We start from the raw sequence: 72,089 nt of genomic DNA, 5'->3' as shown, positions 1-72,089 counted from the left end.
TTTTTGAGCACTAATCACAACCCCCAACCAGCTTATTGCTAGTCTCTAGCAATTCAAGCGAAATGATAAATGTTAACATGATATATTTCCGGTCAAAAATTATAAAAGAACTTAAGTATTAACACAAAATGTCAGTAACAAGTCAACAAGAGTTGTCAAAATTACTTTGAATAAATCTAGAGTTGTGAGTGTGTTCACCAAACTTGTACCTTCTTACCGCAAACTATAGCACATAAAGCCTTTGAAATTATGCCAAGTAAAAGTCTCAACTCCATTAACCTCTCATGTAATTGAAAATATTTAAAGTTTAAGGGTTTCACTCATGGAGTTGGAAAAGAAGTAAGCAATCATCAAATGGGTATATATTTAGGACAAACTCTTAAATAATTATTGAAACGAAGATAGGAAATAAACTATTTGGACAACCACCATAAAGAGTACCACAAAACCAGATTTTCAAGATTTTAAGTTAAATAGACAATCTTTACATTTATTCTAAGAGCCATAAAATAAAACATGAAATTAATAAACACACTTTTTTTTTTTGGACACAAGAGACAACATAATTGAAAATGATAGAAATATTGCTCTTATGTCTTTCTCCTTTTTTTTCTATCTTTTTTTCTTTTCTCTTTTCTTCTTTTTTTTTTCATTTTCTTTTTCATGAACAACATAATAAAAGGCTCTCTAATAAGATTTGTCTATAGAAAATAATATCCCTAAAACATCATCCATTCATACCACAATACCTTGTCCAAATAATTATAACCATTTCTAAGAATCAATAAAAATTTAAAAGTTGTTTTCTCAAGTTTCACTTCTCACACAAAACAATGAATTACTTAAACATGGCAAGTTTCTAAGCAATTATGTGCTAACAACCATCTTACCGCAATGTTTGGCATGTGCATTAGGTAACTCTAGAGAAACTCTTAGTAATACAGATAACAAAAATTGACTCAAAAGTAACATTTTGCAAAAATAAATAAGTAATTTTTAAAAAATTTGACCGTGAAAATATTAATATGACAAAAGAAATCAACATGAACGTGCATGAATATGCTCCCCACCCCCAACCAAAATCTAACAGTGTCCTCAATGTCTCAAAAGACAATAAATGTAAAAGTGTAGGGAAAGAAAACACCTGGATAGTGAGCGTCGAGTGATAGAGCGAATATTGATTCTCTAAAACATGAAAAACTGAAAACACAAAATGATAACAAATAAAATAAAATGACAAAAGAAAAATAAACAGAAAACAAACCTATGTACAAACAATTTGGAACACTACTCAGACTTGGTAAATCGGTTCCACGAGAGTGACTTCTTCAGGCTGGGTCACCCTCTCTATGTAGTGTTTCAATCGTTGGCCATTTACTTTGAATCCTCTCCCATCAGTTGGGTCTATGACCTCAACAGCACCGTTGGGAAAGATGGTTTTCACAACATATGGGCCAGTCCACCTTGATCTCAGCTTGCCAGGGTGGATATGCAGACGAGAGTCATAAAGATGCACGCGTTGGTTTGGCTCAAATTCTTTTCTTAGGATCTGCTTGTCATGGGTCGCTTTCATTTTAGCCTTGTAAATCCTAGAGTTGTCATAAGCATCGTTCCTTAACTCTTCAATTTCTGACAACTGAAGCTTATGATTGAGTCCTGCCGCCTTGAGATCAAAATTTAGGCTTTTAACTGCCCAATAAGCTTTGTGTTCCAGCTCAACAGGAAGGTGGCAGGCTTTACCATAGACTAGCCTATAAGGAGACATACCAAGTTGAGTTTTTTAAGCAGTGCGGTATGCCCAGAGAGCATCGAGAAGTCGTGAGGACCAATCTTTGCGGTCAGGATTAATCGTTTTTTCTAAGATTTGCTTAATTTCTCGATTAGCTAACTCAGCTTGGCCATTTGTCTGTGGGTGATAAGGCAATGCAACCTTATGAATTACACCATATTTTTGCATTAAGGTCTCGAAAGAATAGTTGCAAAAATGGGTGCCTTGATCACTTATGATAGCGAGAGGTGTGCCAAACCTAGATAACACATTTTCCTTTAGGAATTTCACAACAGTTGTGTTATTATTATTTCGACAAGGCACAGCTTCCACCCATTTTGAGACATAGTCTATGGCGAGGAGAATGTAAAGGTAGCCAGAAGAAGGTGGAAATGGTCCCATAAAGTCTATCCCCCAACAATCGAATATTTCTATTATAAGAATTGGGTTTAATGGCATCATATGTCATCGGGATAGGGCACCTAATTTCTGACACCTTTCACATGATCGACAGAAATTGTTAGTGTCTTTGAACAAAGTGGACCAATAAAGACCACACTGTAAGATTTTTGCAGCAGTCATTTTCATAGAAAAATAACCACCACAAGCTTCATTATGACAAAAGTTCAGGACACTAAAAATTTCATCATCTAGAATGCAACGTCTCATAATTTGGTCGGGGCAATACTTGAAAAGATATGGGTCGTCCCAATAAAAGTTACGAACCTCGACCAAAAATTTACGTTTATCTTGTGCACTCCATGCAGTTGGAAGTTCGCCAGTCACTAAGTAATTGACGATATGAGCGTACCATGGCAACTTAGTGACCGCAAAGAGATGTTCAACAGGGAAGTCATCTCGAATGGCTGGGCCATCAGTGGAATCAGAAAATTCAAGACGAGATAAGTGGTCTGCTACCACGTTTTCAACTCCTTTCTTGTCTTTTATGGTCAGATCAAATTCTTGTAACAGAATGATCCACCTAATTAAACGCGCCTTAGCATCCTTTTTGGAAAGGAGGTATTTTAAGGCGGAATGGTCCGTAAAAACTGTGATAGGTGAACCAATCAGGTAGGAACGAAACTTGTCAAGTGCGAATACTATAGCAAGTAACTCTTTTTCAATGGTAGAATAGTTCATTTGAGCACTGTAAGAGTTCTACTTGCGTAATAGACAACAAAGGGCTTCCCTTCCATTCTTTGACCTAAGACGTCCCCTATAGCATAATTGTTAGCATCACACATGATTTCGAATGGTAAGTTCCAATATGGTGGCTGAATGATAGGGACGGAAGTGAGTTTTGCAACGAGCGTTCAGAAAGATTCCTCACACTCAGGTGTCCAACTGAACACAACATCTTTTGCTAGGAGGTTTGAAAAAGGGCGAGCAATTGTCGAAAAATTTTGTATGAACCTCCTATAGAATCCTGCATGCCCAAGAAAAGATCGAATGTCTTTAATAGTCTTGGGGGTGGGCAGCTTTGATATGAGTTCAATCTTTGATTGATCAACCTCAATTCCTCGTTCTGACAGGACATGCCCCAAGACTATGCCTGATGGTACCATGAAATGACACTTTTCCCAGTTGAGTACCAAGCCCTTTTCTTTGCAACGTTTAAGCACAGACTCTAAGTTGAGAAGGCTTGATTCAAAGGAATCTCCAAAGACTGTCAAATCATCCATGAATACTTCCATACATTTCTCGATCATATTACTAAATATGCTCATCATGCATCGCTGGAAAGTGGCTGGAGCATTGCACAGGCCAAATGGCATGCGCCGAAAGGCAAAAGTACCAAAAGGATAAGTGAATGTGGTCTTATCTTGATCATCTAAGGCAATCTCGATTTGGTAATACCCTGAATAACCATCGAGAAAACTATAGAAAGGATCACCTGCCACACGTTCCAATATTTGATCGATGAATGGAAGTGGAAAATGGTCTTTGCGGGTGGCTGCATTTAACTTTCTATAATCAATGCACATGCGCCACCCAGTTGTGACCTTGGTAGGAACAAGTTCCCCTTTTTCATTTTGTACCACTGTTACCCCAGATTTCTTGGGAACAACCTGAGTTGGGCTGACCCATTTACTGTCAGCAACAGGATAGATTATGCCAGAATCCAAAAGTTTCAAGACTTCAGTCTTTACTACTTCCTTCATCGTTGGATTCAATCTTCTTTGAGGGTCACGACACAGTATAGCCCTGTCTTCCAATTGAATGTGATGGGAGCAAATTAAAGGACTAATACCTTTGATTACAGCTATCGTCCATCCTAATGCATCTATTTGTTCTTGCAACACATTGATGAGTTGGCGTTCTTGTGTGGCATTGATCTTGGAAGATATTATGATAGGTGTACGCCCTGGTTTTCCCACGGGCTGATTAGAAGGTCGAGCCTCAGACTAATCATGGTTTAGTCCGAGGACTCCCCCAGGCCGGAGATCCTGTTCCCAGATCGTACCTTCTCAAAGGCTCGCCAAGGTCCCCCAAGACTGGAGGAGGGCGTCAGAGGGCCTGAAGGCTGAAGGTCAGTTCAGGGAAGCAGCTCGTGGTACGAGCTGGCCATGGATCTCTGACCCTTTATAAAGTCAATACACGCAAGATAAACGTGTATATATCTGACATCATGTGTTCGATATCCCCCTGGCTTCTCGGACACGCAGCAGGAACGTGCGCATTCAGACACCCACGGCTGGGTTGGGCCGCGCGGCCCATTATCTCCTTACATACTGATTAGACTACACTTATGTGTCAGGTTTAGGAATTAATCATAAATGTCACAGAGTTGATATGACTAATAGTAAGGTCACGGGATGACCTCCCTACCAACTTCCAGGTGCCTTCCCCTATAAATATGGGGACCCTGGGAGTTGATAGGGGTTGGAAAAAATAGTCTCGGAAGAGCCAAAGACCCAGAATATATGAATAATATTGACTAGTGGAGTAGAAGGATTTTAACCTTTGAACCACTTAAAAAACGTGTCTTGAGTCACCTAGTTCTCTCTCTAAGATTTCATATCTGTGACGGTTCTACTTTCAGTACTAATCCCTTTCTCTTCTTCTCTTAATTACCTGTTGGCGAAGAACCGCGTCAACAGTTTGGTGCTTTCATTGAGAGCAAGTTCGATTAGTACTACCGCAAACATCCAACTATGGTGACCACTCGATCCAGACATGGCAATGAAACAGAACAGCATGACGGGCAGGAGGCCCACCATGTTACCATCCCTGATGGGCAAATTCCTGAAGTCCAGCAGAGGCCAGAAAAGCAGCTGGCGGGCCAAGACGACACTGGTAGTTCAGCACCCCGGCCACCTAATCCGAATCTGTGTTATTATACTGCGGTGGAGATGGAGAATGCTCAGCTGAGGAGCCAGTTAGCAGCAGCTGGTCAGGAAATCCAAAATATTCTGGACCGGCTACCCCCTCTCACAACCAACGTTAACGTTGGAGAGAGGCAAGGTGAGGCTCCTAAGTCTCGTCGGAGTAACCGATCCAAACCTAGCCATTCAGAAAGACTTCCTGCAGCCAACTCTACCCCTTCATCACACCACCAAGAGGCAAACTTCAGGGAAATGCCTAGAACCGGACAACAGCAATACAGTCGTTCGGTTAGGACATCAACCCCTAGCTCTCAACCTTCCTCGAGGGCGCCCAGGAGAGATCGAGGAAGTTCCCGAAGGAGATTCGGGGAGGGCCAGAGGCGTCAGCCCGTCCCCGAAGACCGTCCTGCGCCTCAATCAGCTCGCCCAGCGCGGGACCAGCAGGCTCGCAGGGCCGAAAGGCCCCCACCGAATTTAATCCGTCCGGACGGAACTAGGATCGCCTCCCCAGTCAGGCATCCTCCTTCTCCAATCAGATACCCGTCTCCTCAGCCCGTCCGAGACATCCCGGCCTACGGGGGTAGTAGGAGAGACCCGCCGTCGGCTAGGCCTTCCCGGCGCAGTAGGGCGCCAGGGGAAGGATCAGGTCATAACCGCCAAAGACGCACTCCAAGCCTATCCAGCAGGAGCCACTGGACTGGTAGTCGCCGGAGTGATCTCTCGGGAGGAGACCTGCATCAGCGACTAAGCTCGGCACAAAGTCACCAGACTACACAGGGAGGCGACCTCCGAGATCGCCTCAACTCTCACAGAGATGATCGAACCAGAGATGGTAGCCAAGCCCGTTCAGTGGGAGTCCGATCCGAAGTACGTAACAGAGGGAATTTCCCACATAACCTATCTCAAGATAGGGGGCAACAACCCACCTAATATGTACAACGGGTCCAGAGCTGTTGAACAGCCCCGGAACAACCCAGGGTCTCAGGACAAAACCCTCGAGCGCCTAACTCAAATGGAGGAGCTGATGAGAAAGCTCTTATCAGAAAAAGAAACAGACGAATATGATTCGGGTGACGAAATGGAGCTCTTCGCCCCCAACATAGCAGCGACGGCATACCCGTCTGGCTTCCGAATGCCTCACTTGTCAAAGTTCAACGGGGACGGAGACCCGTCGGACCATTTAGGGATGTTCAATACCCTAATGATGGCCCATAACATCGGCCCGGAGATGCGCTGCTTGATCTTTCCTTCCACACTGACTGGACCTGCCAGGCAGTGGTTCAAGCAGAGTAAAAAGCAGTCAATCAGCTCCTAGAATACCTTTTCGGCTGACTTCAAAAGGGCATTCCTCGCCTCCCAGGCCGCCCGAGTCCAGGCCAACTCCCTAGCTAACGTGAGACAGCAGCCCGGTGAGACGCTGAAAGCCTACTTGAGCAGATTCGCGAATGTCGCTGCTCGAGCCAGAGACGCTGACGATAGCTCCAAGCTCATGGCCATGAGGACCGGAATCCTGGTCGGTGGAGACCTGTGGAAAGATATTCAAAGAAGGGGAGTCAGTTCGGTTAGCGAATTCCTTAACAGAGCCCAAGAGTGGATAAATTTGGAAGAGGCTGAAGCTTCCGCCGCGGGAACCAGCCAGATTCCCGAGAAGCCCGCTGGAACGGGGACAGAGATCGCAGTGGCGATTCCCGACGTCACATAGAACAACCAGCCCGGTGGTGGCAAAAGAAAGGGGAATGGTGAAAACAGCCATCACGGTCAAAAGAAGAATAAGCCTGTGGATAAATTCAAGGCCGTGTTCACAACATATACCGAGCTCACCCAGTCCAGGGAAAGTATTTTCCTAGCCAACGCTGCTCGGGTCCCTTGGAAAAGACCGGAGCCATTAAAACACCACAAGGGAAAGAGAGATGCTTCAAAATTCTGCCGTTTCCATAACGACGTCGGCCACAATACCGACGACTGCAAGCATCTCAAAGATGAAATCAAAACTCTCATCCGAGCAGGCCCATTGGCGCAATACTCGCGAAACAGGGTCCCAGCAAGTCGACCCGTTCCAGAGGTCCCAGCCAGCCAGCCCGGACCTCAGATAGATCAGGACGTCCTTCCCCCCACGGTCGAGGGAGAGATATCCACCATCTCTGGAGGACCGCATATGGCTGGCACGAGTAGAGGCGCCCAGAAGAGATATGTGAATGAATTAAAGGCTCACAACGGAGCGGAGTTCGTCCCGGAGCAGCGTCAGTCAAAACAGCAACGATTAGGGAAACAACCGATAACTTTCACGGAGGAAGACGCAGGCCATGTCCAATTCCCTCATAACGATCCCTTGGTCGTAGCAGTCCAGCTCGCCAACCGAAAAGTAAGGAGAGTGTTGGTGGACAATGGGAGCTCGGTGAACCTCCTATTCCGATCCACCTTAGAAAATATGGGTCTAACCGTCGCCGAGCTAAAGGCAACCTCGATGATGCTATATGGCTTTTCGGGAGAAGGATCAGCAGCAATAGGAACGATCGAGCTGGTGATCCCCCTAGGAGAAGAATCTCGGACAGTATCCAAACTACTCGAGTTCGTGGTCATTGACTGCTCCGCTGCCTACAATGCCATTTTGGGCCGGCCTACGCTCATAGCTTTCGAGGCTATCACTTCCATCCGACACCTCGCCATGAAGTTCCCTACTTCGACAGGAATCTGTACTATCAAGGGTGACCAGCTCGCTGCCAGGGAATGCTACAGCATTTGCATGAAGGGAAAATCTAAACCCGGGCATCTGACAATGGCCATTCAGGGCGAAGAGGAATCTCAGGGACCCAGGGCGGTTCCTGAGATTGAAAAACCTCAGATTTCCGAAGAAGAGAAGCTCGCCTTAAGTGAGGACATTGACCCCCGTGTAGGCGAGGACAGATCCGAGCTCTAGGCTATTGAAGAGCTCGAGGAGGTGAACATTGATAGACAAAACCCATCGCGGACGGTTAAGCTTGGGAAGAACCTCTGCGACCAAAGAAAAGCGGAGCTGACTACGTTTCTGTAGAAAAACCTGGACGTGTTCGCATGGTCGCATGAGGACATGGTAGGGATCAGCCCGAGTGTCATCATGCACACACTCCACCTGGATAAAAGTGCTCCTGCCAAATCCCAAAAGCAAAGGCGTTTAGGAACGACCCGAGCTGAAGCCCTTGAAGAAGAAGTGGCCCGGCTCAAAAAGTGTGGCTTTATCCGCGAAGCCAAGTTTCCAATTTGGGTCGCTAATCCCGTGCTGGTTCCGAAGCCCAACGGGAAGTGGCGGACCTGTATTGACTTCTCCGACCGGAATAAAGCCTGCCCCAAGGATTGCTTTCCATTACCAAGGATCGATCAACTGGTGGATGCCACGGCGGGGCATGAGCTCATGTCCTTCATGGACGCGTACTCAGGCTACAATCAGATCGCGATGAATCCGGCAGACCAGGAACATACCAGCTTCATGACCCCGACTAATGTCTATTGCTATAAGGTCATGCCATTTGGCCTGAAGAATGCCGGAGCTACCTACCAAAGGCTTGTAAACAGAATGTTCAAGGACCAGATCGGAAAAAACATGGAAGTGTACGTCGATGACATGCTGGTCAAGTCAAAGACTGCCGACAACCACGTTTCCGACCTGGAAGAGTGTTTTAACATACTGCGAGAGTATGGCATGAGGCTCAATCCTCAGAAGTGCACTTTCGGTGTCGCATCTGGGAAATTCCTAGGTTTCATAGTCAATACCCGAGGAATCGAGGCAAACCCCGACAAGATCAGGTCACTGCTCGAGCTTCCTTCCCCTAGGTCGCGAAAAGATGTCCAAGGCCTCACAGGAAGGGTAGCAGCGCTCAACCGGTTCATTTCCAAATCAACCGACAAGTGTTTACCCTTCTATAACCTGCTTCGAGGAAACAAGAAGTTTGAGTGGACAGTAGAATGCGAAAGCGCATTCCTCGACCTGAAGGCGCATCTGTCTGAACCGCCCGTGCTATCCAAGCCCAAGGCGGGAGAACCTCTTTTACTCTACATGGCCGTCACTGAGGACGCAGCTAGCGCCGTGCTAGTACGAGAAGAGGCCCAAGTTCAAAGGCCAGTCTACTACATCAGGAAGAGACTCCTCGGAGCCGAATCAAGATACCCAATGATGGAAAAACTGGCGTTCTGCCTAATCACGACCTCGCGAAAGCTCAGGCCGTACTTCCAGTCACACTCTGTACACGTCATGACCGATCAGCCTTTAAGGCAGGTTTTGCAAAAGCCTGAAGTATCGGGACGTTTGTTAAAATGGGCAGTTGAACTCAGTCAGTTCGAGATTTTCTATACCCCACGAACTGCCATAAAAAGTCAGGTCTTGGCCGACTTCGTGGCGGAATGCACGGGATTCCAGGAGAATCCATCAGAATGCTTACCTCAGGTCGCCTCCCCACCTTCGTCGTGGAAGGTCTTCGTTGATGGTTCATCTAACGAGAACGGCTCCGGGGCCGGAATCATCCTGATATCCCCCGAGGGACATAGATTCCACTTGGCGCTAAGGTTCGGATTCAAGGCGTCTAACAACGAGGCAGAGTACGAGGCTTTGTTGGCTGGGCTGAGGGTAGCTTCTGAGCTAAAGGCAAGCTCCGTCCAGTGCTTCAGCGTCTCCCAGCTCGTGGCGAACCAGGTTCTGGGAGAATATCAGGCACGGGGACCCAAGATGGCCGCCTATTTGGCAAAAGTTAAAGCCGAGCTGTCTGCATTTGAGCTCGAGAGCAAGGGTCGGTCGAACAGATACCTCGAGAGCAGAACGCCAACGCAGATGTTCTCGCCAAACTCGCCACCTCGGGAGAGACAGAAACCCTGGGGTTGGTGCCAGTCGAATTCTTGGAAAGACCAAGTATAGAAGGAGATCGAGCGGAGATTGAGATGATTGATATTAGGCCGACCTGGATGACTCCCATTCTTGAGTATCTCGTCGAGGGCAGGTTACCCGAAGAACGTAACGACACACGGCGAGTCCTTTATCAAGCTCCTAGATACACGCTAGTCGAAGGAGTGTTATACCGACGTGGGCACTCCCTACCTCTCCTCCGGTGCGTTCTTCCGAGTGAAGCGAAGGCCATCCTGCAGGAAGTTCACGAAGGATTCTGCGGAGACCACACTAGGGGCAAAGCCTGGCCTTGAAGGTTCTCAGGCAAGGCTATTATTGGCCGACTCTGTCCAAAGACTCGATCTCGTATGTGAAAATGTGCGACAAGTGTCAGTGATTCGCTGTGGTTGCCCGAGCTCCTCCGGTCGAGCTAAAAATGATCTCGGCTCCTTGGCCATTTGCTGTTTGGGGAATAGATCTAGTGGGCGCCCTGCCCACCGGAAAGGGCGGGGTCCGTTACGCCGTGGTAGCCATTGACTACTTCACCAAGTGGGCCGAAGCAGAGCCGTTGGCGACAATAACATCGAAGAAAGTACTCGACTTCGTGGTGAAAAGCTTCATCTGTCGATTTGGCCTACCTAGAAAGATCGTCTCCGACAACGGCACTCAATTTGACAGCGATCTGTTCACCGAATTTTGTGAAAGGCACGGAATTGTGAAAAGCTTCTCGTCCGTGGCCTATCCCCAGGCGAACGGCCAGGTCGAGGCTGTGAACAAAACTCTAAAGGCAAGCCTCAAGAAGAGGCTAGATGAGGCAAAGGGGGTCTGGCCAGAACAGCTCCCCCAGGTCCTGTGGGCATACCGGACCTCGCATCGGACTCCCACGGGCCACACTCCATTTTCCCTAACCTTTGGGAGTGAAGCAGTCCTCCCTGTGGAGGTTAAAGTTCTGTCGCATAGAGTCCAGTCCTACGACCAAGATCGGAACCACGAACTCCTATGCCATTCCCTAGACCTAATTGATGAAAGGCGGGAGGATTCGCAACTCCAGCTCGCCCATTATCAGCAAAAGATCACTCGCTACTTCAACGCTAAGGTCAAAAAATGTGCCTTTAGCGTTGGCGATTTGGTCCTAAGGAGAGTTTTCCTGGCCGGAAAAGATCCCAAAGATGGGGTTTTGGGACCAAACTGGGAAGGACCATACCAGGTCATCGAAGTCATCAAGGAGGGAACTTATAAGTTAGCTCGACCTGATGGAGGGGCGGTCACGCAGACTTGGAATGCCATCCACTTAAAGAAATACTATCAATGATCTACTTGTAAGGCCTGGAAGGCCACTTTCTATGTATAAATAAAAATCAAGTGTTTCGAATATAAAAATTAAAGAAAAGAAAAAAAGCGTGTTGCTCCGGCTCTCTCTCTTCCATGGCGAGGAGGCGAAAACCAGGGCTGAAGCTTGCAAATTCTACGGTCTCTGTGGAGCTCCCTTCATCTAATGGTGAGAATACTGACCAAACTTGTCCAGAACAATTTGTGATTGAAGAATATGAGGTCTTTGGGTTTACGGAGGAACAGGATGGGGAAGTTCGGTTCGTGGAAGACGAGCAGAACCAAGAATCTGAGAGGGTTCATGAACCATCGAACTGGGCTACTGAAGTTGAAGATCAATCCTACCAGGACTCTGCAAAGGCAACTTGGGCTAAGTTTCGAGAGTCGATCCCCTCGTATGGTGGAACGAAATTACATTATTCAGAGCCTCTTCAGAAGGATGGCCAGATTATTGCGAAATTGGATTTGGAGGAGATTGAAGTAAAAGCTTCTTTCTGGAAATCTGCGATTATATGTGTGGTAATTGGGGCTAATCCCCCTCTGGCAGTTTTTGAGGGATTTGTGAAAAGGATTTGGGGTAAACTAGGCATTGTGAGTATTGCTAGAATGAATGCTGGGTTTATTATGGTGAAATTCAGAGATGAAGCAACAAGAGATCTTGTGTTGGAGTCAGGAGTGGTGCACTTTGATAGGAAACCAGTGGTTCTACGCCCTTGGACCGCTAATGTTGAGTCTCTGAAATCCATCAAATCAATCCCTATCTGGATTAGGCTACCTGATCTGGGGTTGCAATACTGGGGAGTAAATTGTCTAAGTGCCCTAGTTAGCACAATTGGAAAACCCATTATGATTGACAAGATTACTCAGAATCGTTCTATGATTAAGTTTGCTAGAATCTTAGTTGAGATGGAGATTGCCGATACACTGCCGAAAATCATAAGTTATTTCAATGAGAATGGGCAAATCGCTGAACAAATGATTGAGTATGAATGGCTCCCAACTAAGTGTTCAAATTGCAAGAAAGTGGGTCACTCTGTGTCGTCTTGCAAGTTTGTTTCTCAGCCCGTTTGGCGGAAGAAAGAGGGGAAGCAGGTGGAAGGAAATAGTGAAGGTGTGAATAAGGACCAGGTTGAGGTTGAGTTGGCAGCTGGCCAACTAGAGGATGCCTCTGAAACTGTTCAGGTTGTTTCGACTGGAACTGAGGTTCCTTCCAGCTCATCTCAGCCAGTTGAAGCCCAGGTTTCTTCTACTTCAGTGGGTGGTAACTGGATCTCCCCGAAAACAACTAGAATTAAGAAACAAGGTGTTCAAGTCCAGGTTAAACAAACCAGAAACAAATTTAGTGTTCTTCAGGAGGGTCAGAAACCAGCAAATTTGGGTCCAACTCAGTCTAATTCTTATGGATTACACCAATATTCTGAGTTGGAATGTTAGAGGGATGAATAAAGTGAATAAACAGAAGCTTATTATGGATGTGTGTAGGTTGAATAAAGTTGGGCTTGGTGCTTTTCTTGAATCAAAAATAAGGGGAGTTAAATTGAAGGAGGTTATGAACACTATGTTTTATGGGTGGGAGTACTACAGTAGTATTATTGTGGAAGGTAGAATTCTGGTTATTTTGAATGCTAATGTGGTGCAGCTGCAAGTTTTACAGGAAAGTGAGCAACTCCTACACTGTCAAGTTCGGATTCATAATCAAAAGGATTTCAGTATTACTTTTGTTTATGGTTCAAATAAAATGGAAATGAGGAGATCCTTATGGATGGATTTGGAGCACTTATCGAAGGCTAGTCATGCTTGGTTGGTTCTTGGTGATTTCAATGCTACTTTTGGTCCGAATGATAGATTGGGGGGTCGTCCGATCATTGTCAAAGAAATGGAAGATGCTAGTCATTGGCTTGATCTTGGTTTGGTGGAAGAAATGAAAACTATGGGGCCATTTTATACCTGGTCCAATAACCAAGAAGGTGGGGATCGTATTTTTTCCAAATTGGATAGGGTTTTCGCTAATGAGGCTTGGATGGATGAGCATCCCTTAGCTTCGGTAGGGGTTCAGTGGGAGGTGGGGTCTGACCATTCCATGTTAGTGATTAAGCAGCTGCCTGAAATTAAGGTTGGGGTGCGACCCTTTCGCTTTTATAACATGTGGATTGTGCATCCTCAATTTAGAGAAGTGGTCCTTAAAAACTGGAATCAACCTCTTAATTTTCCTGGAAGGGGTTTAGACCATATTAACTGGAAGTTACTTCGGCTTAAGCATATGTTGAAGAGTTTTAACTGGAAGGTTATGGGGGACATGGTGAGTAATTACGAGAGAAGTAAGCTTGCTTATCAACAAGCTCATTCTATCTGCCTAGCTGATCCTTCCAACAGAGAGGCTAGTAATAATGATAGAAAGGCTTATCTGGAGTTTAAGAGACATGAGAAATTATATGCTAGCTATATGTCCCAAAAGAGTAAAATTGATTGGTTAAGGTTTGGGGATTCCAACTCTTCTTTTTTTCATTCCAGTCTGAAGAAAAGAAAATTAGCTAATAGAGTGGTTTCCTATGTTTCGGCTGATGGGAAGATAGTTGATGATTATGATAAGGTTTCGGCTCATTTTTTGAATCACTTCCGTAATTTTTTGGGTTCAGCCAGTGTAGCTTCAGGCAATATTGATTTTCAAGCTATTGGGCAGGGGTCTGTTCTGAGCTGTGAGGACCAGCTGGGTTTGATTAAACCTTTTACTGTCAAGGAGGTGAAATTAGCAATGTTTAGCATCCATTCGTTGAAAAGTCCTGGTCCGGATGGGTTTGGGGCTGGTTTTTTTAAAGCTTTATGGAAGGATATTGGGAAGGATATTACTAGGGCTGTTTTGGAGTTCTTTGAATCCGCTAGTATACCTCCCTCTCTGAATAGCACTTTGCTTACTCTTATTCCTAAAGTTGATCACCCTACTAATGCTTCTGAGTTTAGACCTATTGCTTGCTGTAACACCTTATATAAATGCATTTCCAAAATGCTTTGCAATAGACTTAACCTTGTTCTTCCTGTTTTGATTAACCAAAATCAAGGGGCGTTCATTAAAAATAGATTCCTTGCCCATAACGTCCTTATTCTCCAAGATTTGTTAAAAGGTTATAATAGAAGAAACATTTCTCCTCGTTGCATTATGAAGATAGATATAAGCAAGGCTTATGATTCTATAGATTGGAATTTTGTGGAGAACCTTCTTAATGCTTTGTGCTTCCCCAAGAGATTTATTAAATGGATTATGATTTGCCTAAGAGGATCTTCTTATGCTTTGGTGTTGAATGGTAGCATTCAAGGGAGGTTTAAAGGTGCTAGAGGGCTTAAACAAGGAGACCCAATTTCTCCCCTTTTGTTTGTAATAGTGATGGATTATTTAACTAGATTGCTGTTAAAGACTTCTAGGGAGAGAGAATTCAAGTTTCACCCCTTATGTAAGTCTTTAAACTTGGTTAGTCTTTGCTTCGCTGATGATCTCTTACTGTTTTGCAAAGCTAACAAGTCTTCGGTCAGGCTAATACAGCAGGCATTTTCAGATTTTACAACCACTTCTGGTTTGTCTATTAATAAATCAAAGTCCAGAATTCATCTCGGGGGTCTGGTTGCAGGGTTGAAGGAAAATTTGCTGCAAGATTGTTGTCTCCAAGAAGGGCAGTTTCCCTTGAGGTATTTGGGTATTCCATTGAGACCTACTAAATGGAGGGCTTGTGATTGTGCTATTTTGGTTGATAAGATGAGAGCTCGGTTGAAAGGGTGGTCTAGTCGCCACTTATCTTATGCAGGCCGGGTTCAGTTGATAAACTCAGTTTTGTTGGGCATTCGGTCTCATTGGATGAATATCTTTATTCTTCCTCAAAAATTGGTGAAAGCCATTGATAGCTTGTGTTTGAAATTTCTGTGGGGAGAAAAAGATAACAGAAGTAAAATGCATAGAATCTCTTGGGAGCATGTGTGCAGACCGAAGTGTTATGGAGGGTTGGGGTTCAAAGATAGTGCTTCTTGGAACAAGGTTATGATGGCAAAGTACATTTGGGCTATTACTTCTAAGCAAGATTTGTTATGGGTGAAATGGGTCAATGGTATCTACCTAAAGGGTGTTTCAATTTGGGATTACCGCCTGAAGCAGGACTCTAGATGGTACTGGAGGAGGATCATCAAACTTAGTCACATTTGGTCTGAAGCTGTGTTAAAAACAGCAACCAGAAAGGGTAGAATCCACATGAGCACTTTGTACTCTGTAGCTTTTCCTGGAGATCTGGTGTATTATGGTAAGTCTGTCTGGTGTAAGCTATCTGCCCCTAAACACCAGTTTATTCTTTGGATGGCAGTGAACCAGAAGCTGAATACAAGAGATTGGCTTCATGCTTGTCATATTCATCTTCCATCTACTTGCTGCCCAGTTTGTGGTCAGGGGAGGAGTCCCACTTTCATTTATTCTTTGAGTGTATTTTTTCTAGGAAAGTGCTTCTTGCTGTCCAGAATTGGCTGAGGGGATTTTCTTGGCCTTCTCAGTTCAGGGAGTGGACCAAGTGGCTGGCTGTGCCTCGGGATGGCTGGTTTGCTTGGGTGATTCATGCAACTTGTGCAGACGCGGTGTACCATATTTGGTTGAACAGAAATCAGTGTTGGCTTAATCAATCCTGTTTTCCAGTGTTCCAAATAGATCACATGATTCGATATTCTATAAAAGCTAGAATTCTAAACATAGCTGGTAGTAAAGTTACTTATAGAGAAAATCAAATGCTGAGGTTTGCTTGTAATCTGTGATTTGCTGTTGGGGGTTTTTGTGAGAGGAGTTGTCTGTTTTTTGTAGTCTGTGTTTTCTGTGTTTGTTTGATACTGGTTTGTAGTTAATTGGTCTAGTTTGGGCTGTTGTAGGTTCCATTTCCTCGCAGTTTTGGTTGTATTAGTTTCGGTGATCAATATAATCTTTTCTTTGATCAAAAAAAAAAAATCAAGTGTTTCTTTTAGTTTGCAAGTGTGATTTTAAAGTAACCACGAAAAGACCCTTTCCCAGTTACTTGGGGGGGGGGGGGGGGGCATATGGTACCTGGATGTAACCAGGTCTTCTTAACGACTTAGATGTTGACTCTCATCTATGGATAAGGGTTAACGCGGACTAAGTCCTATCCTGGTTTTAACCGGGTCATAAAACTTAGAAGTTAACTTAAATTTATTGATCGTGTTTCTTCTTAAAGAGCTCGGGATATGGATAAAAGTTAACACGGACTAAGTTTTCAAAATAAGTTCCTGGTTTTAACCGGGTCATAAAACTTAGAAGTTAACTTAAATTTATTGATCGTGTTTCTTCTTAAAGAGCTCGGGATATGGATAAAAGTTAACACGGACTAAGTTTTCAAAATAAGTTCCTGGTTTTAACCGGGTCATAGAACTTGGAAGTTAACTTAAGTTTATTGGTCATGGCTCTTTCTTAAAGAGCTCGGGATATAAATAACGGTTAGCATGAACCAAGCTTATAAAAAAATATATATATAAGTGAAGACTGCCAAGTAAATCGTCTCGAGGTGAAAACACCTCATGAAAAGGTTACAAAGACAAAATAAAATAATAAAAAATGCATAAGTGCCCTAAGCCCCATCAGCTGGTCCTTTGGAGGTCGCGGTCTCGCCCTGCTCCGCCGCACCAGAGGCTTCCCCAGTCTCCGAGGGCGGTACCTCTCTGTTTAGGCGGGCTTGGAGCTTCGGCAGCAAAATAGCCCAGAGGTCCGGCGGCATAAAAGAGAAGTCAGCATCCGGGTTATGGGCCCAGCAATGATAGAACAGGTCCTGCATGGACTGCTCCGAGATGGCCCGCTCGGCTTCCAAGGCGGCCTCCAGGGCGGCCTGGGCCTCGGTCTTCGCTGCCTCGAGGTCTGTTCGCGAAGTGGCAAGGGAGGTTTTAAGTTCTCGGTTCTTTGAGCGGATCTTCTCTAACTCGGCCTTCGAAGCCGCCAGTGCATCTTTCGCCGCCTGAGCTTCCTGAAGGGCGGCCTGGCACTCAGCCTCCATCTCCTCGAGCTGAACCTTGGTCCTGGCGATACCTCAATGTACGGCAGCAATGCCCTGCAAGAAAGGAAGGATAAGTTGGCTAAGTGGAAAAACAAGGCATTATGTAAGTGTTAAAGCTTTAAAAGAGTGGGGCAGGTTACCGTTAGGGTCATGTCCATCGAAGACTCTATGACTCGGACCGGGCTCGTTGCTTCGATAGCCCGGAGATCCCTCTCTTTGAGCTTGTAGAAGCGATCGACGACATAGCTCGCCGACTCATACAACGTCCCCCGGAATGCTTCTGGGATCTTTCCCAGATCTTGGGGATCGACCGGGATGCGTACATCCAGGGCTGCTGCAGCCGGAGTCCCGACCTCCAGTACCACGTCCTGGGTGGCTAATGGAGATCGCTGGGGCAGGGGGGGCATGTGACCTGCTCCGGCAGCAGGAAGGATCGCCCCCACGACCTGGGATGGCGGGGTCTTTTCCTTCTCCTTAGCCGGGGATTTGGTGGAGGCCCCGGCCGCACTCTTAGACTCTCGGAGCCTTTTCAACCTTGGCCCTGCTGGTGGATTCCCGCTGAAGACTACACCCCGCAGATTACCCCCGGGCTGAGACATCTCTTCTGCCAAAAACAAAAACATGGTTATTACAAGATTAGCAATCATGCAGAGGTTAAAAGCAAAAAGTATACGAATATTAAGGGAGCCCTACCCCCCGAGCTGGAGGAGCCTAGGACAATTATCTCATGAACTGGCGCGGGTTCTAGGTCTGGTTCTGACTCGGGACTGGACTCTTCTACATATTGTCTAAGCCCCGGAGCATAGATACCCCTCTGAAGTGATGGCCATGTGCGTAAGTTGGTCCCATACTCCTCAAAAAAGATCGACCTAAAAGCTAGGGTGTTATCTACTACTACGGTACCCCTAGGCCGGCTCTCTTGGTGATCCAGCACAAGCCGGTCAACACAGTGGAGCAGGAGTGTATTCAGGTCCGGGTTCCTCCCATGACGATGGACGATCTGCCTAGGATTGAACCTAACCAGCCGGGGGTCTGCAGTGGCCCTATCTACATTCTTAAACAAATAAGGGTTACCTTGGCCGGAAGGACCCGCGGCTGCTCCGGTTTGGATCCTCTCCTCGTCCATCCCTTGAGTGACCTCCAAGGTCCTCTTTCTATTCCTCACGAGCGGGACTTCAGCCACCTCGTCCTCCTCGTCTTCCTCTGCCGCGACCTCCTCCACGGTGTTAGGCCTGTTGTCGCGGGCTGGGGGCGGCCCCCGAGGCCTCTTCAGGTTTAGAGTTTGGTTTGGGAAGATCAATTTGCAGAACACCATCGTCTCATCCGTCACGAGCACGCGGTAGCCTTTTTCGCTGGGGGGCAAGCCCGCCATTGTGTCATACTGACCCCCGAGGGTCGCAGACTTTTCGGTCCTTGCGTAGATGGCTGCAAGATTGGCTGGAGTCAGGATGGAATACGGGAGGAGCTAAAATAAAAAAGAAACCACACCCAAAAGGTGAGCTAAGGTCAGGGATCACTTACGAGGGCGGTTAAAATAGTGGTGCTCGCAATTCCGGAACCCAGTTGCCATGAAGAACTGGTCCTTGAAGTCATTTGGATGACTTGGAAGCTTGATGATCGCCGCTGTATTAGGGAAACGGGTTAAGTAGTAGAACCCGTCACCTTGCCCCCGCTGGTCCGGGCTGGCTTTGAGGCAGAAGAAATATAGAATATCCGCAGGAGTGGGGACCTCCCACTCCTGCTTCTTAAATAAATACCTCAACCCCGCCAGCAGACGGTAGGAGTTGGGGGGGAGCTGAAATGGGGCCAACCCCACATAATTCAAGAAATCAGCGAAGTACTGATCCAGGGGAAGGAAGGCCCCTGCCTTGAAGTGTTCGCCGCTCCAGGCCGCGAACGATTCGTCGAGCGGCGTGCAGCTCCGTTCGCCCTCCGCAGCAGGTCGGGCGATCACGGAGGCTTTCCCCAGTGGAATGTTGTGGGTGAGGAAGATTTTGTTGATCTTCGCCTGGTCGGTTATCTTTGAGACGATTCTCTCCGCCTCAAAGAATGCGTCGGGGGCCACCTCGACCTGCTTCTCCACGGCCGGCCCGAAGTGGGGGATCGGCGAGCTTGGCATCACCGCCTTTCCTTTCTCTTGCTGAGAGACCGAGCTTCCCATGTTCTTCTGAGTCAGATTCCTTTTAGGAGCCATCTGGTCGCCTATCGAACAAAATAAAACACTTTAGAAAAGGTGACCCAAGCAGAAGGGCGAAGCAATTATTATTTACACGAGCTGAGGTAAGCCCAGCCCGTGGAGAGTGGAACCACGCGGTTCAATGAACACGCGCGTATGCTCCCAATAGATCCCAGATTACTCGGAATTCGTGTGTCAGGGGGTTCAGAGTAAAAATTTGCCTTGGGGGGAAAGTTTCAACAGGCAGAACGTTGCAAAACCGCTCTTGAGACGTATCCCCTAAGCTACCCGGTTTTGCACCTAATGTTCCTAAAGGTCCTAACCATAAATTGTTCATGAAGAAGCATCTTGAAGCCCATACTCTAAGGCAATTTCCTGCAACAAGTGTGCCCTAGCCTAAAAGGGGCTGTCACCCTCCTACCCACGCACCCCAGAAAACCCCTGCATGCGGCTACAGTAAAAAAATTTACCTAAGCTACAGTGGCATGTTTACAAAATGAACAAGGTCAGAAGACTTACAGTATATGGCTGGGTGGTAAACGAGAGTGTTGCGTTGGTAGGAGCCTCGTCGGTGTGGTAGCTTCCAAAGCTTTGGAGAAACTCGTGCGCCTAAGCTTCTTGAACAAGGAAAATGGTGGCAGTAGAGTCGAGGGTTTCATTCTTCTGAAAGTCGGAGAAGGAAGAAGGAGAGAAATTTGGGAAAGTTTTGAATGAAGGGGTGGCCCGTGCGTGGGGTGCCCACCCCCTTTTATATAAGGGAAGGATCACGTGAAGAAGGCTCTTGGATGGCCCTAGTGAGGGATCCGAGGCCTCCCACTCGAAATATGAAACGACGGCTGGACAATAGGCTAGGCCATTAAATGCGGTTCTCGTAAAACGTACCGTCGCCACCCACGACGTTCCACGTGTCAGGCGCCTACACAAGGAATGGAATGTGAAGGGTTGTGGGGAAGTCTAAAAGCCCCTACTATGGTCTTCTATATATGACGTCATATACCACGAGCAGGAGCTTGGGGGGCAGATGTACGCCCTGGTTTTCCCACGGGCTGATTAGAAGGTCGAGCCTCGGACTAATCATGGTTTAGTCCGAGGACTCCCCCAGGCCGGAGATCCTGTTCCCAGATCGTACCTTCTCAAAGGCTCGCCAAGGTCCCCCAAGACTGGAGGAGGGCGTCAGAGGGCCTGAAGGCTGAAGGTCGGTTCAGGGAAGCAGCTCGTGGTACGAGCTAGCCATGGATCTCTGACCCTTTATAAAGTCAATACACGCAAGATAAACGTGTATATATCTGACATCACATGTCCGATATCCCCCTGGCTTCTCGGACACGCAGCAGGAACGTGCGCATTCAGACACCCACGGCTGGGTTGGGCCGCGCGGCCCATTATCTCCTTACATACTGATTAGACTACACTTATGTGTCAGGTTTAGGAATTAATCATAAATGTCACAGAGTTGATATGACTAATAGTAAGGTCACGGGATGACCTCCCTACCAACTTCCAGGTGCCTTCCCCTATAAATATGGGGACCCTGGGAGTTGATAGGGGTTGGAAAAAATAGTCTCGGAAGAGCCAAAGACCCAGAATATATGAATAATATTGACTAGTGGAGTAGAAGGATTTTAACCTTTGAACCACTTAAAAAACATGTCTTGAGTCACCTAGTTCTCTCTCTAAGATTTCATATCTGTGACGGTTCTACTTTCAGTACTAATCCCTTTCTCTTCTTCTCTTAATTACCTGTTGGCGAAGAACCGCGTCAACAACAGGAAAAGTGTTGTTAGCTCCCAGGAAAACATGCTTAAGACCATCAGGAAGTTGGGCCAACGTTGGTTGAGGAGCTTGTTCAATAGATGGTTTTGGTGTTTCTTGATCTTGAGGGAGTTCCTCAAAGATTGGATTCCAAAACATGGTTCTTTTAGCCTGTGAGTGTTTGATGATTTCAGGGTTGATGGTAGACTCATCGGGCTCAGAACTTTCTGAAATTTGGAAAAGGTGATTAAAATGACTAAATGTGTATTTTGATTCAACCTCTTCCGAAATAAGTGTATCGATCAAATAGAATTGGAAACACTCATCGTTGTCATGTGGTTGTTTGCCGATGTGGAAAACATTCACTTCTAGAGTCATGTTCCCGAAAGAGATTTTCATGAGACCATTCCTACAGTTAATGAGTGCATTAGCTGTTGCGAGGAAAGGTCTACCAAGAATGATGGGAATTTCAGACTCTATACTCACTTCAGATTGAGTGTCCAAGATGAGAAAATCAACAGGGTAATAGGATTTTTCAATTTGAATCAGAACGTCTTCTACTATTCCCCGAGGTTTCTTAACTGATCGATCAGCCAATTGTAGCACCACAGATGTGGGCTTGAGTTCTCCTAGACCTAATTGCAAGTATATTGAATATGGCATGAGATTTACACTTGCTCCTAAGTCTAGAAGTGCTTGACCAAATTCTTGTTCCCCTATTTGGCATGAGATGTTGGGACAACCAGGATCTTTATACTTAGGCGGTGTTTTGCAGTCAATTACCGCGCTAACTTGTTCTGCCAAGAATGCAGTTTTCTTGACATGATGCTTTCTTTTAATGGTGCACAAATCCTTGATTACCTTGGCATAAGCTAGCACTTGTTTGATCACATGCAACAATGGCAAGTTGATCTTCACTTCTGTTAAAAGGTCTAGGATTTCACCATGATTTTCCAGTACCTTTCCAGTGGATTTCAAATCTTGAGGAAAGGGTGCTTTTACTGGAATGCTTATTGGCACATCATCATCTGGAGTGGGCATTGACGTACTCATTGTCTTAGTTAACGGTAAAACCGTACTTTGACCACTTCGAGTAGTGATGGCATTAACCTCTTTGAAATTTGTATCTACAGAGGAGGAGGTTTGTGCCATGTGTTTCCCTTTTTGATGGATTAGAGGTTGAGCGGGAAGTCTCCCATGCTCTTGAATCGCCAAAGTAGTGTTTAGCTTTGTCATTTGGATTTTCATGTCCTTCATTTCCTCTACCATTTGTGTGAAACAAGATTTGAGCTCTTGAGTTGAGGCTATCTGAGTTTGCACAAGCATTTGCAAAGTATTCTCAAGAGAATTACTTGACTGCATGTTATTTTGAGGAGCAATGTATGATTTTGGTGATTGTTGCTGCTCAAGCCTCCATTGGCTTCCAGATGTTTGGTTCGAATCCTTCCAGGTGAAATTTGGATGGTTGCGCCAACCAGGATTGTAAGTGTTTGAGAAAGGGTTATAAGGCTTCTTGTAATCCCCTAAAGCATTGCAGTGTTCCTCATTTCCTCCTCTTAGCTCACCAAGAGTTGGGCACTCTTGCGGTTGATGTTCCGTTCCTCCACAGATGAAGCATGGATCTCGTGTCTCTACCTTTGCAGCCATGTGGATTCCTCTACCTTCTTGAGATTTGAAAGCCTCGAATTTTTGTCTCAATGATTCAATTTGGCTTTTGACGTTGTCATCTTCCCTTAATTGGTAGATTCCAGTTGATCGTGGCTTGTCCATAGGACTCGGTCCATTCCATGTGTAGGATTTTTCAGCGAGATCGTCGAGGTACTCGAAAACTTCATCGGGATCTTTTTGAAGGAATTCGCCATTGCACATCATTTGTACGAATTGTCTTTGTCCGGTTGTGAGACCGTCATAGAAATAGCTTATCAGACGCCAGCTTTCGTATCCATGATGTGGGCATTGATTTATCAAATCTCTAAACCTCTCCCAGACCTGATGGAAAGTTTCATGGTCTTTCTGGATGAAGGCAGAGATTTGCCTCTTAAGGCTGCTAGTCTTATGGGGCGGGAAATATTTGGCGAAGAATGCTTTTGTCCTTTCGTCCCATGTTCTGATAGATCTAGGCCTTAAGGAATACAACCAGCTTTTTTCTTTGTCTTTGAGCGAGAAAGGAAAGAATTTCAGTCTCACAATGTTGGTGACATCAGCTCGGTTGTTGAATGTAGCCACCACCTCTTCGAATTCCCGTATATGCACATACTGTAACGTCCTACGTTTTTGGGTACCTTTAAACGACTCGGGTCGGGATTTTTCCTCCGGGTTAAGAATATTATTTTAAATAATATTATATTTTGTTTTTAAGTATTCCATGAGTTATTGCTAGCCAAAATATGAATTTTGTGATTTTAAAAGTCAAGATAAGACTTTCGGTCCTGGACCGATACAAAAACCCTGATCGGGTAAAAATCTTGGAAAATAAAACGAAAAATCATGGCAATTATATTTTGGGCATAAAATACATTCATAAAAGTTAAATTTTGGTCAAAAATGATAAACCTAAAAGAAAATGGAAATTTTAAGGCATTTTGTGGTAAATGCCTAATTTTGCCGAAATGGGGAATTTTATTCCATGAATGGACCTTAGGTTAAATTTTATTATGTGATTAATTAAATTAAATGTGAGAGACATTAAATTTAATTAATTAATGTTAATTTTGGTGATTAAAACTTAATAAGAGTGAAAAAAGGTGTCAAAAGCCAATTTGGACTTTTCTTCTTATGAAACCTTTATTAACCTTTAAAAAAAAAAAAATTTAATGATCACATATATGGCAAAGGGTGGCCGGCCATGTGCTATTTTAGAGTGGTGTGAACCCAACTTAATAAAGATAAAATCTCATTTTAAGTAAGTCAAGTCAAGTGGGCAAGTGGGAGTAAAACACTTGAGTGTTTTTGAGATAAATTAGATAGTATAAACTATTCTAACCCCCAAAACCGACCCCCACACTCTCTCAATCACTCTCATCTGATTTTTGAAGACCCTCTCAAGTTTTCTCTCAATATTCAACCTCAAGAACACCAAGGAAAACTTGGAGGCTAAGTCTTGGTCTAGGAAGTATTTTCCCTAAGGTAAAGCTTCACTAATCTAGGCTTTTGTAAAGTTTTAAGCATAGAGTTTCAAATAGCTAATTAACTATGTTGTTGGGAGAAGTTGGTTAGGGTTTTTGAAAGGTTTTGGAGGAGCCAAAGCTAATAGGAAGGTCCAAACCTTAAGCAAGAACACCAAAGAGGTAAAAAGTTTACTTTTGATGATTTTGTTGTAGGGTTTTTAGTTTTAAGCATTATTTTGTATATTTAATGCTTAAAGTTTATTATTGGTGATGTAATAAGGTTATGGTAGTTGTTTAATAATTTTTATGATGCTTGTGTATTGATTTTTGAAAATGGGAACCAAAACCCCCAAGGGTTTTGTAGGATACCCTAAAACAAAACATGTTTTGAGCTGTGACTTCCAAGGGGTCAAGCAGCCACTGTATATTTTTTTTGTAAAATTAAATTGTACTGTGATGTTGTTGAGATTGAGTACATAAAATTGAGCTTTTGAAACACTAAAAAATGTTTATAAATGAGTAAGTTATGCTATTTCAAAGTTTAGGTAAAAAAACTGTTTTTTCGTATTCTTATTTTCGGAACCAAGTTTGGACAGCCACTGTATAGGGCAAATGAACCCAGTTTTTTCTAAAATTTTGTGGACATATTTCTGGCATAACCTATTATTCCTCTGTAAAATTTGGTAAGAAAATATTTAACGGTTTGAAAGTTATTAACTGTCAAAGTTTGGAAAAAATAAGGACTTGAAAATAAGGTCATTTTTACCTCATTGTTGGAAAATGATTTCACCAATCAAAAATGCTCATTTTGACCTAAGATTTTACAAAGACCTAAATGGCATAACAAAAATGGAATTGGGAAATTTTGGTAACAATTGGGTAAGTAAATTTCAAGTTATGAACTAACGAAGTATGTAGTTAAAAATGTGAAAAATAGGTTTTTCACACTTAGTGTAAAAATGAGATTTTGGAACATAAGGTAAAAAGTAAAATTTTGCTTATTTCAAGATATAAATTGGTAAGTCTTGAAATCATATTTTCACTAAAATTACCCCTTTGAGTTTAAATGAATTATTTTTATTAAAGAGTTTTTATTCTTTCTAAAAATAAGAAATTTAATTTATTAATAGTTAATAAATTAAAAGAGGGTTTAAAACCCTATATTTTGAGAAAATAATTAAATGAATTATTTTTCTAGTAAGTAAAATTGATTAATTGCTTTTGGAAAATTAATTAGTCAAGATGAGAAATTTATAACGGTTTTCCTAATTAAGACAAATTAGGCAATTTTCTTAAAACGGTTTTTAGATATTAAAACCTTAAGAAAAATAAAAGGAAAATTTAAAGAGTTTATTTTCTTTAAAAATAATTAAGGAATTTATTTGTATTTTCTGGATATAATACTGGCTAAAATCTTACATATTTTAACCGACTAGTCGAAAGTGCGGGTTAATAGCGATACCTTGAAAGAATAAGATTTTTAGCGGGTTGTGGGGAAATACCATTGTGATACCCGAGCCTAGGTATCGAGACCTTAGGATAGGTCTCCCCGAGACTTAGGGTTTAGTCTCGAATATTTTGTATGACTTTCCTTAATAGGTTTAAAACAAAATAAGGATTATAAATCCTTACAAATGACTTTTATTAAAATGACCAAACTGCCCAAAATAATAATAATGAATTATGAGTGCCATAATTAATCCGAGTATACTGTATGGATAGCTACAGTATTGGCTAAGCGTAACTGGACTGAACGTTGGAGGGTGAAAACCTGCTGAGCGCTAAGGACTCAAAGTAAGTCAACTTATATTGTATGGCTGCAACATGAAATGATTACTGTCTTGTATGTTAGTATAGGGATACATGCACATATATAGGCTGTCATAGAAAGTTGCTTAGAGACGTTAGTCTAGTGAGTGCTGATTTAGAAAATATGAATGGTAGAAGTCCGTCATATCCTAGATGGTTGATCCCCATCACACTGCTTGATTTTATTTATGTCCGGTTCATTACCGCGACGAGTGGCCATGAGATGAGGATAAGCTGGTTAAACCTAGGGGCGCCAAGATAAATGGGACCTAGGGGTCCTCATGCTTACTTAATCATTGGACGGTTAGAATCCGAGCAAGTGCTCTGATAAGTTATTCCTGGATAGCAACCGTGAATATTGGCCATTCAGTGAGAGTGCCTAGAGATACTAGGGGTTGCCAAGATTGAGTGAGGCTCAACACCCTAGGGGAAACTGCTCACCAGCACCACTGATTAACATAGAAGTCTCCGTAAAACCGTGTAAATTGGATTACACTCTTGAATAAGTAGCGATGCCCTAGGTAACACGATAGTTACCCTTGATGAGAATATTTATTGGCTAGATCTTAGTGTGGAGACTCAATTCTCTTTTACAGATTAGCAATTATGTTGGAGGGTGCGTTACGCCTGAATTGTTGGAAATTGTCGAGCGTTGGTCTCGAATTATATGGTGATATAATATATCTGCTTGCTCTGGGATTTTCTGAGTGCAGGGATATAATTGTTGATAAGAATTAGTTGCGATATAATATATCTGCTTGTTCTGGGATTTTCTGAGTGCAGGATTTTTATCTAGATATGAATTAAATTATCCTTGGTTATCAGGCATGACCATAAGTTTGCCAGGACGCTTTAGCGTTCTTGAAATTGATTGTGTAGGGTCCGGATGGGTCCAGATCCCTATTCCTCTATCTGCTTTGTTTGAAAGTTGATCTTACTAAGCGTTTTCGCTTACCTAGTTGTTTCATGTTGTAGGTAAGGGCAAGGGCAGGGCAGAGCAGTGAGCGCTGGAGTCTTCCTTGCAAATGTACATGTGGACCGACCTTTTGGGAAGCCTTTCTATTTTTGGAAATGTTGTGTAGTTTTCCTAAACTAGGCTCACTCTACTCTTTATAAAACATGTTTGTAACTAAATGTTAAGTATGGCCATACGACTTTTTAAAAAGTTTTTTTTCTATGGGTTTTTGAGACATTTTGTTAAATGAAAACATTTATATTTCCGCATTATCGATTCTTGAAAATCCGGGTCGTTACACGTACGGACTCTCATTTTCCAACCCAAGGTTGGTAAGAGGTTAATCATGCCGGGTTTGAAATCAAGATTTGGCATATTGTTGGGATACATTATGCATGAAGGTGTGGTTGTACGCGTAGGATGTAAATAATCATGTAGCATTCTTGGTTGGACTTCATCTTGATGAGCCATCGTGGGTGGTTCAGGAAGTCTCAGTTAATCGGGAGTGTTTGAACGAATGGAAGAAAATGATGAACTAGGAGAGTTTTCTAAAGTTTCTACTTGTTGTCTCACAAATCTCCCTAGTGCGTCTCTGTTTCGTGGCATAAATATTTTTTTATTTTGTAAGTATTATAAGCGCAAGTGTGTAATAATGTAATAAGTATACACCAAAATGTTCTCAGGCCAATTGGAAAGGCTGCCAAGGTACCACTTTAGGCCCAAGAACTTTTCTAGAACTCCCCGAGGTTCTTAGAAAAGATTGGAGGGTAACGCTAACACAGACCTTATTTAAGAACCAATTTTTCTAAGACAGAACAAGTTTGGTTTTTACTAATTTCCAAAATTACACAAATGTTCTCAATACTTTGTTTGATTTTTTTTTTTTTAATTTTATGATTTAAAATTTTATGCTTTTTTCGAAAAGAAACCTAAATCTAGAAAATAAAATTCTAAACCTAAAAGTAAAATGAATAAAATAAAACAATAACAAAAAAAAATGAATAATAAAAAAAAATTACTAAGCAAAATAAAACTAAAGAGAAATAAAAAAAATTATCCTACTTTTATTTTTTTTATATAGAAAAAAAATTAATTTACTAGGCAAACCTTTAATTGTAGAATTACCTCCCCGGCAATGGCGCCAAAAATTGATATCGCCCAATAAATTCCTAAGCGGTCACAGTAGTAATCGAGCTATGTCGTATCCACAGAGAGGTAAAATACAAGTAAAAATGAAGATTAGTAAATCAGAAATAATAAACTTTGAAATGATGTAATTTTGAAAAAGAATATAAACATTAAATAAACAAAATCGAGGAATTAGAATCAGAAGGAAAATATGGAAGGCATAAGTTTCATTCATGCAAACATATCTATACTTTAATAAAATTGATTCATTATACTCAACTATAATTCTACACCATTAATTATAGTTGGAAAATATATATAATAAATCTCACCTTAAAATATGTTCTTTAATTAAATTATACTAACTTCTAATTTTAAAAACCTATCATATTATATACTTTAGAGCGACAAAATACCAATGGCAGAATGCAGTAAAAAAGCGTATAATATAACAAATATGCTAAATTAAATTAAAAACCTAAATTACATAAGAAGAGCATGACTAGACTTATGTAAAAGATAATAATAAATTTAGAATAAAAATTAGAAGAAAATAAATTTAATTGTAACAAATACATAAAAATGAAGAACAAAATAAAGAATCAATATATTAAAAATATAATGTTAAACATGAACTCTACTCTAGCCTTTCCACAAGAGAATTTAGCCGAAAATAGGCATTGTTTTCACTCAAATTAATGTAAAATAAATGAATGAAAATGAAGAAAATAAGTGTTTTTCTCTCCAACAATACTCTCTATACTTCCTTCTACAATCTGATGATTTTTTTACTCCATTTGGTACTCTATTTATAGTGTAAATAGGACTAAAAAACGTGGAGAATCGTGTACAAAATAGTGGGAAAAATGGCTGCAAAATAGGTGCAAAGTGGGAAGTGGCTGCTGGTGGAGTGGGGGACAAAGGCCATGTGGCGCATTGTGGTTGGCTGCGTCATACGTGGCAGGCGGAATGGTGGCTGGCGTGTTGCTGCGTGGGGGACAGAGGCTGACGCAGGGGATAGGTGGTAGCTTCGGATTGGACGGCACGGCTGGAGGCGGTCAGGTCGTGGCAGGCGTGGTCGGCCACATGGGGGGCAGTGCGTCAGGCGGCTCGTCAGCGGCTCGGCTCAGCTTCGTCAGGCGGCTGAAAGCTTGGCTTGCTTGGCTGGTCGAATGGGGAGCTTCCATTTGGCAGTATGGCACTTGCCCAAGTTTTGGGTTTGGACTTCATTTTGGGCTTAGTTTTGGGCCATTCCATCTTCAAAAATGCCATTTTCTTCATGATTTCTTCAATTTTAATTCTATCTTTCTTCTTTCTTTTTCTTTGTGTCAAAATACATTTTATTTCCTGAAAATTAAACACAAATTAAATTAAAATTAATATTTTCAAATATAAAATATATGACAATAAATCCATGAAAATATTAATTAAAACTTAATTAATTTTACACTTTAAGACTAATAAAATGATATTTTTGAGCACTAATCAGTAATCGTCAACTTATAATCCAAACAAATACTTAGGAGATAAAAACTAGCCTTCGGGACCTCAATTTCAACTAAACTGGGTAGTAGAAATTGTCCCTAGTGCCTAGGTTCGAGCCCCCGAGCCTTACCAAACCTAGAAGCCGACCTAAGGCGAAAATTCCTAGGTGGGCCACGACTCGGCCCCAAGGGTCACGACTTGCCCCCAAGCCTCAAGGGGAGGTGGGCCACGACTTGCTCCCCAAGGTCGATGCGCACCCCCAAACAGAGAGCACACCCAGGGCCTGATGGGCACACGCGTCGTGGCGCCCCTAAGCTGGGTTGCGGAGTGCCCCCTTCGAACCCAAAAATTCTAGGTTTTCTTCTCACTTTTCCCAGCTAATTTCCTCAAAACCCAAACCTAATAAACCTCCCAATCAGACCAAATTCAACTACGAGTTTAAGACCTTAATCACATATTTAAAACAATCAATCTTAACAATTATACTGGTGCTACCACCCCAATTCAACAACAAGTTATTCTTAAAAAACCCAATAAAATTCCCATTCTTAATACCTTACATCCTCGCATAAGAACAAGATGAACTACATACTCAAAAATCTGAATCCTTACCTCAGTTACAACTTAATTCTTCAGCATCCCACTAGTACAATCCAGCATAAATCCTTCAGCAGTCCAAGACTCTCCCTCCCCTTCAATTTTCCTTCAATGAATACTAGCTTAAGGCCTAAGTTTTCTACCCTTCTTCTTCCTTAGTTTCAAAGCACAATGAAAGAGAGTAAGAGAGAGAGAGAGAGTACGTGGGAGAGAAAGAGGAGAGTTTGAGAAGTTTTTCCCTTAAGTGTCTGGTTACTTCCTAGGACTTACTGAGCTTATCCCCAGCTTAACCAAATGACCCCCATGCACCTCTAAGCTTACTAATCTTACAAGGGTACTTAAAGGGTACGATAGTCATTTTTCTCTTGTTCCCGCTAATTCCTCAAGTGTTCCTGCTATCAACCAATCAACCCCGTCATGTCCAATTAATTACCAAACATTTACTCAACATCTAATAGTTCCCAAAATATTCCCTAAATTCCCAGAAAAATACCCCCAGGCTCCCCTCGAACCAGGTATGAAACCCCGCTGTGACTATTTCGCTAATTCGCTCACTAGGACCGTCTCGAGTCATATACTGCAAATATATCCACATAAGAATGTGGTCTCAACAATTTATCACAAATAATCACATTTATTTCCTCAACGGGCCAAAATTACAAATATGCCCTTATAAGCTAGAAAGGGTCCACATGCATAACTAATACTCATAAACATGCATATAATATATCCATATAATCATATTAATCATGCATGCCACATAATCATGCATTTAACCATTTATTCACACATATACAAATTATGCCCTCCTGACATGCTAATCAAGGCCCTTAAGCCTTATTAGTGAATTTTGGGTCGTTACATGTGGTAAGAGATTATGTTCAACATGTGATCAGTTTATATAACATAATTTCTTTATCGGTCCTCATTTCACTGATACCAAGCCAGTGAAATAACCAAAGCATTGCTTAATAAATAAATCAATGTCATATCATTAACTGTGTATAAAACAGTATGATATCCACGTCATTAAGCAAATAAACTTAAATGACGATAACAACAATATTATGAACTACATGCTTTCAAATCAACATACTCGAGAATATAACAAAACATAAAGGAAATTATAACTATTCATTGATCAAAAGAAACCAAAAACAAAAAACAAACTTTGTAGTTCATAAGTTCAATAAAGAAATTACAAATAATCATAATTCCTGTTGGATAAAAGAAAACTCCCACTAACCAAAAAGATCAAAGGATTCTAAAATGCCCATATCAACAACATGTTTATTAAACAATGACGCACTTAATCCTTTGGTTAGAGGATCCGCCAACATCAATTCTGTCTTACAATTCTCTATAATGACATCTCCTTTCTTGACTAGGTCTCGATAGTAAGATACTTGATCTCCCTATGCTTCGAAGCACCACTAATCTTATTATTTTTGGCAAAGAAAATGGCAGCACTATTATCACAATAGATCAGCATAGGTAAGGCAATAGAATCAACTACTTGTATCTCTTTAATCATATTCTTTAGCCACACAACTTGCAAGGAAGCCCCATAAGAAGCTAAAAACTCAACATACATAGTAGATGAAGTATTAAAGTCTGTTTTACACTTTTCCAAGAAATAGCTGCACCAGCCAAAGTGAAAATATATCCAGAAGTTGACTTTAAATCATCCAGAAAACCACCAAAATTAGAATCTGAATAACCAACAACTTGGAGATTCTCAACTTGCTTATAAACAAGCATAAAATTCTTGACTCTCTGTAAAATATATCAAAACTTTATTTGCAGCAACCCAATGATCAGGCCTAGGATCAGACAAATATCGTCCAAAAACATTTACAATAAAAGCAATATCAGGTCTAGTGCAAACCTGAGCATACATCAAACTCCCTACCACACTTGCATAAGGGACGTTTGACATTTCTTCTCTCTCTAAGTTGTTCTTAGGACATTGTTGCTTACTAAATTTGTCCCCTTTCAAAATAGGGACAGAACCAAGTTTATATAGATCCATGTTAAAAAATTTCAGCACATGATGGATATAAGCTTCTTGAGATAAACCAAGAACTTTTCGTTTCCTGTCACAAGAATCTTAATCCCCAAAACAAAAGATGCTTCTCCAAGATCCTTCATATCAAAATTCATAGACAGGAAAAGTTTGGTCTCATTTAGTAGTCCCAAATCACTACTTGCTAATAAAATTTCATCCACATAAAGAACAAGAAAAATATAACGATTCCCACTGAACTTCATATAAATGCATTGATCAAACGTGTTCTCTATGAAACCAAACGATGTCACAACTTTATCAAACTTCAATTACCATTGACGAGATGCTTGTTTGAGACCGTAAATAGACCTTTTCAATTTGTAGACCAAGTTCTCCCTTCCACTTTCCTTGAAACCTTCAGGTTGAGACATATAGATCTGCTCAACCAACTCCCCACTGAGAAAAGCAGTCTTTACATCCATTTGATGAAACTCTAAATCAAAATGTGCAACTAAGGCCATAATAATACTGAACAAATCTTTTGTAGAAACAGGTGAGAAGGTTTCAGTGTAATCAATATCTTCTCTTTGAGTAAAACCCTTTGCCAGTAGACGTGCTTTGTATCTTTCAATTTTACCCTATTATCCTTATTGGTTTTGAAAATCCATTTACATCCTATTGGTTTAAAACCAACAGGTAACTCAACCAATTCCAACACATCATTATTCTTCATGGATTCAATTTCATCTTTCATGGCTTCCATTCATTTAGAAGATTGTTCACTTTTAAGAGCTTCAGTATAAGCCACAGGATCAACAACATGACCAATATCATATTCTCCTTCTCCAAGATAAACCAAAAAATCATTAGAAATTGCTGACCTATTTTCCCTCTGAGATCTTCTTAGAGGAATTATTTTTGGAATTGATGCTTGTTGTTGAACACCATCTTGAATGTCGTCTTCAGCAGTGGGAACTTCCTCAAAAACAGGAGCCTCATCCATAATGGTAGCATCAACAACAGGAGTAGGAATAAGATCATTATGAGTATCATCTATCTGTATTATATCATCTCTTGAAAAAGATAAAGAAATGAAAATTCCACTAGATGACTCCCCTGTTTCAAGAGATGGAGTGGAAACTTTCTCAGCAATATCAAATTCCATAAATTTGGCACTATGAGATTCAACAATTCTAGTACCGCAAGTAGGACAATAAAATCTATAACCTTTTGAATGATCTGGATAACAAATGAAAAAACAACGAACTGTTCTGGGGTTTAACTTTTTCAAGTTAGGATCATAAATCTTCACTTCAGCTGGACAACCCCATAAACGAAAATGGTTCAAACTAGGCTTTCTACCAATCCATAACTCAAAAGGAGTTTTGGGTACAAATTTACTTGGAACTCGATTCAGGATGTAAGTAGCAGTCAAAATTGCTTCACCCCATAAGAACTTTGATATACTAGATATACTCATCATACTTCTGGTCATACCCATAAGAGTACGATTTCGTCTTTCAGCAACTCCATTTTGTTCAAGAGTACCAGGCATAGTGTATTCTGCAATTATACCACTATCATGTAAGTACTTAGCAAATGGCCCCATATTTTGTCTAGTCTCAGTGTACTTTCCATAATACTCACCTCCACGACCCGAACGCACAATCTTGATAACTTTTCCTAATTGTTTCTCAACCTCAGTCCGAAATACTTTGAATTTATCAAGAGCATCTGATATTTCTTTAATCAAATAAGTAAAGCCATGTCAAGAAAAGTCGTCAATAAAAGTGATAAAATATTTCTTCCTACAAAGAGTAGTAGAATAAGGCCCACTGATCTCGGTGTGTATAATATCTAATAAATTCGGACTACGATTGGCACTTTTTTTACAATTTTTTATTAACTTCCCTCGAGCATAATCAACACAATTGTCCAAATCAGAAGCATCAAGAGGAGGAAGAATATCAGCTTTAATCAATCTTTCAACCCATTCTTTGGAAATATGACCTAACCGTTTGTGCCATAAGAGTAAAAAATGTTCCTTAATACGAGATCTCTTAGCCACCGTATTCTCAACATTAAAAGAGGAAACCAAATGAGCCAAAGATAATTTGTAGAGACCATCCGAATAAAAAAAAATTCTAATAACTTTTGAGTCAAACATAATGTCAACTTTATAATTTGCAAAAAGAAACGAATATCCTTGTTTATCCAAAAGCGGAAGCGAAGCTATATTTCTCTTAAAAGTAGCAACTTAAAAGTATTGTTCAAAACAAGCTTAAAACTGGTTTGTAATTCAAGAATAAAGGTGCCAACATAATAAACTTCAACTCCAACATCATTTCCTACTTTAAGTTTGGACTCCCTCTGATTTGGTTTCCTGAGATCCCTTAGCTCCTACAAGATAGTAGTAACATGAATTGTGGCACCACTATCCAACCACCAAGAATCAATAGGAACAGCAACTAGATTAGATTCAAAACAAACACAAGCTAAAGGAGTGCCTGATTGTTTCTTCTTCTTTTCTAGCCAAATCTTAAATTTGTGACAATCAGTTCTTCTATGACCCATTTTATTACAAAAGAAACACTTAACATTAGCATACTTCTATTGAGCATTCTCCTGTTTCTGTCCATTGTTATGCTCCTTTTTATTATCAGAGTTCTTAGGAGTGTTGTTCCTATGATTTTTTAATCTCCCTTTTCCTTTATTTGGCTTGAGTTGAGAAACATAATGAGCTGACTCATTCTTCTCCTTTTTCAGTTTGTTTTCCTCAACAACACACTTTGAAATTAAGTCATTTATGCTCCATGTTTAAATATAAGTGTTGGAGGCTATCTTAATGAGACTGAAAGATGCAGGAAGAGCATTGAGAGCATGATGAATAATATAGGAATCAGGTAGAGGAATCTTACGATCTTTTAGCTTTGACTGAACATTGAAAATTTTCATAATGAAGTCCCTCACTCCTTTAGTTTTATCATACTTAATGGTTTGAATCTCATCCATAAGAGATCCAGTTTCAGCATTCTCACTGGTGTCATACAATTTTCTCACATTAGTTAAAAACTCTTTGGCATTATTTGTCTCAGGCAGACCACTCAAAAGATGTTCAGAAATCGATCTTTTCATAGCTATAAGACTGAGACGATTTGACTTTTCCCATTGTGCATGGAGAGTTCTCTGGGCAGTAGTGCTCGCATCAGTAAGAGCAGCAGGTTGGTCTTCACGCATGCATAGGTCCAAGTCCATGATTCGCAAACTAAAATCCACATCTCGTTACCACTTCTTGTAGTTGGACCCAGTCAGAATTTGAATTGAAGCATTGTTGTTGTTCACAGAAGAAAAAACTACAAGATAAAAGAAAAAATGACAAAACTTGATTAAACTATGAGCGTATCAAGAAAATATATATATAAAGTCAATATGGTCATCACGAACTCTCCTTTGGGGTGAGAATATAACACACATATGATCTATTTCCATGAAGTTAAATAGAAAAAATATATATAAATTAAAAATTGATTACCTTTGAGCAAATAAATTCTCAAATCATATATATTAATTCAAATCAAACAAAATACAAATAAAAAATTATTACCTTTGGGCAAATAATTTTAAACATGCATTATAATCAACACACTTCATGAGACACTAATTAATCTATATAATTACCTCATTTGGGTAAGTAATTATACATATCAATTATCCAAGAAAAATATTTTCTATAAACTGATGAAATTTGGCGGTAAAAGAATCATTGAAAAATAATATAATTAAATCACTTTGATGGTAATAATTATAATATTTTCAACCAAATTCCCAAAAAAAAAAAATACATTGCTCATTAAATGAATGAATAATCAAAACAATGTGTCCCACCATAACACATTATTTAGTCATCAAATAATCAAGTTGGTCACTTTAGAACAACAAAGAATGTAGGTTTTTTTTTAAAAAATCAATTCATGTTGTTGGAGTGGAGAGTATATACAAACGAATGGGTAGTTCTAGAGAGTGAATGTAATGACCCAAATTTGCTAATAAGGCTTAGGGCGAGTCGAGGGGTAATTTGGGGATTAGACATTTTTATGGGGTTATCGGGTTATGGAAATAAATATTTGGAGATATATCTGAGGATAAGATGTTTAGGAGGGAATATTGGGGAAATTTACTATTTTGGCCTCGAGGACCTAATAGGATAGAGGTTAAGCTTAAGGGGCAGGTTGGTCATTTGGTTAGGGTATTACTTGTTTTAGATGACTTAAGAATCTGCTGGAACTAAGTAAAGGAAACAACTTCTAGCTTCCCATCACTTGGTCGGTTCAGCAATTCCCTCTTGGGTGCATGATTTTGAGAGACTCTAACCAGGAATCTAAGGCTTGGAGGTTGGAAGAGGTGAGCTTTGGAGGTTAAGAAGCTAGTGAAAGCTTGAATTCATAAGCTGAGGTAAGGAGCCTGACTCTAAAATCCCTTGAGTTTTAGTTGAATTATAGCAGAGTTGTAAGATGCATGTGAACCTGAATCTTGAGTTAAGTTTGGTTATGGACTGAGTTTATATGACTGTTTTGGATTTTTTGTGGATCTTAGATGATGTCATAGGGAGGTTCAAGCTTAATTTTGGGTTTAGGTATTGAGTTGGGGTGATTTTAGAAGGATTGGCTCAAAGGAAATGCAGGGAGAAATGGAGGTTTTCTGGGTTTGGAGGAGAGGGTTGCGGCCCTAGGAGGGGCATGCCGCAGCCCGTGTACACGCAAGGCCTGGGGAGGCCACTGACCTTAGGGTGCGCCGCGACGCTTGGCCAAGCATGCCGTGGCCCGTGTGTGTTTCCAGGGAGGTGTTAGGCCTCTGTTTTGAGGCAAGCCGCGACCCTTAAGGAGTTGGGCCGCGACCCTAATTCAAAATGCAGGGTGTCTTGCGGGATTTGACTTGGGAACCTAATTGTTATGGCTCGGAATGGATTTTATCACCCGGATTGATAAAATCCAAGGTCCTAAAGACTAGAATTATGACCCAAAGCTATTTAATGGATTAGAACTTGATGGGTGGATGTTGTTAATGCGTTTTGACTAGGGTTTCGGCGAGGCTCGGACTAAGGATATGTGCTCGGGACATCGGTGCTTGGAAAGCTTGGGACATAGGTAAGAAAATTATTGTTCCCATAGAGCTTGAGTTGCAGGGCACGACCCTATATGATTGATTTGTAGGGCTTGGCCCTATATGACTGTGTTGCAGGGCGTAGCCCTTTGATTGAATTTATATGTGTTTAAATATCTGTTTAGTTATATTATGTGTACATATAAATGAATGAACGACGACGGTCGAGAACGGCCAAGGCTGAGAACGGCAAGGGGCCGGGAGCAACGTTTAGCACGCGGAGTGCAAGTTGCCAGGGCGAGACCCTAAAGGATACCTGGGATATCCTCACGGTGTGGACCGCGAACCCAGGGCCTGGTAAAGCACCTAGGATGACATGGTCATTCGTGTATAGCCTGATGATGGCTTGTTTATATGTTAAGTGTTTGATATTCATATATTATCTGCTTGTGAGGGTTTTCTTGCTGGGCTTCAGCTCACGGGTGCTCCATGGTGCAGGTAAAGGCAAGGGGAAAGTCGACCAACCTTGAGTATGGTGAGCATGATGAGCAGCGCGTACATGTCTGGTCTGCCTGGCTGCCACGACCAAGGGTACTTTTGGGAGATGATTATATAAAACTTAAATTTTGTCGTTTAGCCGACTCTGGTTATATTTTTTAATTATAAATATTTCTAAACAATATTTTTGGGATCCCAAATGTTAAACGCTTTATAATCTTCAATGAATAGTTTATTTTCAAGGTTATGACTCTGATTATGGTTTAATTACACTTTTGTCCTAAAACCTCGATTAGCGAGTTAATTGCACATTTTAAACTCACTTAGTAATGGCTCTATGGCAGTAGAGCATTAAAACTTGGTATCAGAGTGAGCCAAGGTTTATTGTTTCTAGAGAATGACCGAACATGTACGCTCGCTATTAGTGGCAAGCTCGACTTAGGGTTGGTTGGCAATAATTGACTTATATGTTGAAATATATGCTTAAATGCCCTATTTGCCTGTTTATTTTATATAGAGCATGATGAATGAATTAACATACGCATGATGCCAGGGCATGGCCCATTGAGTGTTGTATGCTATTTGTATGTTATATGGATCGTTGTTTGTGGTTGAATGATGTGATTGGGAGGTGGTTTTGGATGTTGTTATCATGCCTGGTGAGCGGCATCATTGACTGCAGGCATATTTGTTCGGATGCCTCGACAATCATCTAGACTCCACAGCAGTCAGGCCGAGGATGATAACCAGGGTCAGGACCCTCCACCTACCCCACAGAATTGGCAATAGTTGTTTGCCGAAATGGAAGCAAGACTGCAAAGACTAGAAGAAGAACTTCGACAGTTGAGGCAACAAGCCCCTCCACAGGTCACTGGGTTACCAATTCAGCAGGTTATGGCGCCAGTGCCGGTTCAACCTGTTGTGGAGAACAAGTGGGAACCTTTATATGAGAGGTTCAGAAAGCAGCATCCTCCCACCTTTGAGGGTGGACCAGACCCACTGCGGGCAGAGTAGTGGATGAATATGATTTCCTCTATTCTCAATTTTATGAGGGTTGAGGGGAACGAAAGGGTAGCTTATGCAAGCTACATGTTCAGAGAGGATGCCCGCATCTGGTGGGATGTAGTAGTTTAGAGGAGAAATGTGACAGCTATGACATGGGAAGAGTTCAGGAATATTTTCAATGTGAAGTATTATAGTGTTGCAATCCAAGCTGCGAAGGTTGATGAGTTTATCAACCTGACCCAGAACCGGTTGACCGTGACAGAGTATGCTCTGAAATTTGACCGATTGGCGAAGTTTGTGCTAAATTTAGTGCCGACAGATACAGCAAGAAGAGACAGATTTATACGAGGATTGAACTTTATGATCGCCCATGATGTGAAGATCACTTTGGCTCCAGAGACTACTACTTATGCTCAGGTTGTGGACAAGGCCCTTACAGCTGAGGGGGCCAAGGACCAGAATTGGAGAGAGAGCCTATCAAGCGCGATGCCAGGAGGACAGTGCCTCCTTTTAATGGATCCAGTCGGGGTAGTGGCTCCAGTGAGCAGAAAAGGAAGGCCCTAGATTCCTTTGTTCCTCCCAATTCAGATAGGAGGACACGGGGTGGTTCTAGTGGCTGTTAGGGTGGAAGTGACAACTGGAGAAGTTTTCCAGTGTGCCTTCGGTTATGATGATGACATCAGGGTGAGTGCAAGATTAGGGCCTGCTTTGTCTGTGGGAGTGCCAATCATCTGAAGAAGGACTGCCTACAAGCCAGGAAGGAGGAACCGAAGCAGGGCGACAGTCTCGCTCCTGCCAGGGTGTTTACTTTGACTTAGACTGAGGCGGAGGCTAGCCCCTTGGTTGTGGCAGGTCAGATTTCTAGTGTTGGTTCTTCTTATACTGCATTGTTTGATTCAGGAGCTACGCATTCATTTATGTCTGCTAGAGTGATAGATCAGCTGTGTAGACCCAGTGTTTTGTATGCTAGGGGTTTCCAGACTTTGTTGCCGACTGGGGAACTGGTAGTCTCTAGGAGATGGATTAGGGCTTTACCAGTAGAGATAAATGGTAGGGATTTGTTTGCTGACCTAATTGAGCTTGTGATGGATGACTTCGATATGATCCTAGGGATGGATTGGCCATCGAAGTATGGAGCGACGATTGACTGCAAGCGCAGAATGGTGACTTTTCAACCAGAAGGGGAGGTACCCTTTGTATTTGTGGGGACAGCTAGTGGACCACGAGTACCTATGATTTCAGCACTGAATGCTAGAGACCTGATGCAGGGAGGTTGCATAGGATTCCTAGCGAATGTTGTGGATACCTCTAAGGTTATGTCGGTTGGATCGAGGGAGACCAGATTGGTATGCGATTTTCCAGATCTATTTCCAGTAGATCTGCCAAGGCTGCTGCCGCAGCGGGAGATTGATTTTGTTATAGAGTTGGTACCAGGAGCGGAGCAAGTATCTAGGACACCTTACAGAATGGCTCCGGCAAAGTTGAAGGAGTTGAAGATTCAGTTGCAGGAGTTACTTGATTTAGGGTTCATCAGACCGAGTTTCTTGCCATGGGGTGCTCCAGTGTTGTCAAGAAGAAATATGGATCTCTTAGGATGTGTATTGCCTACAGGGAGCTAAACAAGTTGACCATTAAGAATAGGTATCCATTGCCTAGGATTGACGATTTATTCGACCAGTTATAGGGAAGAACAGTGTTTTCCAAGATTGATCTTCGGTCAGGTTACCATCAGTTAAGGATCAAAGAGGAGGACATACCAAAGACTACTTTTCCGCACAAGGTATGGACACTATGAATTCCTGGTTATGTCCTTTGGATTAAACAATGCCCCAACAACTTTTATGGACATGATGAATAAGGTTTTCAAGGACTATTTGGACAAGTTTGTGATTGTGTTCATCAATGACATTCTGGTGTACTCTCAGTCAGAGACAGAGCATGAGCAGCATTTACGTCTGGTATTGCAGCGGTTAAGGGAGCATAGGTTATATGCTAAGTTCAGCAAGTAAGAGTTCTGGTTACCGCAAGTTACATTTCTAGGCCATATTTTCAGTAAGGAGGGGATTCTAGTTGACCCAAGTAAGATTGAGGCAGTGAGAGACTGGCCTAGAACGAGCAGTGTTCCTGAAGTGAGCAGTTTTCTGGGATTGGCAAGGTATTATCGGCGGTTTGTTGAGGGGTTCTCCAGGATAGCTACACCATTGACAGAATTGACAAAGAAGAAGACAAAGTATGTTTGGACAGACAGATGTAAGAACAGTTTCAAAGAGTTGAAGCGACGACTGATCACCGCGCTAGTGTTGAGTTTTCCGATGGACAATGAGAAGTTCATGGTTTATTGTGATGCTTCCAGACAGGGTTTAGGGTGTGTGCTGATGCAAGCTGGGAAGGTGATAGCCTACGCATTGAGACACTTAAAGGAGTATTAATAGAGATATCCCACACATGATCTAGAACTGGCAGCGGTGGTATTCGAACTTAAGATTTGGAGACATTATCTATATGGTGAGAAGTGCGAGATATACACCGACCATAAGAGTTTCAAGTACTTCTTTACTCAGAAGGATCTGAATATGCGCCAAAGACGGTGGCTGGAGTTGGTTAAGGATTACGATTGTGACATCCTATACCATCCTGGGAAGGCTAATGTAGTCGTTGATGCATTGAGCCGAAAAGGCCCAGGACAGCTGTTTAGTTCGAGATAGATATCTGATAAGCTAGCTGAGGAGATGGTTAGAGTGGGTATAGAGTTTGTGGTTGGTTGGTTGGTTAGCTAACATCACTCTTCAGTCTTCGCTCCTTGAGAGGATCAAGGAGGTGCAGGAGAAAGATTCTCAGTTGAAGGGTCACAGGGAGAATGTCTTAGTCGGAGCGGCTAATGACTTCTCTATCTCGGAGATGGGGTTACTGAGGTACAAGGGTCGGATCTGTGTTCTGATGGATTCAGATATCCGACGAGAGATCTTAGATGAACTGCATACCACTCCCTATTCTTTACATCCAGGTACGATGAAGATGTACCAGGATCTGAGAGCTTTGTATTGGTGGTCGGGCATGAAAAGGGATGTGGTGGATTATGTGGCCAAATGGTTAACTTGTCAGCAGGACAAGGCTGAACATCAGAGGCCAGCAGGTTTGCTGCAGCCTCTAGGGATTCCAGAGTGGAAGTGGGAGGATATCACCATGGACTTCGTAGTTGGTTTTCTAAAGATCGTGGGACAGCATGATTTGGTGTGGATGATTGTGGATAGGCACACCAAGTCCACCCACTTTTTACCAGTTAGGACGACTTATACTGTGGAGCAGTATGCTGAGTTATATGTGAAGGAAATTGTTCGACTTAATGGGGCTCCAAGGTCGATAGTATCCGACAGGGACCCCACCTTCACCTCCAAGTTTTGGGAGAGTCTACCAAAGACTATGGGCACGCAGTTACGGTTTAGTACCGCTTATCTTCCTCAGACAGATGGACAGTCTAAGAGGAAAATTCAGATATTGGAAGACATGCTACGAGCCTGTGTGCTAGATTTTTGGGGATCTTGGAGTAAGTATCTTCCTTTGATTGAGTTCTCGTACAACAACAGTTATCAGGCGACTATCGGAGTGGCTCCGTATGAGATGTTTTATGGGAGGAAGTGCAGATCACCTATCCATTGGGATGAGACAGGTGAGAGGAGGTACTTAGGTCCTGAAATGATTCAGAGGACCAATGAGGCAGTTGAGAAGATTAAAGCCCGAATGCTCGCCTCCCAGAGTCGCCAGAAGAGTTACTTAGACCTGAAACGCAGGAGCATGGAATTTCAGGTTGGTGACCATGTGTTCCTTAAGGTTTCACCTTTGAGGGGAGTGAAACGATTTGGTGTTCGGGGCAAGCTGAGCCCTAGATTTGTGGGCCCCTTCAAGATTCTGGAACGGGTTGGAGAGGTAGCTTACAGATTGGCGATGCCTCCAACCTTGTTAGGGGTTCATGATGTGTTTCACTTGTCCATGCTCCGGAAGTATGTGTCTGATTCGACGCATGTTCTGAGTTATGAGAAGTTGGCGCTGGATCAGGATTTGTCTTAGGAGGAGAAGCCAGTTCAGATTCTCGACTGGAAGGACAAAGTTTTGCGGAGCAAGACCATCGCTTTGGTGAAAGTACTGTGGAGGAACATCAAGATCTAGCAGGCGACGTGGGAACTTGAATCTGAGATGCGGGAGCGGTATCCCGAGTTGTTCAGGTAATTTCGAGGACGAAATTTTTGTAAGGAGGGGATAGTTGTAATGACCCAAATTTTGCAAATAAGGCTTAGGGCCTTGATTAGCGTGCCTGGAGGGCAATAAGTGATTTATTGTTATAATATGTGAATTTGTGTGAATATGTGATTAGAGATGCATGTTTAGGTGAATTAAATATGCATGTGGGCCCCGTCTGGTTATTAGGGGCATGATTGTAATTTAGCCCGTTGAGGGCATATATGTAACGCTCTGGATAGCCAAGACCGTTACACTGTGTACTTATAAAGGTGCAAGACTTGCTAATCAAGCCATTATTTTAAAAACGTGTCACTAAACATGTAAGAGCTAAGGTTAAAAAGGTTTTGGTCTCAAAAGACTCATTTCATATATTTAAACTATTATAAACACGGGATCCCATAAGAAAACAGAGTTAAAATAAGTTTACAAACTCCCAAAAGTACATGACTAAACACTAGCCATATTAAGGCAAAATAGACAGTCTTCAGCTCTCGCATCCCTGCCTAAACCTCAACCGTGGCGGCCGGGCAACTGGCTATGTACATTCAGCTCGCTGAGCTCTCCAATCAAGGTTGGTCTAACTTTCCCTTACCTTTACCTGCACCACGTAGCACCCGTGAGCCAAGGTCCAGCAAGAAAACATCTTAAACAACTCAATCAATGATAACGGACAGATAATTCACAACAGATATTCAGCACACACATTCAAATTCAAGATATAATCAATCACATATTACACTCATGTCACATAATATTCAGGACCGACGACTTAGGCCGCACCCTCTGTTTAACCCACTGACTCCGGCCCACTTAAACCGAGCTCAGTGCATAATAAGCTGTCCTCGGCTACCAGTGGCTGAGCCGCGCCCTGTGCGCTAGTGAAACCCTTGGCACCCTTAGGCCGTTGGTTCACTAAATGGCTTGCATGGCATAATACCATCTTTTCAAGCATTTACAATAGGGAGCCCTTAGTCCCGTCACATATATTCAACTAGGTGTAGTTTTCTTACCTTTAGTCTATACGGTTATTGGAAACAAGCCATGCCCCTCAAGCACAATCCGTTCCCGAGCCTAAGCCTTTATCAACTAGTCACAACCAAAGTATAGGGTTCCATTAATACTCGAATATAGGTTTCCGGTTACAAAACTAACTCCCGGGAATCCGAATTCCACCAAGCACGGTGCTGAAACCAATCCCGAGCATACTAGACCATTTCCCCGTGCCTAAAACCCTCAAAAACTCATGTGTGCAACCAAGGGCTGCGGCCCTTGAAGCTTAGCCGCGACCCTAGGCTCAAAACAGAACCAAGCCCATCCTGAACAAAACACGCGCTGCGGCCCTTGCTTTTGGCGCCGCGGCGCCCTCCCATGGCCGAGCCTCCTTGGCCCTTTTTCATCCTAGGGCTGCAGCGCTCTAGAACAGAGCCGCGACCCTTCCTTTCGTGCCCAGAAAACCCATCATTTTAAAGCCCAAAACCTCAACCAAAACCACCCCTAAGCTTCCTACTTCAACACCCAACACATCCCCAACTCATGCTACACAATTTTAACAGAAATTCAGCTCAACAAACCATAGAAGATTCACCTCCAATCCTTGAGACTCTATGAACACAAACACCCTGTTACAACCAGTCAAAACTCAAACTCAAATCATCAATTCATAAAACAAAGCTTACCTTCTTGATTGAACTCCTCCCTTAGCCACAACTCAACTGATTCCAAGGATTTCCCCTGCTCAATTCCACCCTAATCATCAATTGAGCAACACCCTCAATAATCTAGCTGAAGCTTAAGGTTGAATTTCAGAAAAACAGATGGATTAAACCCTTACCTTAATCTTGATTTAGTCCTGGTCTATTCACTGAGCTAAGCCTCAAGATTTACTCTTGAATCTCACCAAACTTCAGCTGATTTCCACTTAGAATTTCAGTGTTTCTTCTTCCCTTTGTTTTCCTTGAGAGAGAGAGAGCTGAGGAAAAGTGTTTTGGTCAGTTTATCCTTTCCTTCTAAAAGTTTCCTTAAGTTTATCTTATTTCTAGATTAATCCCAAGGCTCGGGGTGCCGGAACCGTCCCCGAGGCCAAAACGGTAAGATCCCCCAATATTCCCGCCTAGACATCCTAACCTCAAATATATCTCCATATATTTATTTTCGTAACCCGATAGTCCAAATCACTACCCGACACCTAAAATACCCCTGACTTATCCAAAGTCATATCTTAAGTCCCGTTGTGACTTTTCCCGCTATCTGACCCTAGGATCGTCTCTAGTCGTGCTCTGCGAACCTGTCCTCATAATAATGTGGTTCTCACATATATCACATATTTATTTCATATTATCACATAATATCATCAACTATCATATAATTAACATTAATCACATATTCACACATTTAAGTCAACCATATCCACTCTAATCCCATTTATGTCCTCCCGGCATGCTAATCAAGGCCCTTAAGCCTTATTAGCAAATTTGGGCCGTTACAATATATGTGATAATTGTGAATAATTGTGATATATTTGTGATATATGTGTGTTGCACGATCTGAGAAAGTCTTAGGGAGTGGTTAGCTAGAAAGTCACAACGGGATTGAAAATCCAACTCGGGGCGAGTCGAGGGGTAATTTGGGGATTAGACATTTTTATGGGGTTATTGGGTTATTGAAATAAATATTTTGAGATATATCCGAGGATAAGATGTTTAGGAGGGAATATTGGGGAAATTTACTACTTTGGCCTCAAGGGCCTAATAGGATTTGGTAAATGACTAAATTATCCTTGGGTTGCTTAAGGATAGAGGTTAACCTTAAAGGGCAGCTTGGTCATTTTTCTGGGGTATTACTTGTTTTAGATGACTTAAGAATCAGCTGGAACTAAGTAAAGGAAACAACTTCTAGCTTCCCATCACTTGGTCGGTTCAGCACTTCCCTCTTGGGTGCATGATTTTGAGAGACTCTAACCAGGAATCTAAGACTTGGAGGTTGGAAGAGGTGAGCTTTGGAGGTTGAGAAGCTAGTGAAAGTTTGAATTCATCAGCTGAGGTAAGGAGCCTGACTCTAAAATCCCTAGAGTTTCAGTTGAATTATAGCTAGAGCTGTAAGATGCATGTGAACCAGAATCTTGAGTTAAGTTTGGTTATGGGCTGAGTTTATATGACTGTTTTGGATTTGTTGTGGAGCTTAGATGATGTGGTAGGGAGGTTCAAGCTTAATTTTGGGTTTAGGTATTGAGTTGGGGTGATTTTAGAAGGATTAGCTCAAAGGAAATGCAGGGAGAAATGTAGGTTTTCTCGGTTTGGAGGTGTGGGTCGCGGCCCTAGGAGGGGCATGCTGCGGCCCATGTGCACGCAAGGCTTGGGGAGGCCACTGACCTTGGGGCACACCGCGACGCTTGGCCAAGCATGCCACGCCTTTTTTTTGAGGCAAGCCACGACCCTAGTTCAAAATGCAGGGTGTCTTGTGGGATTTGACTTGGGAACCTAATTGTTAGGGCTCAGGATGGATTTTATCACCCGGATTGATAAAATCCAAGGTCCTAGAGACTAGAATTATGATCCAATGCTATTTAATGGATTAGAACTTGATGGGTGGATATTGTTAATGCATTGCGACTAGGGTTTCGGCGAGGCTCGGACTAGGGAACTGTGCTCGGGACATCGATGCTTGGAAAGCTTGGGACACAGGTAAGAAAACTACTGTTCCCATAGAGCTTGAGTTGCAGGGCACGAACCTATATGATTGAGTTGCAGGGCTCGGCCCTATATGACTGTGTTGCAGGGCGTAGCCCTTTGATTGAATTTATATGTGTTTAAGTATCTGTTTAGTTATATTATGTGTACATATAAATGGATGAATGGCGACGACCGGGAACGGCGAACGCCGAGAACGACGAACACCGAGAACGGGAAAGGGCTGGGAGCAGAGTTTATCACGCAGAGTGCAAGTTTCCAGGGCAAGACCCTAAAGGATACCTGGGATATCCTCATGGTGTGGACCGTGAACCCAGGGCCTGGTAAAGCGCCTGGGATGGCATGGCCATTCGTGTATAGCCTGATGATGGCTTGTGTTATATGTTAAGTGTTTGATATGCATATATTATCTGCTTGTGAGGGTTTTCTTGCTGGGTTTCGAATCACGAGTGCTCTATGGTGCAAGTAAAGGCAAGGGGAAAGTCGACCAACCTTGAGTATGGTGAGCATGATGAGCGGCGCGTACATGTCTGGTCTGCCTGGCTGCCACGGCCAGGGGTACTTTTGGGAGATGATTGTACAAAACTTAAATTTTGTCGTTTAGCCAACTCTGGTTATATTTTTTAATTGTAAATATTTCTAAACAATATTTTTGGGATCCCAAATGTTAAACGCTTTATAATCTTCAATGAATGGTTTATTTTCAAGTTTATGACTCTGATTATGGTTTAATTACACTTTTTTCCTAAAACATCGATTAGCGAGTCAATTCCACATTTTAAACTCACTTAGTAACGGCTCTAAGGCAGTAGGGCATTACAACTTTTGTGACAGTCAGAATCCCGTGATTCATAAGGGGAAAGACCGGGTAAAGCTGTGCAATCCCACGCCGCCTAGAGAAGGTCAAGTGTGATGAATCTAAGACTGTGTAGGTATGGGACTACACAGTTGAAGATGACTTAAATGGATTGATGGGTACTACCTATATCAACAAGATGCATCTTTTTTTTCGGTAGCCTATCACTTGAGAACTCCAAAGTTAAGCTTGCTTGACCTGGAGTAATCTCAAGATGGGTGACCTCCTGGGAAGTTTTCCCAAGAAGCGTGTGAGTGAGGACAAAGCACGCTAGAAAGACTCGTGTTGGTTTGTAGGTCCAGTCTTCATTCCAGGAAGTAGCCATAGTGACGTGGGGCATTACAAATTGTATCAGAGCCTTGACCCAGTCGAAAGTGTGGCGGACGGGGACGTTGGGCCCGTAAGGGGGGTGATTGTGACAATCAGAATCTCGTGATTCGTAAGGGGTAAGACCGGGTAAAGATGTGCAATCCCACACCGCCTGGGGAAGGTCAAGTGTGATGATTCTAAGACTGTGTAGGTATGGGACTACACAGTTGAAGATGGCTTAAATGGATTGATGGGTACTACCTATATCAACAAGATGCATCTTCTGGCCCGTAAGGGGGGTAATTGTGACAATCAGAATCTCGTGATTCGTAAGGGGAAAGACCGGGTAAAAGATGTGCAATCCCACACCACCTGGGGAAGGTCAAGTGTGATGATTCTAAGACTGTGTAGGTATGGGACTATACAGTTGAAGATGGCTTAAATGGATTGATGGGTACTACCTATATCAATAAGATGCATCTTCTTTTCGGTAGCCCATCACTTGAGAACTCCAAAGTTAAGTGTGCTTGACCTGGAGTAATCTCATGATGGGTGACCTTCCTGGGAGCGTGCGAGTGAGGACAAAGCACGCTGGAAAGACTCGTGTTGGTTTGTAGGGCCAGTTGTCATTCCAGGAAGCAGCCATAGTGACGTGGGACGCTACAGTGAATATGTTCAAAGGGACGAAAAAATACCCAAATAATTTTATGTGATTCAAAAATTTTGAAAAAGCATTATAAATTATTTATTAATGTTTTATGACAGCGAAAATAAGATTAATGCCATAATAATTATTTTAACATTTCAAAAAATTAAATAAAATTCATAAATTAAATTCTATTAATGCTGGAAAAAAGAAACATCAAAAAATGACGTCGGGAGACGTTGCACGCGCCCCACGCGCTGCCTGCCGCGAGTGGGCATCGTCGGAAATGCTTGTCTTCAACCTCCAGCAAGTCTGAAATGGGTCGTGCAACCTAGATGGTGACCCGGTCGGGTCCAACAACTTTTCGGCCAGAAAAATGGGTGGTTTTAAGCGTTTAATGAGGGGTTTTCATTGGAAAATCATGAGCAATTGATTTATGGGGTTTATTTCGAGCAAAAACAAGAAATTAAGTGTAGATCTAAGAGATTATATGTTAAAAAATGTATCAAATATTTGGGTAAAATAATGTGTAAATGGTCGAATCTTACAAAATTAAAGCATGGTATATCTTCTACAAACAATAATGAATACATACAATAATTTAATTTGGAAAAATAACCATTAAATTGAGATATAACAATTTTTTTAATTTCGAAATTTATGAAAAACCCATAAAATTTGAAATACAAAATTCTTCATCATTATGTAATGAAATTAATCATATAATATATGAACAGAAAGATAATTTTGAGATAAAGAAAAGCCTTAATATTTTAGAATCTAACTATAAAAATTTTGACATAAAATAATAACGAAAATTACTTAGGGTTTATCAATGATTAATCTCAATTTAGGTTAAACAAAATATTATAGGTCATAAATCGTATATAATTGGCAATCTGATACCACATGTTAGATATTCATACAACATCTTATCAATAATTTTGCATACAACTTATAACACAATAAAAAATTAAAGAATATAGTAAACATACCTAATTCAACCATAGAGAAAATGTGAATTGTTAGTGCAATACTAACCAACTAAGCCTTCCTCCCTAGGACATCTATTTCTGAAGCAGATTATCAAACTCAAGAATAACGATCAGACTATTCATATATATTGAGTTAGGGATGAGACTTATCTTATATTAACCTAGTTGAACTGAGCCTCCTCATCAAAGGATTCAGTTAACTAGAAAGCTCACACTTCTGCCTCAACTAGACTACTATAGATACTAAGCTCATAAACAAGAGATCACTAAAATTAAATTGGCTAGATCAGCAAATAACTATTTATCAACTCATATTTTATAAAACATTAAAATAAATAATGTAAGCCCAAACAAAAGTCTAACACTGGATTCTCTCATTAGGACTTTTGGTGCATTTGGTTGAAACAGATTGCCTTGCAGAAGTGTCTGCTTACGCTAAGAGAGCAAACTTTTTTAATGCGACCTAGGGTATTTGTTAGAAGATATAGCAAGTTTGTTATCCAGATTTCCAAGAGTGTCTCTAATCTATATTCGTCGGACGACCAATGTGGCTGCTCATGAATTAGCTGTGCATGCTCTTAAAATGAATAGATAGCTTGTGTGGTTAGATGGCATCCCATCTTTTCTTAAGAGTGCTTAGTTTTTCTAGGTTGTTCGATTTTTTTATTATTATCAACTGAAATTATCATTGCAAAAAAAAAACAAGCATAAGACATTAACTATAAATTGCAAAAAGTATTTGCAAAATATTCTATAAGAGCACTCCCAATGGATGTTCTATTCCATTCTTTAAAATACATTCCCAAAACACACATTTTTCTACTTTACCTTCAAGTTTTATATTATACCAGATATCAATTTCTCTATATATTTTTCTACATCATTTAAATATTATATCTTTAAACATATTTTATTAATTAAAGTAAAATAAAATAATTGAAAAGAAAAAAGAAATAATAGATATATACTAAATGGGAGAGAGAAAGCTTATAAAGAAAAATAATAATATTAAAATATTATATAAATGATATGTAAATGTAGATATAGATATAGATTAATTGGAGTTTATGCATAGCTATTATAAATATATGTATAAATGAGCTGATGTAAGATGTTTTTGTGAGTTTTAGCTAAATATTATAGAGAAAGTGTATTACAAAATACATCACCAGAACATAATTTTTTATAATTTACCTCAAATTTTTACATTATACTATACAATAGCTTCTTTATTTTTTCTCTACATCAAAGATTGATAACACTATAAAAAAATTCTGATAATTCTGATATATATATATATATATATATAATTCATTCATTTATACGGATTTTGAGAACGTGGAAGCAGACAAACTTGCTTCGAAAGGGGAAAATGAATGAAGAATCTCTGGTTATATTTATACCATTGGATTGTTGGTGTTTTGATATTAAAAATATGAAGATAATCTTGTTTTGTACTTGTTTTACTCAATTTCATGAACTGTCATGCGTCGGAGGACTGATATAAAGTATTAAAGAATTGAAAGCTAAATTCTGCAATCACAGAAATCGCTGTTTCGGATTCTTAATCTTCACGGTTTGGCTCATTCGAACTTTACTAATCTAACCTCTTAAAAGTAACAATGTCTGCAATTTAAAATGTAAGATAAATTTTATGTTATATTGATAAATTTTTTAATATGTCTGCATAAATTATTATTCTAAATATATAATAATTTTAATATTTTAGACAAAAATACTCTTAACATTTAAATACATATTTTCTCTCTTAATACAAATTTTTTCTCTCTAACATTTCTTATTCTCTCACTCTCTTTAACATTCTAATTTTGCAGATCTCGAAAAAATATAAAAATTAAAAAAAAAAATCTGAAACCGATATTTGAGTGAAAAAGTATAAACCTCCAAAGTTTTCGTCAAATTTCAGTGCAGAACATCGAAATTATATCGAAAAAGCATCGATTTGGACAAAAATGAAGATTTCATGATTTCATTGAAACATCATTGATGCACTATCAATTTTGCATCGAAATACTATCGATTTAGAATCGAAACACCATCGATTTTGCATCGAAAAGTCATCGTTTTGGCAAAAAAAAAAAACAAGTTTTCATGATTACATCGCAACAACATTGAAACACCATCGATTTTGCATCGAAACACCATCGATTTTGCATCGAAACACCACCGATTTTACATCAAAAAAGCACTGTTTTGATCAAAAATCAAGTTTTCATGATTGCATCGTAACAACATCGATGCACCATCGATTTTGATGGTGTTTTGAGGCAATTTCGATACAAAATCGATGGTATTTCGATGCAAAATAGATGGTGCATTGATGGCGTTTCGATGCTCTTGTGATGCAATCATAAAAACTTGTTTTTTTGGCCAAAACGATGACTTTTCGATGCAAAATTGATGGTGTTTCGATGTCAAATCGATGGTATTTCGATGCAAAATCGATGGTACATCGATGATGTTTCGATGCAATCATGAAAACTTGATTTTTTTATCCAAAATGATGCTTTTTCGATGCAATTTTGATGCTCTGCACTGAAATTTAACGAAAACTTTGGAGATTCATATTTTTTCACTCAAATGTCAGTTTCAGATAATTTTTTTTTTTAATTTTGGTATTTTTTTCGAGATCTACAAGATTAGAATGTTAGAGAGAGAAAATGAGTATTTAAATGTTAGGAGTATTTTTGTCTAAAAATTAAAATTATCATATATTTAAGATAATAACTTATGATACATATTAAAAATTTTCAATAAGTTATTATGGATATAACATCAAATTTTTCCCAAATGTAATGCGTAAGTTATGAAGCTTTCTTTTTTTACTATGATATTATTTTACTCTCTATCTAAAGGCTTTACAAGCTTTCTTTTCAATTACCATAATAAAGTTTGTTGACAGAGAACGCGTCTTCAACTAATTTTTGTTTTGGAGGCAATATATAAAAATATATTATTCAAACAATATTGCAATACTTTTAATAAATACCTAATGATATCAATATCAATAAAAATATTGCTACAAAAAAATATCAATAAAAATATTACTAAGGGCCTAGTCTTCAACAATACTTGAGGAGTATAACAAAATAAATTAATTGTAATTTAAAATTAAGTTATATAATTTTTGGTTAAAATAAATTAAGTGAAATTCTATATTGAATTACACTAATTACTCTTTTAAACAAGTGAAAATTACATGTTATATGAGAATTTTAATAGATTGTGCAAAAATATGACTTTTTTTCAAAAAAAAGTTAAACCATGACTTTTTTTTTTAATTTCACTTTTATGGGTTTAGTTTTCATATTTTTGTATAAAAGTTTGTTTATGTCATATTTTCACTCTTAATCAAGTTTTATGAATTTGGAAGGGTATGTTTGTAATTTGATTATTTTTTTTTAGCTTATTTGATTATTTTTTTATATTAATTTTATATTAAAATTTTTCATAGTTGTTTTGCAATTTTTTTTTTAATATGAATTGTGTTTATTATTATTTTTATTTATTGTAAACATTTTTTTCATTTTTTTTAGGTTGTACGTTTTTTTTCAAAACCTGGGTAAGGTAACCAGTTACTTAATTAATTTTTCAAAGTTATGTAAGAAAAATCCTACAGCTAACTTAAATAACATTTATCCAGAGGGTAACCAGTTACTTGTTTGTTTTTCACATTTATGTAAAAAATAGTCTTAGAGGTTAAATAACATGTATCAGGAAAGGTAACCAGTTACAGTGAGATTAGTAACTTACTGCCATAATAGATGTAACCAGTTACCATAAGAAGGGTGACAAGTCACTTATATTAGAAATGAAAAGAAACATCACATTTGAAGGAAAAAAAAGAAGAAGAGTAAGTATGATTTAGTAACCTAGGTAACCAGTTACCATAAAGAACCCACAAATATACACACATAAGAATATGAAGGTAACCAATTACCACAGAACTGAAGATAGAGAAAAAACAGATCTGACCACGAACCACGTATATAAAATCCTATCTTTTTTTTTCTTGTAATAAATTTACAATTGTTCTACCTCTTTTGCATTTTTGGTAAGAATCTTCTTCATCGGCATCATCTTCTTCTTTTTATTTTATATATATAAATATATATTTAATTATATATACTATAATATATGTGGTGTGTAGATGAAACCAGGTTGACTTTGTTCTTGTTTAGGTAGCTTTTTCATGCATTCTCAAAACTTTTCTGACCAAAAGATTCTCACTTTTTGACTAAAAACCCTCAAATTTGAACTAGTTTCCTTCCATGGCGATCTACCACCTACTCCTGGGGTTTCTTTTATTCATTCTCTTTCGTATATTTTTTTGTACAGAGAAACAAAAATGGATGAATCAATGACTCTCTCTCTCTCTTTGGGCCTCGATATTACTCGGCATGATGGGTCATCCCCGTTGCCGGAGAAGATTCAGACCCATGGAGTTTGAAGAAGAGGACATATATATTATAATTATATATACTATAATATATGGGGTGTTCATTACAATAGTAACCCTCTTTGCTGATTTTTTTTTTGTTTAATTTTGATTTTCAATGTGGGATTAGTTTTTCCATAAATTAAGTTTTTGTTAATTAAATTTTTCCATACAAATTAAAAAAAGTTTAACTCCCATATTTTTGCACATTGATAGCTAAAAAACTATATTTTAAAAAAATTCCCTTTAAACAAAAATTACACCAATCACAACATCCCGGTGTTGAACATATTAGTACCAAATAGCAATATTCAACAATCATTTACTAATAAAATTCATATCTGTAATATATAACTTATGAATATATGGTTTTTTTTTTAATTTTAAATACATTCCACCTCTAATGTTGTTGACTTTGAACAGCCAAAAATGGTATACTAATAAACTTCATTGCTGTAATATTCAAAATGAAAATTTGTTATGACTTTGGAAAGTAAATTAATAAAAGGAGATGTTTTTTTTTTAATTTTATTTGGAGTATCCATTAAAAAATCAAGTATATACAAAAAGATTTTGCCATTTTAAAAAAAATCCTAGAACATAAGGTATAAGTAGTTAAGGCGGTTAAGTAACTATTTGATATTTTATATTTTTATAAAATATTATTTTAATAATTTGTGTTTACAGTAATGTTCATTTGATACTTTATATTTTAAAATTATACATATTAAGTAACTTTTATTGTACAATTGTTTATATTTGGAATTCTAAATTCAAATTTAATTGACAAAAATTTATCAATTTTATCAAACTGATGTTAGTTATATGAATTATAAATTTAAATTTAATTAAATATAAATGATTACCGTTTGGATATATAGATAAAATTTTATTTGAATCTAAATTTATAGTACTATGTATAAATTTAAATGCTTATTCAAAACCGAGTATAACAAACGAGTAAATGCTTTTTAGTCAAATTGCTTGGTGGAGGAGAATCTTATTACTTACTGGGACCAGTCATTAACCATTTACTGTTTCAAAAAAAAAAAAGAGTAACAGTATCCAGTTTGGATTTTTCTTACCAAAACGCAACTTTATAATCATTTAGGGCAGTATTTCGACATTTTTTAATGACAATATTCTTTATAAATCCGTTGCTAAAGGGGTGAGGGCCCTCTGTGATTTAACATAAATATGCTTTTCATCAACTACAATCTGTAAAGACGACAAAAACGTGAGAAAACAAACATTACATTTTGACCTATCCGGTGTTCTGTTTCTCTTCTCCGGATTCTGAAAACTGATACAGCACAAAGCCAACTTAAGCCTTAAACTCAAAGACTAATTGTTCCAGTTAAAATCCCAGAAACAGATAGATAGTGCTGAAAATCTAAAATGGGTATTCACTGCTTCTGGGTTTTAGCAGTTCTCATTAATGTCTTCACTCTCGGCAAAGGACAGAGTAGCGTTAACGTTTCATGCAACCCAGATGACCTTGAAGCTTTAACCAGTTTCAAATCTGGGATTTCATATGATTCTTCTGATCGATTGTCGAAGTGGGTCGATGGTCTCAGTTGTTGCAAATGGGAAGGAGTAGTATGTGATAATGCCACTGGAAGAGTCACAGAGCTTCGTCTCCCAGGCTTCATCTCAACCGAGGAGACTGTTTTCCAGTCCCAGATGAATGGTAACTTATCTCCTTCGATAACGCTTTTGTCTTCTCTTCAAGTTCTTGATCTCAGTGGCCTCCTTGGGCTTTCTGGGTCAATCCCAACTTCCATTGGCCTTCATCTTCCGAATCTCACAGAGCTCGACCTTCACGGGAACATCCTCACTGGTCAAGTTCCAGAAAGCATTGGTATGTTATCTAAACTTGAGCAACTCGCTCTCCACGAGAATGGGCTTTCCGGGTCACTCCCTTCTAGCCTGGGAAGCCTTAAAAATCTCAGGAGTTTATATGTCAATTCAAACAAATTTTCGGGAGTGATTCCAGAAGATATTTCGAATTTGACACGTTTGGAATATTTAGATCTTGAAGAGAATTCTCTAACTGGTAATATTCCAGAGAGAATTGGAAATTTGCAGGCTCTGAAAGAGCTTGATTTATCCTCCAATCTCTTGTCTGGGAAAATCCCATTATCTGTAGCTGATTTGAGCTCCATTTCGGTTATGTACTTAAACAACAACTCTCTCGAGGGTTCGATTCCTTTTCCATTGAGCTCAAACCAAATGCAATCACTAGGCTTTCTGAGACTTCAACTAAATGGTCTCAGTGGGAAAATCCCAGCAATGTTTGGAAATCTGGTTTCTCTGCAGAGAGTCTCTTTAAGTTATAATAAACTTGAAGGAGAGATTCCTTCTAGTTTGGGTAATTTGTCGTCTTTATCAGAGCTTTATCTGAGTGGAAATCGATTCACGGGTCGAATTCCAGAATCATTCGGTCAGCTTTCTCAACTCTCACTATTGGATGTTTCTCATAATTTGATTGAAGGGCCATTACCTCTTCAAATGTCTTCCCTCCAAAATGTTGAAACTCTTGATTTGTCATTCAATTCTCTAAACCTCTCCTCTATCCCGAAATGGCTTACTCAGCTTTCTTCAGTCTCTCGGATTTACTTGGCGGGGTCTAGAATTGAAGGAAAACTACCAGAGTTGTTGAAGACAATTCCAAACCAAATTCAGGAACTGGACTTATCTGGTAACAGCATCACTGGCTCAATACCAACCTGGCTTGACAAACTGTCTAGCCTCTACCTACTGAACCTCTCCAGAAACTCACTCGAATCAAAAATCCCAGATTCGATATCGAATTTGCACAGACTAGGTGTTCTTGACCTTCATTCAAACAATCTCAGTGGATCAATCAGTCAAATTTCTGACATGGATTTTTTAACATTCGTAGACCTTTCTGATAACAGTTTCACAAATGGAATAGAGGAAATTGAACATAGTGGAGGAGAGGGAAGGGAGCCTATGATTCAGTCGCTAAACTTGTCACATAACCTTTTGAAAGGAAAATTGCCATCAACCATTGGGAGATTCAAGTCGTTGAAGAGTTTGGATTTGAGCTCAAACGAGTTGAGTTCAGAGTTGCCAGAAGCTTTGTCAAATCTGAGCTCATTGCAGACATTAAAGCTTCAGAAGAACAAGTTCACTGGCGAAATTCCTGATGAGTATTTAAAGTTGAGAGAGTTGAAAGAGTTAGATTTGTCAAATAATCTTCTGGTCGGGGAAATTCCTGATGGTAAACCACTGAGTAACTTTCCGGCGAGTACCTACTCTGGTAACAAAGGCTTATGTGGGAAACCTCTCATACCATGTAAATGAACACTAGTACTACATAAGCTTTTTTTTTTTAAAATACATATTTTAATTAATATTTGAGATACCTCTGCTCTACTACTCGTGTCATGTTTCGAAAGAGTCCCGGTATGTTTTTGAGATTATTTGCAAATTTTAAATGAGTAATGTTTGGAATAGACCTCAATTATAGTTTATTTGCACTATAGCCTACATTCAACCATTTTGCTAATAATAATAAATTAAAAAAAACCATAAAAGTATCATCTTCTTCCTATCTCCTCTCACCCATCCACAACCACTCACCCTCGTACCGCCGCCACCGGCACCACCAGTGATGTAACGTCCAAATTTCTCTAATAAGACTTAGTGCCTTGATTAGGGGTCAGGAGGACAATAATTGATTTAATTGCATTATTATGTGATGATATGCATTATTATATGAATTATGTGAGTTATATTATAATATGACTATATTGTCATGTTTAGGTGTATTAAGCATGCATGTGGGTTCGTTTCTTATTAGAAGGGTATTTTCGTAATTTGACCCGTTGATGACATATGTGTATATATGTGTGTGCATATTGATTGAGACCATATTATTATGTAGATATGTTTAAGTTATTCGACACGAGACAGTCGTAGGGAGCAAGTAGTGGTTTAGTCACAATGAGGAAAAATACCCAGCTCGGGGTGAGCCAAGTGGTATTTTGGGTGATCTGGAGAGTCACCGGGACTCATTGTAGTGAGTTATATTTGGGAGAAATAGCAATATTCTGGGTTTAGCAGAATTATTTTGGGGAAAATTTGGTATAGAGTGGGATTAAAGAGTGAAAATGACATTTTTACCCTTATAGGGTGTTGAGAGAGAAGCGGATGAGTGGGGGCATTTTGGTCATTTGGGACCGCTCGAATATAAGGATTCGGCAGAGTTCATTAACTCAGAGAAACTTAAGTCTCACTCTCATTCTCTCTCTCCCGTCCACTCTTCACGCTCGTTAGCGTTTTCGAAGGAAACTCGAGTTTTAGAGCTAGAATTCAAGCAAGGTTAGAGTCATAATGATTCTAGGGAATATTAGAATCTTGATAACTTGGGGATTCAGCAGAAAATCTACTGCACTAGAGGTAATTTGAGCTTTTAAGTTTCTGAGTTTTGTTTTCCTTAAGTTTCTTAAGCTTGATTGAATTTTATGGTTTTGGTGAGTTTTTTATTCCTTTGCTGCCTGTGACGTACTGATGATGTTCTGGAACTCAATTGGGGGTTTGGTACTGTTTTTAGGGTAAATTTAAAGGGAATTAGCTCAGAGAAATGTTTGAAAAACTGGTTTCGCAGGGTTGCGCCACGACCCTGTTCCTAGGGTGCCGCGACCCTTGTCCAGATAAAACAGAGGTTGGGCTCTTTGACTTGAGGAGAGGCGCAATGCCTCTCAAAATGGGAAATTTTGGCCAAGTTAGGTTTTTGGTGGCAAGAAATCAAACATAAGGGCTCAAGAAGGAATCTACCATCCAGTTTAGTAGAATTCGAGGTTTCGAAGGCTAGGACTTGGTCCAGAAGTCTTTATTTAAACGATATTGATGGATATCATTTATTATGGTTATGACTAGGGTACCGCTAGGGCTTGGAATAGGTTCGTGCTCGGAGTTCGTGGTTAACTAACTTCAGCTTGGACTAGAGGTAAGGAAACTACACCCAGTACATGATGCATGTGATTAGGGCTTGGCTCAGTTGTTAAATATAGATTTGATTAGGGCTCGAGCCCCTGTAACTGTTATCTCAAGGCTCAGGGTACCGGAAATGTCCCCGAGGGAAAAATGGTAAATTTCCCCAATATTCCTTTCTAGACATTCTAACCTCAAATATATCTCCAAATATTTATTTTCATAACCCGATAACCCCATAAAACACCTAATACCCATAACGCCCCTCGACTCGCCCTGAGTCGAATTCTCAACCCCGTTGTGACTTTCTCGCTAACTGCTCCCCAGGATTGTCTCGGATCGTGCTACACAGATAAATCACATACATATCATATTTATCACATTTATGCCCTCAACGGGCTAAAATCACAAACATACCCCTAATATCCAAATGGGGCCCACATGTATATTTAATTCAACTAAACATGCATCTCTATCACATATTCACATAAATTCACATATTATATCCATAATTCACCTATTGCCCTCCAGGCACGCTAATCAAGGCCCTAAGCCTTATTAGCAAATTTGGGTCGTTACACTCTCTAAAGTGACATTTTTCTCTAAACCTGAAAACTATTCTAAACATTCTCTCTGTCAAAACTCTCTAAATCTCACGTGTTAAGTACATCTAAAGAGTCACATAAATAAACTTTTTGAATCCTACGTGCCTACATACGTCCATGTGTGTTTGAAGATTGGTTTGGAAGATCAGGATGTGAGATCTCAAAACACTAGATAGGAAGATCATTGATTTATACAAAAAGACTTAAGGACACTTGATAGGCTACAAGAGGTAATCCTTGATCAATTTGTATTTGATTTAATATTTATATATGTGTATGATCCTGGCTGGTATTAATATATATTAAAATGGGTTCATATATTTCGTTGCCTACATTTGATTTGATCATTTAATACCAACAACTATAATTTAATTTATACAAAGATAATGATAAGAACGCTTACATTATATGCAGCGGAATGAATAAGTCATTCCTTCAGTTTCTCTAACATTTGTATCATTTCTGTCGCTGATTATCACCAAGAAACTGAACTGATTTTCAAATTTCTTCACAATCTTCCAAAGTATCCTTAGAATCACCTAGACTAGAGTGGGCAATTCTGAACACATGAGATAGACACAAAGAGAAGACGAGAAGAGAATATTGAGTCTTAGAAAATGAATTTTGTTGTAGAGAGTGTCTAAAACCCAAAAGCATCAAAACTAGATCTTCTGATCATCTATTCATCTGTTTTCAATTCTCACTTAGTATTCCTTTCATAGGCTCAATTAGTTTACTTATTTAATTAAAAAATCAATAAAATAATATATAATATAAGCCATTAAGTCGAAATTATCATAGACTTTATGCCCGTGAAATTTCCCATTTAATTATAAGCCCGTTGGACATAAAATCAAGGACCGTATTATTTTCTATTGATTAACTAATTAATTAATTAATTAAATCCTTTATCAAATTAATTATTTATAATTTGAACCTTGATTTAAACTTATTTATTAATTTAGACACCAATTTGTCTTAATTAATAAATTAGCTCTAAAATCACTTTTCTTATATAAATTGCACAACTCTGTGAAACTATCCAAAATTGACCTGGTCAACTTTGATAATTAAATCAATTAATTGAGACTACCTAAAAGATTTTATCCAAGGTACTGTGGGGAATTATCCTATGAAATCAAGCTCCAATAAGTTATCATAAATTTAACAAATAAATTTACTAACTTATTAATTCCTCGTGACTCCACTAAAGACTCAGAATTGCACTCTTGAATTCATAGAACACTCTATAAGCAATATAGATACATTATTAGTTATCTATTGTTATAACCATAATTATCACTCAATCTTCTATAGACGGTCTACAATGAGATGAGACTAAAATGTCGTTTTACCCCTCATCATATTTTATCCTTAAAACACTTAGTTCCATGTAAATGATATTTTAGTAAACTAATATTAATTACTGAAATGAGATCTCTATCATTTAGCACCTCAAACCAAACTAAAAGAAAACCATTGTTTTACTTCTTCATTAGAAGCTATAGATGTTCATATCTATGATTAACACTCCCACTCAATTATATTACCGAGTTCCCAAGATGTAAGTTTGAGCTAGTCCTTAGGGTAAGCTAGTAACGAACAAGTCAAAGAACTCAACTAATACAATCAATTAGAATACTAACCACTCAGAATTGAGATTGAATTGACCTATGATCAACTATATGATATGATTAGAATAGATAATAACGGTATGTTTACTTATCTTATCTTTAGTCAATATCGGTCCAGTTCTATGTGACAAATACATCCGATCTTATCTACTATACTAATTTTTTGGAAAGAACATAACATTACAATGTGTAAGTAGATCATATTGTAGATTGGTAAGTCAGTGTAAATCCTGTGTAGTGACTAATCTTAGGACTAACTTATGTTTGAACATATAATCATAATTCTATTCCACTGTGATTACGTCACTATAAATATGATTAGCTACATGCTTAGGATTTAATAGAAGTTTATATTATACAAATAATCATGCAAATAAACAATGTGAGCAAAGTGATTGACCAAGCCTAAAATGATTTCTATTCTTTTATTGATAATAAATTGAGATTATAAAGTAATTGAGTTTTCATTGGGGCATAAAACCCCAACAAACTCCCACTTGCACTAATTGAAACTAATCCCATTTCCTTGATATGCTTATCAAATGTAGCTTATGGTAGTGTCTTTGTAAATGGATCTGCAAGATTGTCTTCAGATGCCATCTTCATAACCTTCACATTTCTCAAATTATGTGATACTTCATTTCTATATGCTTACTCCTCTTGTGACTTCGAGGTTCTTTCAAGTTGTCTATCGCTCCTATGTTGTCACAAAACAACAAAAGCGGTTTATCCATATCTGGAATAACACCAAGATCTGAATAAAACTTATTTAGCCACACTATTTCCTTAGCTGCTTCAGACGCAACTATGTACTCAGCCTCCATGGTGGAATCTAAGATTGTAGACTGCTTTACGCTTCTCCACATCACAGCTCCACCCCCAAGAGTAAACACCATTCCAGAAGTAGACTTCCTATCATCGACATCAGTTTGAAAATCTGAATCGGTGTAGCCTGCAGGGTTCATAACATCATCATTGTAGTCTAACATATAATCCCTAGTCCACCTTAAATACTTTAGAATATGCTTAACTGTTATTGTAACGCCCTACTACCCTAGAGCCATTATTATGTGATTTTGAAATGTGCTCGACTTGCTAATTGAGGTGTTAAACTCAAAAGTGTAATTAATTTAACTTAAAACACACTTGATAAAAAAATCGCTGAAAAGAATTAAACTTTCAACAAATTACTAACAGTTTCATTGGGATCCCAAAACAATTTTTAGAACATATTTACAAAATAAAGAGTTCGTAATACAGTCAACCTAAGCAACAAAACTGGACATCTGACAAAGTCCCTCAAAATGCCTCGGCCGTGGCGGCCAGGTACACCAGACATGTACACGCTGCTCCTAAGCCCTCGAACTCATGGCTGGTAGAACTTTTCTTTGCCCTTACCTACACCATAGAGCACCTGTGAGCCAAGACTCAACAAGAAAACCGTACAAGCATAGCATATGATAATAACTCAGTTTAATACCCAAAGCAATTAAATAATTATCACAGTCGTTACTAAATCAAACGAGCAGCCTATGCCGAGAGGTGCATTACCAGGCACCAAGATCCCGACCTTAGTTGATCAAGGGTAAACAGTAACCCTAGGTGGCCCTGCCATTACGACCTCATTCATAATGCATATTGTCGATTCCGGCTCATGCCGATCAATCACAGACAATTCAGGCATAATCATCACAATTAGCATGCATAGTATATCAACTTAGCATAAATAAATCACAAGTATTGGAGCCAAGCCATGCTCTATGCACATACATAGTTTTCTTACCTTTTATTCAAGCACTAGATTACAAGAGATGGCCCTTGAGCATGACTGTCCCCAAAGCCCAAGCGGTCACCTAGTCACAAACCATAAATAACATCCTCATTACAATTCGATTACATAAACCAATCCCATGCTCTCAGGACCTCCAAATCCAGAATACGGGGTGGTGGAATCGACCCCCAAGCCCCTGGACCAAATTCTCAAAAACTAAAAATTTGCCTTCCTGAATTTTGCCTAGCGCTGTAGCACCCAAGAAGTAGCGTTGTATCGCTACTTTCGGAACCCAGAAGAACACCTTGCGCTGTAACGCCCAAGGAGTAGCACTGTAGCGCTCCTTCAAGAACCCATAAAAGAACAGTGGTTTTTCCACCATTTCTTCGAACCTAAGCTTGCCCAAACCATTCCCCAGGTGCATGCAAGTTCCAATTTGACCCAAAACTCTAAATAAACAACATAAATAATACATATGCACCAAAAACCAACCCAAAATCACATCTAAACTCTAATCAAATCAATGGTTTAAAATTTCACAAAACTTAAACCAAACCACAAATTTTCTTAAAAACTCAAAGAAATCCTTACCTTAAAGAGATATTCGACCCTAGGCTGCCTCCAATTCCATTCCCAAGCTTCAAATCCTCAAATTCCCAAGTTTAACATCATAAACATCAACCCAAAAATCCAATTTTCAACAAACAAACAAACTCAACTCTCAAGAACAAGTAAAAAGACCTAAAACCACAAAAATGAAACTTTACCTCTTTCTCCAAATACGAAATTCCTAGGTGTAGATGGTTGTAAATCCCTTTCCACAACTTGAATTCACTGACAAATTCTTCAACAACTAGAATCTTCAAGCTTGTTTTTGGCCTTTTTCCTTCTAGAGCTCTGAAGAACTAAGTGAGTGTGAATGGGAGAGTGTTTATACGTGTATGGATTTCCTTCAGCCAAAGGTTGTCTAATTAATGTCGAAAGACTATTCTACCCCTCCCTCTAACTTAGTTCTAGGCTAACCCTTTAGGGTATCTAGGTCCTTTCACCCTTTAATAAAAAATGCCACCTTTTTACTCTTATTTCAGTAACAACACTAACCTTAAGTTACTCATAGTTACCAATATTAATAGATACCAAATACCATATTTGTGACTCTCCACTAATACATAGCTCAAAAAAACATACCCTCAATGGGTCCAATTTACAAAAATGTCCATGGTTACCAAGCATGGGGCTTTATACATAATTAAATTCACATATAACACAATTCAATTCACATAATTGCATTTATATTCATAATTAGTCATATAATACACCATTATTTAAATCTTGCCCTCCTGGCACACTAACCAAAGCTAAAATTCTCTATCTTAATTTTTGGGACGCTACAACTATCCAATGTTCTGGTCCTGGGTTTGACTAATACCTGCTCACTACTTCCACTGCATTGTACATATCTGGTTTAGTACACAACATAGCATACATCAGACTTCCAACTGCCGATGCGTAAGGAACTTTTCTCATTGCATCTTCCTCTTCAGGAGTCTGGGGAGACTGCTTCTTTAAAAGATGAATTCCATGGCAAGATGGTAGACGTTTGTAACGCCCCACGTCACTATGGTTGCTTCCTGGAATGACGACTGGCCCTATAAACCAACACGAGTCTTTCTAGCGTGCTTTGTCCTCACTAGCACACTTCCTGAGAAAACTTCCCAGGAGGTCATCCATCATGAGACTACTCCAGGTCAAGCACGCTTAACTTTGGAGTTCTCAAGTGATGGGCTACCGAAAAGAAGATGAATCCTATTGGCATAGGTAGTGCCCATCAATCCATTTAAGCCCTCTTCAACTCACCTGTGTAGTCCCATACCTTAATAGTCTTAGAATCATCACACTTGACCTTCCCTAGGCGGTGTGGGATTGCACAGCTTTTTACCCGGTCTTTCCCCTATGGATCACAGGATTATGACTGTCACAACGTCCTTTCTTGAAATTTGTCATTGAAAAATGTTCAAGCACTTTATCAATGTAAGCTGCTTGAGATAGAGCTAAGAGTTTGTTCTTTCTATCCCTAATGATCTGGATACCTAGAACATAACTCGCTTCACCCAAATCCTTCATCTAGAATTGAGTTCTCAGCCAATTTTTCACATTTGACAATTCCTTAACATTGTTTCCAATGAGTAAGATATCTTCTACATAAAGAACCAAGAATACCACTATCTGATTTGCCTTCAGTTGGTAAACACAAGGCTCATCAATATTTTGTTCAAAGCCATAGGTTTTGATTATTTCATCAAACCTAAGGTTCCAGGAATGAGAAGCTTGCTTACATCCATAAATGGACCTATTCAACTTGTAAACTTTTCCTTCTTGTCTAGCTACTTTAAATCCTCCTGGCTGATCCATATAAATGACTTCGTCAAGCTTCCCATTAAGAAAATTTGTCTTGATGTCCATTTGCCAGATCTCATAGTCAAGAGCGACTGCTATGGATAGGAGCACGCGAATGGACTTGAGCATGGCTATCAGACTAAAATTTTCCTCATAGTCCACACATTCTCTTTGGGTATAACCCTTTGCCAATAATCGGGATTTATAAGTTTCGATCTTTCCATCAACACCTCGTTTCTTCTTGTAGATCCACTTGCACCCAATGGCCCTAAAGTCCCTAGGTGCTTCCACAAGATCCCATACGTAATTTTAGCACATGGACTCCATTACATGTTTCATGGCTTCGAGCCATAGTTCCTTTTTAGGGCTAGCCATTGCCTATTTGAAAGACAATGGATCATCGTCACTACTGTTACTAACAATCATATTGGTTTCACCATCCGAACCATAGCGAATTGGGTTCCTAGAAACCCTCCCACTACGATGAGGCTCTGTGACTGTTTGCTCAGGAACAATGGTGCTTTCTTCATTTAAATCAACTTGCGTCGGTTGGACATGAAGAGTTGGAATTTCATCATCAACTTGCATTAATGACAATGGAACATTGGTTGGAGTCAATTCTTCAACCATCTTCTCTAAAACTACTTTGCAGCACGGTTTGAAGTTTTGGACATAGTCATTTTCCATAAAAGTAGCATTCGTAGAAGTAAACGCTTTCTTTTCTGAATGATTGTAGAAAATTCCACCCCGAGTGTCTTTAGGGTAGCCAACAAACATGCAAAATTCAGTTCGCGGTTCTAGCTTTCCTTCCTTTTTCCTTAGGACGTGAGTGGGTCTAGATTCTATAATGATGTAAACTAGGTTCACGACCATTCCAGTGTTCTAATGGGTTTTGGGGATTGATTTGGATGATACGACATTTAGAATGTCGTTCGTAGTTTCAATTGCATGTCCCTAGAAAGAAGTTGTTAGAGTTGAGTAACTAAGCATGCATTTAACCATATCCAATAAAGTTCTGTTCCGGCATTTTGCTACACCATTTTGTTCCAGAGTACCCGGGGCAGTAAGTTGTGATAAAATCCTAAGTCCAGTTAAATGATCTTGGAATTGCATATCAAAATATTCTCCACCCCTATCAGATCGCAAGATCTTTAACGTTTTACCTAATTGGTTCTGAGCCATAGCTAGGAATTCCTGAAACATTGAAGATGTTTATGATTTCCTATGCATCAGGTAAAGACATGAGTATCTAGAGTAATCATCAATGAAAGTGACGAAATACTCAAAACCACCCTGGCTTCTACATTCAAAGATCAACAAATATCTAAATGAAAAAGTCCAAGTGGTTCTTTGGCCCTATCACCCTTTGCAGAGAATAGACGCTTGGTCAGTTTTACTTCTAGACAAGATTCACAGACATGTAATTTACCTAAGGTGAGTTCCCTCAAAGGCCCATCCTTTGTAGGTCTTTGAATTCTATCATAGCCAATGTTACCCAATCTCAAGTAACATAAATACGTCATGTTATCGTTATCGGTCTTTTGACATTTATTGGTCCTAGGTTTAGCTACTTTGAATAAATTATTATAAAGCGCGATGGGTTCGTTAGGTCGCATAATATAAAGCCCTTTTTCCAAGCATGAAATATAGACTTATGATCCATTTAAAGAAATAGATATATTAGAACTTGTAATAGTCATAACAAATCGTTCTACTTGCAACATGGAAACTATAGCATCCAAAATTTGCTAATAAGGCTTAGGGCCTTGACTAGCATGCCGAGAGGAAAATAGTTGATTTAATTATGTTAATACATGAATTTGATGATTATGTGATTAGAAATGCATGTTTAGGTGAATTAAATATGCATGTGGGCTCCATTTGACTATTAGAGGCATATTTGTAATTTTAGCCCATTAAGGGCATACATGTAATATTTGTGTATATTGTGATTGATACCACGAGTGAGTGGTGATATATTTGCGATGCACGAACTGAGATGATCCTAGGGAGCAGTTTAGCTAGAAAGTCACAACAGGGTCGAATACCCGGCTCTGGAGGAGCCTAGGGGTATTTTGGGAACGTAATGTGTGTTCAGGATTTATCGAGTAATGGGTCATAATTTATTAATTATTTGGACATGTCTGGATTAAACGAGGATTTATAGGAACACTTGAGGAATTAGCGGGACGTGGAAAATGACGAAATTTCCCTTGGTGGCACTTGAGGGTTAAGATTAGCTTAAGGGCATCTTATAATTTTGGTAAATGGACATATATGGTTTAGGAAGCTGAGACTTTAGAAGGATTTGGGAAAAACATAAGTCTCTCTCTGCTTCTCTCTCTATTTTTCACTGTTCTTTCTCTCCCCCTCACTATGCTTGGTGGCTGATGAATTTTGGGGACTTTAAACTAAGGAAAGTTGAAGAAATGGACTTGTAGTGCTTGGGGAGTAGCTCAAGGATTGAACTCATTCCAGAGGTAAGAAATCTAGCACTGAATTGTTTAAGTTTCTACTGAATCTTGTTAAGAGTTATAAGTTTGCATGTGAAATGGATTTTAAATTTAATTATAGGTGTTGGCTGAGTTTATGGGATTGTCTATGGATTTGTTATGGAGCCTAGGTTGTGTTGAAGGGAAATCTAGGCTTAGTTTTGGGTTTAGCTGGTATTTGAGGTGAGAATTCATGGGTTAGGTTAAGAGAAATATGCTGAATAAATGGTGATTTTTTGGGTTTGGAGGCTCGAGTTGCGACCTTGTTCTTCAGGCGCCGCGACCCGTGTGCTGGAAGAGGCTAGAAGGCCTCTGATTTGCTAGGCGCACCGCGGCTCATGGTTTGGAGCGTCGCGACTCATGTCCCTCAGTAGAGAGGAATTTTCTCCTCTGACTTGAGCGTGCCACAGCCCTTAAGGGGCTGGGCCACCGCTCACATGTGAAATGTTGGCTGTTTGAATGTTTTTAGCTCGGGAACTCAAATGTTAAGGCTCAGGAAGGATTTTACTACCCGGTTTGGTAGAATCCAAGGTCTCGGTCGCTAGAATTATAGCTCGAAGTGATTTATTGGTATAGAACTTGATGGTTGATTATTATCAATGTGTTGTGACTAGGTGTTCAACAAGGCTCAAATTAGAAGACTGTGCTCGGGATTGCGGTGCTCAGATAACACGAGACACAGGTAAGAAAACTATTGTACCCGTAGAACAGGGCGTGGCCCTATTGATTGAATTGCAGGTCGTAACCCTGTTGTTTATGTTTAGTATATGTTTAAATATATGTTGATATTATGTTATGTGATGCATATTTATGAGTGAATGGCGAAGGCCGGAAATAGCAAAGGCCAGGAAGGGCGAAGACCGAGAACGGTAGGAAGCCGAGTATGGCAAGGGGCTGGGATCGACATTGAGCATGCGAAGTGCAGGTCATTAGGGAGAGACCCTCCTAGGATGCTTGAGTCATCCTCTCGACGAAGACTGCGAACCCAGGGCCCGGTAAGGCGCATAGGATGTTTTTTTGAGCACGCGACCGAGAACGTTGGTCACTATATGTTTAGCATGTTGGCTGTTTTGTTATATAATGTGGATTGATATGCATATGATATATGTTTTGTGTTGAGTTTTCTTGTCGGGCTTCGGTTCACGGGTGCTCTATGGTGCAGGTAAGGGCAAAGGAAAGGTCAAACAACCATGAGTACGGAGAGCGTGGAGTGACGGGTATAAGTTCGGCCTACCTGGCTGCCACGACCAGGGTTATTTTGGGAAGATGTAATGTATTGGTAGATTTGTCGCCTAAGTCGACCTTAAATGTGTTTTGAGATGTAAAGTATTTTCTAACAACATTTTGGGATCCCATTGTATAACTCTTTACGTTTTCAATGAATGACCGCATTTTTATATTAAATGCCTTTAAAATACTTTTATTACAATTTAGCTACACTTTCAACCTAAAACCTTGATTTGCAAGCTAATGACACGATTTTAACTTACTTAGTAACGAATCTAAGGAAGTAGGGCGTTACAGAAACTGAAATGAAATTTCTACTAAAATCCAGGATAAAATATACATCTTTCAAAATTAAATATTATTTTCGAACTTCAGGCGAGCTCTTCCTCTAGCTTGGACCGCAACGAACACTCCGTTCCCAACTCTAAGCTTTAAGCTGCCTTCTTCCACTTCCTCCAATGATTTAAGAAGCAGTAAATGTTGAAAAAACAATCAGAGTACGTAGGGGAATATGTGTGGTGGGCCCATTGTATACAACAACAAAATTTTCCATCTCTCATATATACAGTTTATATGATCAAGAAAATATCTAGACAAAAACATTAACATACAATATTATTAATCATGCAACATATACATAAATATACAATATATTTATATATTTCATATAAACATATAAATAAATATTCAAGAATATGAGAATTTACCTTTTGAAGCCTATCAAGTGTCCTTGAGTCTTTTCATATATATATTGATCTTTCTATCCAACGCATTGAGTACTCAAACCACGATCCTCCAGAGTATTCTCTACACCTCAAGATGTGTGTGGACACATAGAGAACATGAGTTTGTAATTTAGGAATAACAAGTATTTCTCAACACATGAGAACTTGGATTATGGTCTGAGAAAGGTTAGAATAAAGAAGAAGAAGATAATATTTTGTCTGACAAAAATTCTGAAACTATTCTGAATTATTTCTTGTGTTGTCTCTCTTCTCTTCTTATTATTCTATATCATACATATAGAGATTATTGTATTACCTTATTATTCTTAATAATAATAGTAATATAATAATAATATCATAATGATGATAGGAATTTATTTAGGTAAATATCTAACTAACCAAATTTGAAAATACCTATTTTCAAATTATAAATTAATTAAATAGATAAATAAAAACAACACTGATACAATATCATTGTAGTGGTACATGCATGGTATAGTCCTTGGACTATGTCATGTGTGAACTTCTATATTCTCTTTTCAGGGATATTGCATTTTTCTTTTATTTATTTATTCAACTAAAATCATGTTGGGGTTTTATGCCCTAATTAAAACTCAAATTCTTTGTAATCTCATTTTATTATCAATAAAAGAATAGAAATCATTTTTTGACTTGGTCAATCACTTTGCTCACATGTTCTATTTTCATGATTATTTGTTTAATATAAACTTCTATTAAATCCCGAGCATATAACTAATCTTATTTATAGTGACGTAATCACAGTGGAATATAAATATGATTATATGTTCAAAATAAGTTAGTCCTAAGATTAGTCAGTGCACTGGATTTACACTGACTTGCCAATCTACGATATGATCTACTTACACATTATAGTGTTATGTTCTTTCCAGAATATTAGCAAAGTAGATAAGATCGGATGTATTTGTTACATCGGACTGGACCGATATTGATAGTTGATAAGATAAGTAAACATACCGTTATTATCTATTCTAGTCATATCATATAGTTGACCATAGGTCAATTCAATCTCAATTCTGAGTGGTTAGTATTCTAACTGATTGTATTATTTGAGTTCTTTGACTTGTTCGTTACCAGCTTACCCTACGGACTAGCCCATACTTACATCTTGGGAACTCGATAGTATAATTGAGTGAGAGTGTTAATCATAGATATGAACATCTATAGCTTCTGATGAAGAAGTGAAACGATGGTTTTCTTTTAGTTTGGTTCAAGGTGTTAAATGATAGAGATCTCATTTCAGTAATTAAATTAGTTTACTGAAATATCATTTACAAGGAACTAAGTGTTTTAAGGATAAAATACAATGAGGGGTAAAACGATATTTTAGTCCTATCTCATTGTAGACCGTCTATAGAGGATTGAGTGACAATTATGGTTGTAACAATGGTAATTAATAGCGTATCTATATTTGTTATAGAGCGTTCTATGAATTCAAGAGTGCAATTCCAAGTCTATAGTGGAGTCACGGGGAATTAATAAGTTAGTAAATTTATTTGTTAGATTTATGATAACTTATTGGAGCTTGATTTCATAGGCCCATGGTCCCCATTGTACCTTGGATAAAATCATCTAGATAGTCTCAATTAATTAATTTAATCATCAATTAGAATTATCAAAGTTGACCAGGTCAATTTTGGATAGTTTCACAGAGTTGTGTAATTTTGAGAAGAAAAGAGAAATTATGGCAGATTTATTAATTAAGATAAATTGGTATCTAAATTAATAAATAAGTTTAAATCAAGGTTCAAATTATAAATAATTAATTTGATAAAGGATTTAAATAATTATTTAATTAATTAAATCAATAGAAAATAATACAGGCCTTGATTTTAAGTCCAATGGGCTTATAATCAAATGAGAAATTTCACGGGCCTATAGCCCATGAAAATTTCGACCTAGGGCTTCAAAATGACTATTATTTTATTGATTTTTTAATTAAATTAAATGGCATAATTGAGTCTATAAAAGGAGTGCTTAGAGAGAAGTCAAAACAGAAGTTTGATAAGTCACAAGTCAGATTTTCTGATAGTTTTAGATTCTCTCTAAACACAAGTCCTTTTCTAAGCCACTTTGTTATTTTCTCTTCTTCTCTTTATATCTATCTCATGTGTTGAGAATTGCCCACACTAGTCTAG

General features: G+C 39.7%; 1 protein-coding gene, 1 long non-coding RNA gene and 1 other non-coding gene across 3 annotated transcripts; all 3 read left to right on the top strand.

Moving 5' to 3' along the window:
• The first annotated feature begins 23,159 nt into the window (after positions 1–23,159).
• Positions 23,160–23,266, top strand: LOC133827747 (small nucleolar RNA R71). Its single transcript, XR_009890398.1, has one exon. It is a non-coding gene; the product is annotated as a small nucleolar RNA R71 (small nucleolar RNA).
• Positions 23,267–55,312: 32,046 nt separating this feature from the next.
• LOC133823162 (DNA damage-repair/toleration protein DRT100-like) lies at positions 55,313–57,605 on the top strand. The gene has a single exon (XM_062255771.1). It carries the CDS (start codon positions 55,498–55,500, stop codon positions 57,427–57,429), a length of 1,932 nt encoding a protein of 643 aa, XP_062111755.1. The 5' UTR covers positions 55,313–55,497; the 3' UTR covers positions 57,430–57,605.
• An 8,824-nt stretch (positions 57,606–66,429) lies between these two features.
• Positions 66,430–69,343, top strand: LOC133821360 (uncharacterized). Its single transcript, XR_009887510.1, has 4 exons — positions 66,430–67,948; positions 68,575–68,642; positions 68,788–68,955; positions 69,123–69,343. It is a non-coding gene; the product is annotated as an uncharacterized LOC133821360 (long non-coding RNA).
• The last annotated feature ends 2,746 nt before the right edge of the window (positions 69,344–72,089 follow it).

The sequence above is a fragment of the Humulus lupulus genome, chromosome 3 (assembly GCF_963169125.1).
Source record: "Humulus lupulus chromosome 3, drHumLupu1.1, whole genome shotgun sequence".
Taxonomy (NCBI): Eukaryota; Viridiplantae; Streptophyta; class Magnoliopsida; order Rosales; family Cannabaceae; genus Humulus; species Humulus lupulus.
Note: the sequence above shows the minus strand (reverse complement) of the source record. Positions and strands in the feature narration are given on the sequence as shown.

Coding starts and splice junctions, on each gene's coding strand:
- LOC133823162 (XM_062255771.1), top strand. CDS start 55,498: ATGGGTATTCACTGCTTCTGGGTTTTAGCAGTTCTCATTAATGTCTTC.